At 44.4% G+C, this 60,760-nt stretch overlaps 4 protein-coding genes across 26 annotated transcripts; 1 reads left to right on the top strand and 3 right to left on the bottom strand.

Moving 5' to 3' along the window:
- Positions 1-10,697: 10,697 nt before the first annotated feature.
- Positions 10,698-18,112, top strand: LOC125740459 (nucleolar protein 9). 6 transcript variants are annotated; one of them, XM_049011638.1, is made up of 12 exons: positions 10,698-10,843; positions 11,364-11,699; positions 12,011-12,247; positions 12,569-12,787; positions 12,967-13,074; positions 13,586-13,727; positions 14,448-14,640; positions 14,801-14,941; positions 16,057-16,176; positions 16,767-16,979; positions 17,519-17,624; positions 17,868-18,112. In XM_049011638.1, the coding sequence occupies exons 2-12, from the start codon at positions 11,492-11,494 to the stop codon at positions 18,020-18,022; spliced, it is 1,842 nt and encodes a 613-aa protein (XP_048867595.1). In that variant the 5' UTR covers positions 10,698-10,843; positions 11,364-11,491; the 3' UTR covers positions 18,023-18,112. The 6 variants fall into 6 exon arrangements, with proteins under 6 accessions (XP_048867595.1, XP_048867600.1, XP_048867597.1 ...); XM_049011640.1 differs by having other exon boundaries at positions 10,709-10,843; positions 11,386-11,699; XM_049011641.1 differs by having other exon boundaries at positions 10,843-10,970; positions 11,386-11,699.
- LOC125740519 (apoptosis-associated speck-like protein containing a CARD) lies at positions 17,285-24,105 on the bottom strand. Of its 2 annotated transcripts, none has more exons than XM_049011773.1 (5): positions 23,264-24,105; positions 21,774-21,852; positions 20,313-20,586; positions 20,127-20,168; positions 17,285-18,534 (listed from the first exon to the last, which is right to left on the bottom strand). In XM_049011773.1, exons 2-5 carry the CDS (start codon positions 21,795-21,797, stop codon positions 18,257-18,259), a joined length of 618 nt encoding a protein of 205 aa, XP_048867730.1. In that variant the 5' UTR covers positions 21,798-21,852; positions 23,264-24,105; the 3' UTR covers positions 17,285-18,256. The 2 variants fall into 2 exon arrangements, with proteins under 2 accessions (XP_048867730.1, XP_048867731.1); XM_049011774.1 differs by lacking the exon at positions 23,264-24,105 and adding an exon at positions 22,214-22,432.
- Positions 24,106-24,254: 149 nt separating this feature from the next.
- Positions 24,255-30,086, bottom strand: LOC125740517 (apoptosis-associated speck-like protein containing a CARD). Its single transcript, XM_049011772.1, has 5 exons — positions 29,456-30,086; positions 27,541-27,617; positions 26,790-27,063; positions 26,586-26,627; positions 24,255-24,721 (listed from the first exon to the last, which is right to left on the bottom strand). The coding sequence occupies exons 2-5, from the start codon at positions 27,562-27,564 to the stop codon at positions 24,444-24,446; spliced, it is 618 nt and encodes a 205-aa protein (XP_048867729.1). The 5' UTR covers positions 27,565-27,617; positions 29,456-30,086; the 3' UTR covers positions 24,255-24,443.
- Positions 30,087-33,369: 3,283 nt separating this feature from the next.
- Positions 33,370-60,516, bottom strand: LOC125740436 (NACHT, LRR and PYD domains-containing protein 1b allele 2-like). Of its 17 annotated transcripts, XR_007397628.1 has the most exons (21): positions 60,141-60,516; positions 57,800-58,039; positions 56,206-56,286; positions 55,734-55,802; positions 53,172-53,234; positions 52,657-52,830; positions 51,905-51,973; positions 47,386-47,658; positions 46,156-46,224; positions 41,464-41,709; positions 40,200-40,269; positions 39,966-40,093; positions 39,612-39,673; positions 39,180-39,397; positions 38,456-38,682; positions 38,034-38,159; positions 36,498-36,642; positions 36,111-36,158; positions 35,355-35,454; positions 34,379-34,462; positions 33,370-33,844 (listed from the first exon to the last, which is right to left on the bottom strand). XR_007397628.1 is itself a non-coding variant. In XM_049011545.1 (20 exons), exons 1-20 carry the CDS (start codon positions 60,297-60,299, stop codon positions 34,435-34,437), a joined length of 2,595 nt encoding a protein of 864 aa, XP_048867502.1. In that variant the 5' UTR covers positions 60,300-60,516; the 3' UTR covers positions 33,370-34,434. The 17 variants fall into 17 exon arrangements, 14 of the variants coding, with proteins under 14 accessions (XP_048867502.1, XP_048867500.1, XP_048867501.1 ...); XR_007397627.1 differs by having other exon boundaries at positions 34,379-35,454; positions 60,141-60,515; XM_049011545.1 differs by having other exon boundaries at positions 33,370-34,462.
- Between the last annotated feature and the right edge of the window lie 244 nt (positions 60,517-60,760).

Here is a 60,760-nt window from a genome sequence, read left to right as displayed (position 1 = left end):
TCAAACGTTAAATAGCTTGTTAGGGTTATCTTCTTCTAAAGATATGCTGGAAACAAACCAGTCTCTGAACACAGAACAATACGTACAGCTGTGATGATCTTTTACTGTCCGCAAGGGAAGACAGGTGTTATGCCGAAAAAGGCATCCCTGCCGTAGAATCCATGCCTGTCTCGGGGGCACGCACCACTGAAAACAGCGAAACGAAAGCTCTTTTTTGTAATGCGTAGAAATGATCGTTCCTATTTACTTAAACTCATAAAACGCGCGTAACACATCGCATGACGTTGTATTTTGTTAAAATACAGATATATAACACAAAACTAATAAAATAGCAACAACTAGCAACAAACAACTTACTGTATAAATGGGGAGGTGTGAAGACAATTTCCCCATGAGTATCAATGAATTATCCATTATTATTATGTACTTGATGATGGAAGCTGCAGAAATGCAAAATCCAAGGGGATGCCTTTTTTGGCAAGCACCTGCTGGAAAAGGCACCCCCTTGGATTTTGCATTTGTGCAGCTTCCATCATCAAGTACATAATAATAATAATAATAATAATAATAATAATAATAATAATAATAATAATAATAATTGTCATGCCCGGCTCGTCCGCTCCTTGTGTGTGCCACGCCCCCTGATTACCCACGTGTATTTCCCTGATCGTCTCCAGGTTTGTCTAGTTACTTTGATTAGTCCTGTGTATTTAAGTCCTGGTCTCCCCGGTTTCCCTTGTCCGTCATTGATGTTGTCGATGCCTATGTCCCGTCCTGCCTGTGCCTTTACTAAATCCCCGTATACCCCGTACTCTGTTTGCCTTGCCTGCTCCTTGCCCGCACGATCGCCCGTCTGCTGCACCCCGATCGTGACATTATGTTTCCCTTCCCTTCCGTCATTAAATCCCTGGTTTTGCCCCGACTTCACGCGTTTGCCTGCTACTTGCTCGCCGCACCCGCACGATCGCCGCTTTGTCAGCCTGCGATCGTGACAATAATAATAATAATAATGGATAATTCATTGATACTCATGGGGAAATTGTCTTCACACCTCCCAATTTATACAGCAAGTTGTTTGCAAAGAGCAGCCATCTGGTGGGACCCCCAGAAAGCTGAGGGTTAAGAGCCTTGCTCAAGAACCTGCAGACATGCTGAGGCTGTGTTTGAACTAGTGACCTTCTGATTACATGGACACAGGCTTAGCCAATCAAGCCACACGCTGCCCCCAACACAAAATAGTACATCCCCTCACCAACTTCATCATTATGTTTGCACTAATCCCAGCATCATGCACGTTTAACTAATACAATTTGGAGACAGGTCAGTGTCATCTGAGCTACATGGTGCAACACTAATTTAGCCATTAATTAAAACGAGACCCATACATTTTAAAAAGATTGAGTAACAAATTTTTTTCTTCTTGAAAAAACAGCCCCTCCTGGAGCCGACACCTTATCGTGGTGGAGGGGTTTGCGTGTTACAATGATCCCAGGAGCTATGTTGTCTCGGGCTTTATGCCCCTGGTAGGGTCACCCAAGGCAAACAGGTCCTGGGTGAGGAACCAGACTAAGTGCGGCTCAAAAACCCCTTATGATGGAAAAAATTTTGGAACCACGTTTTCCCTTGCCCGGACGCGGGTCACCGGGGCCCCCCCCTGGAGCCAGGCCTGGGGGTGGGGCTCGATGGCGAGCACCTGGTGGCCAGGCCTACACCCATGGGGCCTGGTCGGGCGCAGCCCGAACAAGGCACGTGGGTCCCCCCTCCAATGGGCTCACCACCCATGGGAGGGGCCATAGGGGTCGGGTGCGAGGTGATCTGGGCGGCGGCCAAAGGCGGGGACCTTGGCGGTCCGATCCTCGGCTGCAGAAGCTAGCTCTAGGGACATGAAATGTCACCTCTCTGATGGGGAAAGAGCCTGAGCTGGTGCGCGAGGTTGTGAAGTTCCGGCTAGATATAGTCGGACTGACCTCGACGCACCTTGAGGGGGGTTGGACCCTTTTCCACTCTGGAGTTGCCCGCGGGGAGAGGCGCCGAGCGGGCGTGGGCATACTTATTGCCCCCAGGCTGGGTGCCTGTACATTGGGGTTTACCGCAGTCTGTACCGCAGTCAGTACCGCAATCTGAACCTGAGCGGTGTTTTGTTATTGGACTTCTGTGCTCGTCACGGACTGTCCATAATGAATACCATGTTCAGGCATAAGGGTGTCCATATGTGCACTTGGCACCAGGACACCCTAGGCCGCAGTTCGATGATCGACTTTGTAGTCGTGTCGTCGGTCTTGCGGCCGCATGTTTTGGACACTCGGGTGAAGAGAGGGGCGGAGCTGTCAACCGATCACTACCTGGTGGTGGGTTGGCTCCGCTGGTGGGGGAGGAAGCCGGCCAGGCCTGGCAGGCCCAAGCGTATAGTGAGGGTCTGCTGGGAACGTCTGGCGGAATCCCCTGTCAGGGAGAGTTTCAACTCCTACCTCCAGCAGAACTTCTCCCATATCCCGGGGGAGGCGGGGGACATTGAGTCCGAATGGGCCATGTTCCGTGCCTCCATTGTGGAGGCGGCTGACCGGAGTTGCGGCCGTAAGGTGGTCGGTGCCTGTCGCGGCGGCAATCCCCGAACCCGCTGGTGGACACCGGTGGTAAGGGATGCCGTCAAGCTGAAGAAGGAGTCTTATCGGGCCTTTCTGGCCTGTGGGACTCCAGACGCAGCTGACGGCTACCGGCAGGCCAAGCGGAATGCGGCTTTGGCGGTCGCTGAGGCAAAAACTCGGGTGTGGGAGGAGTTTGGTGAGGCCATGGAGAACGACTCCCGGACGGCTTCGAGGAGATTCTGGTCCGCCATCCGGCGGCTCCGGGCGGGAAAGCGGTGCAGCATCAACACTATTTATGGTGGGGATGGTGCGCTGCTGACCTCAGCTCGGGACGTTTTGGGTCGGTGGAGGGAGTACTTCGAAAACCTCCTCAATCCCACCGACACGCCTTCCGAGATGGAAGCAGAGTGTGGGGACTTGGGGGTGGACTCGCCTATCTCGGGGGTGGAGGTCGCTGAGGTGGTCAAAAAGCTCCTCGGTGGTCGGGCCCCGGGGGTGGACGAGATTCGCCCAGAGTTCCTCAAGGCTCTGGATGCTGCGGGGCTGTCCTGGCTGACACGCATCTGCAGCATCGCGTGGACATCGGGGGCAGTGCCTCTGGATTGGCAGACCGGGGTGGTGGTCCCCCTCTTTAAGAAGGGGGACCGGAGGGTGTGCTCCAACTACAGGGGGATCACACTCCTCAGCCTCCCTAGCAAGGTCTATTCGGGGGTCCTGGAAAGGAGGGTCCGCCGGATTGTCGAACCTCGGATTCAGGAGGAGCAGTGTGGTTTTCGCCCTGGCCGTGGAACAGTGGACCAGCTCTATACTCTCAGCAGGGTTCTGGAGGGTTCATGGGAGTTTGCCCGACCAGTCTACATGTGTTTTGTGGACTTGGAGAAGGCATTCGACCGTGTCCCTCAGGGGGTCCTGTGGGGAGTGCTCCGGGAGTATGGGGTACCGGGCTCCCTTTTAAGGGCGGTTCGGTCCCTGTATGACCGGTGCCAGAGTTTGGTCCGCATGGGCGGCAATAAGTCGGACTCGTTTCCGGTGAGGGTTGGACTCCGTCAGGGCTGCCCTTTGTCACCGATTCTGTTCATAGTTTTTATGGACAGAATTTCTAGGCGCAGCCAGGGCGTTGAGGGCGTCCGGTTCGGTGACCTCAGGATTAGGTCTCTGCTTTTTGCGGATGATGTGGTTCTGTTGGCCTCATCGAGCCGTGACCTTCAGCTCTCACTGGAGCAGTTTGCAGCCGAGTGCGAAGCGGCTGGGATGAGAATCAGCACCTCCAAATCCGAGACCATGGGTCTCAGCCGGAAAAGGGTAGAATGCTCTCTCCGGGTTGGGGATGGGGTCCTCCCCCAAGTGGAGGAGTTTAAGTATCTCGGGATCTTGTTCACGAGTGGGGGAACGATGGAGCGGGAGATCGACAGGCGGATCGGTGCGGCGTCAGCAGTCATGCGGGCGCTGCATCGGTCTGTCATGGTGAAGAGAGAGCTGAGCCAAAAGGCAAAGCTCTCCATTTACCAGTCGATCTACGTTCCTACCCTCACCTATGGTCATGAGCTTTGGGTAGTGACCGAAAGAACGAGATCGCGGGTACAAGCGGCCGAAATGAGTTTCCTCCGCAGGGTGGCTGGGCTCTCCCTTAGAGATAGGGTGAGGAGCTCGGTCATTCGGGAGGGACTCAGAGTAGAGCCGCTGCTCCTCCGCATTGAGAGGAGCCAGATGAGGTGGCTCGGGCATCTGATCAGGATGCCTCCGGGACGCCTCCCTGGGGAGGTGTTCCGGGCATGTCCCACTGGGAGGAGGCCCCGGGGAAGACCCAGGACACGCTGGAGAGACTATGTCTCTCGGCTGGCCTGGGAACGCCTCGGGATCCCCCCAGAGGAGCTGGACGAAGTGGCCGGGGAGAGGGAAGTCTGGGCCTCCCTGCTGAGACTGCTGCCCCCGCGACCCAATTCCGGATTAAGCGGGAGATGATGGATGGATGGATGGATGGATGGATGGGTGAAAAAACAGTGTTACTGCACATCTGATACACACTTATAATGTAACAAGCTTTAAATTGCCACGTTCATGTCTGCTGTTTTGAACTTTTGAATCGATATTAACAGGCACGTGACAGCCCATTAAGTAACAAAGCGTTTTCAGATCAGCGACCTATTTTATTTGTTTTGTGTTATATATCTGTACATATATATATACAACGTCATGCGATGTGTTACGTGCGTTTTATGAGTTTAAGTAAACAGGAACGATCATTTCTACGCATTACAAAAAAGAGCTTTCGTTTCGCTGTTTTCAGTGGTGCGTGCTCCCGAGACAGGCATGCATTCTACGGCAGGGGTGACTTCGAGGTGTCAGCCTCTCAGTCGAACTCAGCCAACTTCGAAAGAGGAACCCCCCTCGCAATATCTTTTATTAAGGTACACAAACAGGATATGGAAATAACATTCAACATTGTTTATCACCATGTATGGGGTGGAAATATTCAAGCGACATTTCTTAAGACGTGTTATTACTAAATTAAGATCAAGATGGCATCTATCAAAATGACAATAAAAAAGTACATATTTCTCTAACATAGCTTTTTTGGGGAATTTTTATAGCGTGTCATAAAAAATTTTTTTTCACTTGGTGCTAGGGCCAGTGACATCAGAAGGGGTTTGACATTTGGGGGACCGACATCGGGGGGGTGCAGCATTACTATGGGCACACGTGTAATAGTCACATTGTGAAGAAGGGTTTTGAAATAATACATATTTTATCATTTGAAATAAGACTAACACTGTTACGGATGCTGCTTCACAAGTAAACATAACTGAATGACAATAAATGATTCCTATGATAAAATTATTTGTGGTGAGTTCTTAAGGATACGTGGTATGTTAAAAGATAGAACTCACGAATGACGTAGCGTTAAGGAGGCTCCTCTGAACACCACGTCATATCTTCACGCTAATTTGCCTCAGTAACGCATTCAATAGCAAAAGGCGCAGTTATGAATGTTCATCGCAAATCCCAAAATATCGTGCGAATGCGTGCAAAATGTGATGTTTTTCTAGCAGGCATGTATGTGAAGTGTAAGAGTGAAAAACGCTGGAAGGTGGGGCGTTAAATGAAAACACATAACCAGCGAGTGACCCTAAACTCGTGCTGGGTAATCCGGCTCTTAAGCGTTATTGTCCACATAAAGTGAGCAACATGATGACAACAGAATAAGACATGCAGTTCACTCTCCACACACCGTGTGTGTGTGTGTGTGTGTGTGAGTGTGACGGTGTTACACCTGAATTTCATTACACCCTGACCACTTGCTTACAATATTTATTTTTGGCCACGGTGAAGTATAGCATTGTAAGAAACATATACAAAACTTTGGGAACACATTAGGTTGCAGAACTTTCATCAAGTAGATCATCTGACAGAGAAAGTAAAGTCACAGTTGTGAAAATCAGAACAGGAGTCCTTCGGCCTGTCAGATTAATCTACAAGCCCCAGGAAAGTACAGTAATTTTACATTCCTTACAGGAGATTTTTAAAAACCAGCATGGACGGAAGGAAAAAATTAGCCTGTCTACATTATTTCAGTGACAAAAGTTGGGAATCTTAGGTAAATTCCAGTGCATGTCTGGATAATCGCAACTGGCAGTTTCAGCAAAAAATTATTACTGACTCAAGTCTATCTGTTGCCTGCACTTTTTGGTGAACGCATGAAATCATGTCTACAACGGCTAGTTTAAACATGTCAGAGAATCACTCCCGCATGGGAACGCAAACACAGCCAACAGTTTGTCACTCATTAGATTTTAGTCAATGATGTAATTCGTAATGTTTGAAAGGCGATAACACCCATCTTTTCTGACACCAAACTATCTGAATTCTTATGCCGTTCTTATTTACAGTAACAAATGTAATCATTCCTAAAGATCCCCGTAATTTTGAAAAGACACCATCTTAATTTACTAATTAGAAACTTACTAAATAACTGTGGGGCGGGACAGAGACCAGTACTGTATGGTCAACTTTCCGTTTTTGAAAGAGTGACTCCTTCGGAAACCTGGGCTTCCCACTGGGATTGTTACACATTTACATTTACAGCACTTAACAGACGTTCTTTTCCAGAGCGATTTACAACAGTGCTTTGTAGTCAATAACTGTTCTTCAGTCTATAAGCTAGACCTAAAATCAACAGCCGTCCCTTAAACCAAGTTAGCGCTAAGTACGTTGTATAAAAACCTTGTTAAGGAAAGAACATTGTTGGTGGGATTTTTATTATTTTATTAACCAAATACCCTTTGAATCATAGCTGGCTTCTCCCAAAGCCTGAAAATCTATTCGCAGAGCAGCCTGTAACAGATCTAAGAAACGGGAAATTCCTATTAGCTTGCATTCATAAACAAATTTAAAGGCTGCATTAACATAAGCAGGAATTATGCATGTGTGATTGGTTATGAATGATAACTCGGTATAAGGGATTTTTGAACCTTTGCAGCAGTGAGGATCTAACGACTGAGATGGGACATATTTCGTATTCTCTAGACGTCAGAACGGTATCATGACATTGAAAAGAATTCAGACTATAGCTTACTGGTAAATATTAACCTCAGATACCTTGAGTCTCATTCACTTAATTCAGATTTGCAATAAACCTGGGTTACAGTATAATGTGTCACGTCTAGGGAACAATAGAATTAATATGTGATTATAAAGACCCTTTTGTAGGAAGAGGTGTGTCTGTGCTACGCAATAGAGTGTAACATCGTCAGGGACACACCCTTGTTTAATGCTATCAAAAGAACTTGGCGTGAAGAAATGCCAAAAAATGCCAAAATATGAGCATGTTCCTGGGGAGTTATGTAGGGTGGGGGGCAAAGCTATAAACTGGGTTTGGCAGGAATAACAGAAGATGACGAAATAAGAAAGAAGAATGTTTGGATAATCGCGGCAGAATGAAGAAGGGAGGCGGCAGGCAAAGGAGAGGAAGGAACTGTAGAACACAATTGCTCAATAACTACATGAGTTAAGTCTGGGAGAACTAGCTGATATTGTAATGGAAAAAGGCAGAAGGGGGTGGAAGAGGGGGGAAAGGGAGGGGGTAATCTTATTGACATAGCAACAGTTACCAAGAAAACCAAGTAGCTCCACGTAAGACTGCACTCTCTGCGCTCCTCCAAGCGGACCTTCTGAAGAATGACGTCATGATTAATTACTTGTGAACCTGTAAGCTGAATCATCAGGTGGGATCCAGACCGACGGATGTCCTGCACCGCGGTGATGTCTCCAGTAAGAGCTCTGCCACCAGCACACAGACAGAGAGACGACCGGCTTCCATCAGCTTACTTCCCTACGCTGAAAAAAGTAACCTATAGAATTTACTCAAATAAAATGAGGTGACAATTTGCACCTTGCAACTTTTTTGAGGATGAGTTGAACTGATCTTTTTTGAGTAAAGCATAACCACTTTTAGGAAATAAAGTTGATAAATTTGAAATGAATTAAGCGAAAGTTTATCTAGTTTCACAGTACCACCCTGTAGGTTTTACTCAAATTGATTAAGGCAAGTTTTTTTAGGGTAAATTCATTCATTTTTTTTATGAGCAAAGTAAACTCAAGATTAGCAAATAATATAACCAATGCCAATTAAGAAAAAGTTCCCTATTTAACATCTGGTGGGTAGCAGTGTCAGGTTGGATGCGGGTGTCTTGCTAGCATGAGCCTAATGCAGTTGTCATTCTCCCACCCAGGTGGGGGTTAAGGTCTTTGCCCAGGGGCCTGCGGTCATGTGACTGTTCTACTGAGGCAGACACAGAGGTTTAGCCCACTGGACCACACACTGCCCCCGAAAAACCACCTTATCTAAAGTCAATGGAGCAGTATTTTAGGGGTGCACAGGAAAACAATGCTGTGTAGACTAAAAAACGTTTTTTATTAATTCATTGATTTGTAATTAATATTTATTTATTTATATTCATCCATCCACCTACCTACAATAAAAAAAGTATTTTGTTAGATTATTTTAATAATTAATTTTATTAAGACAAGTGGACCAGTGTGAGTTTCTTCCCTAGTGGCTGGAGATCCAATCTTACCACCAATCCCCAAATTTCCCTGTAATTCGGTGGACTGGATGTAGATTAACATCATACCAGGACAAAGAAATCGCAGGTTAAGAGCCTTGCTCAAGGGCCCAACGGGGGAGGATTATTGCTGGAATTCACAGGATTCAAACCAACAACCTTCCAATTGGTGGCACAGATACCCACCCTCAGAACCACCACTCCACCAAGGAAATTCATTTTCTTGAATTAATTCAACATCCTTGCAAGCCTGAATAGGATAAGCAGTTACAGAAAATAGAAAGCTGGTTTAATATTTAATTAAATTCAACTTGTAACATCGATTTTGTTGATGTATGGCCATTTTCGAGAAGTTTCTCAAGAAGAGCAGTTTCATTTTAAAGGCCTTCCACAAGGGTCCAAAAGTAGTAAGAATCCTCTACCCCCCACACCAGATCTGAACCCACAACCTTCTGGACATGGGCACAAACACAAAACCTACTGATGTACACACCAGGCAGGATAATGTGAGGGACATGCGGGGGTCTTATTAAAGTAACCAGACCACTGACCACAAATGGAAAAAATGACTACAAATGGAAAAAAATGACCACCAGCATGTCTCACGTTTGAAAAGCTCCTTACTTAGCATGTTGGTTGTGACAAAACTCGTTGCTCATATATTCCATATCAGCGACTCTTGCATAAGCCTATACCACAATCCTCTGAAGAAGACAAGGCCCTCGTACATGAGAAACCTTTTCTCTGGTTACTCAGAGTAATCGAGACAATGGCTTTCTGAGTCAGCTACTGACTAATGCCTGTAGCAGCAAGTGAGAATTTTGGTTTTGATAATTTTTCATTTATATTTTAACAACAAGAACAATAATAAAAGAATCATATATGATTATTATAATTGTGGTTAATATTTTTCCTAATTTGGTTGGAGCGTCAGCCTCTGCAGAACAGTCACATGTCCGTGTGTCCCTGAGCGAGGTCCTTATCTCCCAGCTCCAGGGGTGCCGCACGCCCCCCCCCCCCCCCCCCCCCAGGATGGGGTAAGCGAAGAGAAGGGTTCCAATGTGCCTGTACTTGTACTTGAGCAAATGGCAAATAAAAGCATTTTTAAACTTTATTTAATTATCCAGAGGTTAGATGGTGACAGAAAGGTTTCTTCCAAAGAAAGATTTTTTCCAAAGAAACGATTCTGAAGCTTCAGCTGACATCACGCCGGTGACCATTTTCTTTTGCGTAAGCTCATTCGTACCGCCTAGTGGACGGCATCATCATGCCTGTTGGGTGGAGTCCCCTACAGTTTCCTTCCTTTTCTCCCACCGCAGGCTGTGTCAATTACAGAACACAGGGTGAAGGTGAGGTCACCCCTCCTTTATAACTGTGTTCATCTGTAGTGCCCACCAACTTAATGTATGTACAATTTTGCTTAATGAGGGAATATATACAAAAATGTAAAATTATTCACATAAGTCAATTCACCCTTATAAGATTGTAACTGTAATCAATAGAGTATCGTATTATTCATATTTTCTCCATTTTTCATTTGGTTACAGTCGAAAAACCTCCAGAAGGAAACTACATGATGGATATGTATAAACAGAACTCTAAACATCTGCGGTAGAAAAGTACATCAGTAATAGCAAAAAAACAAACAATAGTAACAGGATAATGTTTTGCATACCAGTGGTTCTCCTACTACAGAAATGCTACTGTGTCAGCAGTAGCACTTACTTAGAATATGAAGATTACCCGTCGCTTTTTTGTTTTGCGTTTTCATTATAATCCATATGCTACAACATTTTTTTTCACACGTTTCATTGTAATTTTTCTAAGGAAAAAAACAGCTGTCAATACGGTGGTGCTATACTTTGATCCTTGTGACAAGAAAAAGGATGGTAAATTAGTGTAGTAAACTTTGACTAGACATCGGAGTTATTGCGTGTTCATGCAATGCATTATTTAAGAGTAAAATAATACTCATAATAATAATACTCTTAATACTATTTTGACATGGCAGTGTTCCCCAAATTAACTTGTTATTCCCAAATTGAGGAGATAATATTTTAATATTGTAAAGCGCAGAAGTGGAAAGTACTGACTTTCAATACCATCGACAACCCTTCGAAATCAGTGTGTGACGATTATGTTATGCGCCGGTCAGTCGTGGATTTCGTCATCGTCATGCGTCTGAAAAGAAGCAACGTGAGTGTGGAGTCAGTTTGCGCGTGTGTTTGATTAAACTGTATAATTAGTTCTGTTTGATGGTTGTTATGAGTTACTGCATTATATGATGTACACTGAATTTGGAGTGCATATAAAACATGTGATGGTAATCGAAACGTATAGTTATTCACATAATACTTCAATTTTTAAATAACAAGGTTGTCTTAATGTCATGTTTATAATAATACAACTAACGTGTGCTAAGCAACACAAAACACGATGCGTTGTATGTTCGACATAGACTTTTATCCTTCATACTTTATTCTGTATATCACAATCGTAAATTACTTGTAAGAACGCAGATCTACAAGTTGTCGGTTTATAGAGACCTACATATTTTTAAATATAAGGCCTCAATATAAGCGAGTTATAGACAAACAGATTATAAAAACAAAGAAGCTAGTTTTTGCTATAATGTATGACTGTGTTTCTTAAAATATTGGAATTGATGCTAATAAAATATCTTCATTATCTAAGAAACTACTTTTTTAATCCTCAGAACTAAATCCCTTTAAATACAGTGAAAAGGAGTTCAGAAGCAGGATGGACATCATGCCGAGGAGCTGACAGGAACGTAAGGCACGACAAAAGGGAGGAAGCCAAGAAGATAGCGACCGAACACAGCTGATGGAAAGCATGGAAGGGAAAGAGCAGCAGAGGCGACTGACGGAGGGCGAAAAGAAGAGGAAGCGTCCTAGAGATGGAGGGAAGGGGTGTAAGGGGCGAGAAGGTGGTCAAGGAGGTGTGAAGAAACATCTGGACGCCTTGAGTGTGGGCTACTTTCGCAGGGTGAGCGAGAGGCTGAGCGAAGGATTCGCCGAGGAAGAGGAGAAAGGTAAGGCTATGAAGCTCTGGGCAAGAAACAGCAAACAGTGACAATGCAGTTACTCAACCGCAATGGCATGAATTGAAGGAAAAATTGGTCTTTACAGTGAGAAAAGAAGCAGTGATAACAAGCATAAGGAACGAAAGGAAAACTGAAAACGAAAATGGAAGGGAAAATGCAGACTGTGCCCATTTCCATCTTTACATTTCTAAGAATGAGAAAAGACAAATTCAGGCTTATAGACAATTTAGTTGCTGCTGTTGGGTTTTCGGTCTTTCATGCACAGTGCTGTGACTCTCTTCCTGGATTTCTTTCTCCAGCTTTGTTTGTGGCGAATGTGCTGTCAGAGGTGAAGGGGCGAGCCGCCCTGGTGGCCCTCGACGTGACAGGAAGCGTGACCCTCCAGCGCCTGCTCCCATTGGCTACTTCCACTCAGGTCGGGGAGGTGTTGGCTGAGCTTGGAGGAGCGGCTGGGGCGGACTTCAGGGCCGTGTCATGTGACCGGTGCGGGGGTCATGTGATGGAGAGCGCCCTGCGCCAGGTGCCCAGGTGGACAGGTGAGAGACGCGTTTAGTAACAGAGGTGGGAACGAGGACGTAGACGCTCCTAAGATCCGGGTCAAAGGTCATAGGGGTGGCAGAGCAGAAAATTGTCCAAGAAACTCAAATTGAAAATCCTGTCATGATTCCTTATGTGCCATGGTTGTGGTGGCTTAATGGTTATGGAAGCGCACTTGTAATTGAAAGATTGTACGTTCGAATCCGCATCTGTATGGAAACAAATAATCATGCTGTCAGGAGGAGTGAACGAGTGAAAACGCTGAAACATCACTGCCTGCTGTGATATTCTCATTGTTTTCTGCTGTTTTCTCCTCCTAGAGCATTCAGGTACAGAGGGACAAGAGACATCTGATACTAAGGATGATGTTGAAGCAGGGTGTTCTGGGATACTGGAGGCCCAGGTCCTATCTTTGTGCCACTCGGTGACCGAAGAGGTGACGGCATTCATGAGGCACACGCACGGATCCCACGTGGCACGGACGCTCACGCACGTGCTGGGGGGCTGCCTCGGCCCCGCCCACTCGGACAAGCGCTCAGGTGCCCCAATACTCACTCCCACACACTCTCAGGCAGCCTCACACGTGTGCACGTGCACACAGACATGCATGTGCACACAGACATGCATGTGCATACGCACGCGCACCTCAACATGAGAAATGCCCCCCCAGGTGGAGGTGAGCTCCTGCCATTCTTCTAACCCAGTTTTTTTGTTCTAGGGGGTAAAGGTCAAAATGTCAACCCCCCTCTGACAGATTTCGAGGTCCCGCCATCCTTTGCAGGTGCCCTGAAACGCCTGTCACTCGCTCTCATGGAGAATGTCCAGGGTCAGTGTTCCTGTTTCTCTCATATACCCCCTCCCCGATGCACGTTCGCCATTTTCAGAGATGTCGTCCTTGTTCCTCAGTAGTTTGCACTGCCTCTGGCAGAATGGCCTACAGCATGATACACCATTATAAATCTGTGTTGTCCACCATCTTTTGCGGTTTGCGGTCCGTGATCTTGCGCAGTTTGTGGTCTTTGAGTTTGTGGTCCAGAATCTTCAGTAATGTGTGGTCCAGGACATCTAGCACTGTGATATCTTACTCCACGTTCTCTAAGTGCATTGCGGTTTGTTGTTACTGGTAATTGAAGTAGACCACAGCTCCCTCTACTGGATTGTATTACCAATCATACGAATTGTACACCTTCAGCCTGAATGGCATTGGTTGTTTGAGTGATGTGGTTATCTTCCTCTCCTTCCCAACCTGTTCTTTTTTCCTCCCTGGGTGGTCCCCCTCCCCCCCCCCCCCACCCCACCACACACTTTTCCCTCCTCCCCTTCCGCTCCCTGTATAGTTTGTGTATCGGACGCTGGGGCCAGCGCGATGCTCCAGACGATGCTCACAGTGTGTCACAGGAAAAGGCCCAAGCTGTGTAAGAGCCTCCTGAAAGGCATTGTGGGATACTTGGCATCCCTCAACTCAGCTCCTGGAGTCAGGTAATGTCAGCTAAGTTTGTGCTGTGATGTTGACGATTATTCAAAACGTGGTATGATGATGATGATGATGATGCCGCTAAACGTGTGTCCAGCTAAACGGTCTGTTTCTGGAGGCTGGTCTCTCGTTTAAAATGATTAAGTTGGTCATTTTCTGAACTTGAGTTTCTGAAGTTGGGTGATGTACAACAGTGGTTTTCAACTGATGGATCATGAGATGGTTTTTATTGGGTCACAGATGTTGTGATTGCAAAAAAAAAAAAAAATCTAATTTTTTTTTCAATCTCAGACTTTTGTGGTCACAAATTATGGGCAATGTTCACCTATTCATCCATGTTCTGTAGCCGCTTGTCTTATTCAGGGAGGTGGGCTGGTCTGGAGTGTCTCACATCATTCACTCACACACCACTGGGCAATTTGGTGACTCCAGTGAACCTCAGTAACCCCACACACAGAGCCTCGAACCCGGGTCCCCGAGGTGTGAGGCCACAGTATCACTGTGCCGTCCAGGAAAAGGTTTCTTTGTCCTGCTGTCAGCACAGCCCCTGCATTTTTGGTGAAACAAATAAAAAACAAACAAACAAAAGTAAATAAAAACTTAAGGTTCTGACTTAATGATTGCAGAATAAAGTGGGTCCTCAGGCTAAACCAGTTGAGAACCACTGATTTACAAAACTAGACCGTGATCTAATGGTGACTGATTCACGCTGCTCTCCATCCCAGTCCGCTCCTGGTGTTCCTGAAAGACCAGGCCTCCAGCCGGCTCCTCGAGACGGTGCTCCTGCTGTCGCACAAGGCCGTGCTCCGCAGCCTGTATGAAGATCACCTCCAGGGCCAGCTGGTCGACTTGGCACTGCACCCGATTGCCAACTTTCCAGTGCAGAGACTGATAGCCACTGCTGCCAGTTACAAACTGGTATGTTGTCGTATCTTTCCTCAGGAGAGCGGTGACAGTGTGATGGCTGTGTGGTTATTCACTCCCTTTTAAAGCCTGAATTTCCTTAAATTTTTGCCATTTGAGAGCAAAAAAATCTAAAATTCAGGCCTGCTCACTTGCAAATCTTGCTTCTTTGCAGTTCCTGAAGGTGTTCGATGAACTCAAAGAGGGCCTGGAGGCCATCTTGGCTGTTGGTCACATGGGTGTGATTGTCCAGCTGGCAGAGAGCTGTGCACAAAGGGAGGAGAGACAAGGGGAGATGATGCGCTGCCTCCTACTGGTGAGGCTGACTCGGTGCGCTTTGCGATCCTACTGACCCCGGTCATCACATTATAGCTTAGTCTCAAGATGAGGAGTACATATGGATTTTGGACTGGTCTGCCGTTGCAATCGCAGACACCTTTGCATTGATGTACTACCTCAAACAGTATCTTTCTCAAACTTTCCGGACAGATTCTCTTCGTAACAAACTGGAACTTATCAAAATTTGAGACTGATAACACCAAAACTGAAGTAGCGCTGTGTAGTGATAGCAAAGGGATGGGTGACCGGGGCAACAGTGAATGTGAAGTCAAAAAGCGTTTGATGGATCTTATTATTGCGTCACAAAAGCACATGGATGAAGGTCTATACCTGATTTCATTTTGAGAGAAATCACACCAGAATATAAGCAGAGCTCTGTAGTTATAGCTAAGAATAGGGCAGCTTCAGACACTTGATGTCGTTAGCATGGTCACTCAAAACATGGGTCAGATCTTTTCCAAACTTTGCTGATACTATGGGTGAAGCGTTAGGTGGCAGCCGAGTGCAGAAAGGGAGGCTGCAGCAATCATCCTGTCAACACGGTATTCTGTGAAACTTTTTGCTAATTTTCCACGATCGCTGTACAAATCAGTGGTTTTTGAATTGTGGCCCACGATTTAATGTTCTGAATATTCAAAAGTAAAGTTTTTATATATATATATATATATATATATATATATATATATATATATATTTTTTTTTTTTTTTTTAAATCACAAATTCCCCCCTCTCAACAGATTTTATCGGTAGCAGTCCAGTACCTCGTGAACGAAATTTATTGTGGGCAAAATTATTCTGAGTGAATTTAATTAAAGTTGGGCTTTTAATAAGGATGTTTTTGGATAGGCGAGGGAGTGTGTAGTATAGGCTTGGGCAGAATTACAGTAATATTTGTGGTATTCTGCAGTATTTTTGTTCAGAAAAATTTATCATGGGTGAACCCCACACACACCTGGGGTGGAATTTCAAATGTAGTCGTGTCACTTAAATTTAGTGGAGTTTGCTTCACATGAGAACATCAAACAGGACAGCAGAAACTCCCAGAAGGCACGCTAACTTTTGCTGCAATTTTTTGCTGCTGTGTTTTACCAGGGTTTCCACTGTGCCGAACCCCCATCTCGACAGCTGACCTGCCTCCCGCTCCTCCTGTCCCTGCTGACACATGACGTGTACTACACTGGGCAGACAGCAGAGGGAGCCACAGAGACACAGGTCAGCACTGTACAGAGTAACAGCTTCTGCCTATCTTAAACTTAGTGTAGCAGATGTACAGCATTTTTCATTTCTGTTTAATTTACTTTGCATTTGTTGGCCGTTTATGTAGGAAACCTGCGCCTCTGTGAAAATGTAAAAAGCTGCATTTGCTTGGATTTATTTGAAATGCTGCTTGAAAACTTCTTGGATTTTTCTACTCGGAGAATCTCAAGTATGCATTTTGGGACATATGAAAAAAAAATGTGTTTCCTGATTCAGTGTTATTTGGAAGCTCTGTTAGTCTAATTTGAATCAATTCCCTCGTCCTACATTTGATGTTTTGCTGTGTTGACATTTCTGTGAGAGTTTGGAGTTTGTGGAGGAGAATCAGAGCCAAACATCAGGGCTGAAACTGGCTTCAGGGCAAAGAAGACAACAGTGTTAAGAGATCTGCTGGAGTAACAGAAAATCCTTAGTCTGCAGTGTGATATTGACTATTTTTTACTCTTTCATTATTGTGTAGAGATGCACAATGATGTTTGGTTACGTAAAGCTGTTGTACTGAATGTCTTTAAGGAAAATGACCACCCCCCTTTTATTCTCACCAGCGCCCCCTGTCTGGAATCTGCTATCATGGCTCCCGCCTTGTCCAGGCACTATTAAAGTTCAAGGATCACAGCCTCCTCCTAAACAGCCTGCGCGCTCTTACACCCTCCGACCTTGTGACCTTGGGAACTGACCAATCCGGTAGCCACGTGCTACAGGCCATTATGACATCAGCGAGCGACAAGGGGAGGGGCAAAATACTGAGGAGGCTGGAGGTGAGAGATCAAGGGGCAGGGCAGGTGTGGGGGGAGGTATTAAGAGTCGTGTGGAAGCAACTGATCACGGAGAAACGACGTCAGAGAAAGGGGCCGAGGAGAAGGAGCATTGTAGCATTTTTCCAGCACCTGTGAACCTCATTATACAAAAAGTATGCAAAAGAAACACAGGACAGTAAGACAGATTCACCCTCTCAGCGTATAACACTCACATACCACAGGTACGGACCTTCGGGACAGACGGCCTTTCTGTGACAGGCTGATTGGTGCCGGTTTTGTCTTAAAAATGGTTCATCTGCAGATCATGAATTGTAATGCTTTCATTTTTATTGCATAAAAATTCCAATAAAATTGATGCCTCATATATTTAATCAAGACAGACATATACAAGTAAAATTGTATATGACATAAATGAGATATGCCTAATTAAAATTAAACGACATTTCAGCTAGTAAACACCATCTGAAATCCAGTCACACGGAAGGGGGGGGCTATATCTAGTGAATGTTTAATCTCTAATTTCCTAGCTTTGGCTTCAGGGTGAATTTGTCAAGCTGTCCTGCTCCCGGTATGGAAGTCGTGTCCTGGAGGCTGTCTGGAACAGCGCCACCGTGAGTCAGAGGCAGGACATTGCAAAGGAGCTGGGTAAGACAGTATATCCCGTCACGGGACATTAGGGGAGTCGTCCAGGCACTGTTTATCGTAAGCAGTAGTTAGCCTGATTTGGTATGGAGATTAAAACTTCTTAATTATCTGTTCTTCGAAAGCAAGGATTTATCATAGACATCTGAGGGTGGCAACAGTCTTGTTCGATGTTTTGATGGAACTCCAAAAAAGCAGTTAAAACCGCTTCCCACTGCAACAAACGTCTCCTTGTCTCCCTTTCAGGGTCCAGTGAGTCTGTGCTGAGATCAGATCAGTTTGCCCGTCATGTCTGGGCAAAATTTGCCCTGACTCACTTTGTGAAGAGAAGAGCTCAATGGCAGGAGATACAGACCGATCAAAGGAAGAAGAGAAAAATGTTCAGTGACATCCTGCAGTGACAGTTTGGAAGACATTTGTGACTGACCAGTGTTAAAATACTCAAGTCAGTTCCTGTGTTTTTTATTTTTTATTAAACCAATGGAAATGTATTTGCTGTGTTATTTGTGTACAACCAAGGGCCAATAAGAGTTTAGAGCAGAGCGAATGAGCCAGTTTCACAGGGCACTGCCTGAGGAACACCCTGTAAGCTGGGAGAATTGGAATGGGGAATGGAGTTTTGCATACTGGTCCAATTAAGATCTTTTCAATTCTGAGACAAGGTGTGGTTCCTTCTTATTCAGGGAGGCAAAAAAAAGCTCTTTCAGACTATCAGTGTTTAACGCCTCATACAGCCTCCTCATCCTGTCCTGGCTGGTACTGCCAGCACGTATGTTATTGTACTTTTCCCCGCCGATGTTCCCATGGAGGTCGTCCAGTATGGGGTCAATCAGTGACACTCTCTGGATGAGGGCTGTCCTGTGTCGGTCTACAAACAGCACATCTATCTGATTAGGGACCACTGGACGAGGAGCTGGAAAAAAAAATCATTGATAAAACAGTTAATAGGCCAATGATGGACTGAGACTATTTGCAATTGGCACTGCCACTGTGAATATGAAAACCAGAACAAATTACTGGTAAATATGGTGTGATTGTCTTGTAATTGGCATTGAAAGTATGCAACTTGAGGGATAAACCCACTGTTTCTAAAGTCAAGTGAATCATTTGCTCAAAATTAGTGATCAGTGATTAGTAATGATTATAATTTATTAGGAAAAGGCCTGTGAAGGCCTACCATTGAGGAGCTGTTAAGTGAAATTCAATATTTTCTGTATATTATACGAGTTTTGTGACAGCAAAATCCTTTCTCGACCACATTAAAATGTATTGGGACATCGTGGGAATGTTGTTACAGCAACAGAAAAGGTAAATTAATGTAATGTAATGCAAAGTAATGCAAATTTTCACAGACATCCCACCTCAGGGATATTGATTTCAGGAAGGCAGATGAGGGGCATCCAGGAGGGTGGGGGTGCTGACCAGTGCTTGGCTGGTATTACGGTAACACTGTATGTATATTGCTGACCGGTGCTTGGCTGGTATTACGGTAATACCGTATGTATATTGCTGACCAGTGCTTGGCTGGTATTACGGTAATATCGTATGTATATTGCTGACCAGTGCTTGGCTGGTATTACGGTAATACCGTATGTATATTGCTGACCGGCGTTTGGCTGGTATTACGGTAATACCGTATGTATATTGCTGACCGGCGCTTGGCTGGTATTACGGTAATACCGTATGTATATTGCTGACCGGCGCTTGGCTGGTATTACGGTAATATCGTATGTATATTGCTGATCGGTGCTTGGCTGGTATTACGGTAATACCGTATGTATATTGCTGACAGGCGCTTGGCTGGTATTACGGTAATACCGTATGTATATTGCTGACCGGCGCTTGGCTGGTATTACGGTAATATCGTATGTATATTGCTGATCGGTGCTTGGCTGGTATTACGGTAATATTGTATGTATATTGCTGACCAGGGCTCCAGAATGGAGGTAAATTTTGAGGTGAGGTTGCGGCAGTAAATCTTCTTGCCGGCTGATTGTAAATTGCTGATCTAACTACAGAACAGCAGGACGTCTGATTTCCCAGACATTACCCATGATTTTATTTGTCGGTGTCAGAGGACTTTTGTCAATTTGCCAGGTTCAGCTATCGCACCCTCGCTATATCATGGATTTCCCCCCAAAGCATCACAGTTCTCTGCAATGTGTGTTTTTATTCACTAACATTACATATTATTATTATCAATATTGTGTTACTCATATCCTTAGCCCAACATCCACATATCCTATGTGCTTACAAAGTGTGTTTTAATAAGTTTACATGTGTTTAAAGCATGTGGGAGGGGAATTTTAGGGCTTAAACTATAAAAAATATTTATTTATATGGTCTTTCTATATCGTGGATTTTCACCTATCTCTGATGGGTCTGGAATGTAACTTCCGCGATAGGCGGGGGATCCCTGTATTTCAGTGTGAATTGAAACTGTAAATTTCACATCATACATATTTTACCGAAACACCACATGCATGTACAGCATAAAGCTCTTACCCTCCGCTGGTATGGCACTCTGCTGACTTTCTGCTTGGGTACCTGTAATAAAAAAGAATTTTAAAATCAGTGTCTAACAAACTGTTCGTTATTTCCCATATAATGCTATACAATATGTTAAAATTTCAAGAGCTTAAAAAGCTTACAATTTACATAAAAAACAAGAAAGGCTAAAACTATGCTTACCCTTCTGTAGGTCTTCATCCAGTCTCTGAGCAAGATCATTCAGGTTCATCTTCTTCAGGATTTCAAGCATGACATTGAGAGCATCAACTTTACTGTAGCAACTTATCATCTTGTCGGCGAGGTCTGTTCTATCCAAGCCCATCACCTGACCCCTGGGAAGGGGCTTTAACTCTTTATATTTTGTGTTACTCAGTTTCCATTTAAACCTCTTCAGCTCTTCATCACTGATCTCCTCCAGATAATCCAACAAGAGGTCGGCGAGCGAGGTCTGGGTCTGCAGAATGTCGGAGATGAGACTCACAAACCCATACATGTCACTCCCACACATGCACTGACCTTTCCGTTAACAGAAGGCAGGTTTCCTGCTCACAGTCCTATATGTCTGCAGGAGACACCTGCTGTGATTCTTTCATTACTATAGGAAGTACATGTGTGTGTTTATTTTCTATTGATGTTTAAGTCCCTTTAAAAACAGAGACCCATCCAATATAAATATAATATAAATAAATGAAAATAGTTCAAGACTCAATAGAGCACATTAAGACAATAGGGTCAAACACAAAATAGACTAAAAACATCATGTTAAGATACCATCCAGTATAATTATACATATTTTAGATTAAGTTATTCTGTTACAGTACGTCTAACATTAGGTGCAGTGCAGTATGGTAAGGAAGTAGCCTGAAAAGAGGATGGCAGAGTGAGCTTTTGCTCTGCTAAGTTATTCTGCTCTGTTACAGTACATCTGTAACATTAGGTGCAGTGCGGTATGATAAGGAAGTATCCTGAGGAAGAGCACTGCAGAGAGTGAGCTTTATGTCTGCTAAGTTACTCTGTTTTGTTACAGTATGTCTAACATTTGGTGCAGTGCAGTATGGTAAGGAAATAGTCTGAGGAAGACCACTGTGAAGAGTCAGCTTTTTGTCTGCTAAGTTATTCTGTTCTGTTACAGTATGTTTGTAACATTTGGTGCAGTGAGGTATGGTAAGGAAGTAGCCTGAGGAAGAACACTGCGGAGAGTGAGCTTTTTGTCTGCTAAGTTATTCTGTTCAGTTACAGTACGTCTGTAACATTTGGTGCAGTGCAGTATGGTAAGGAAGTAGCCTGAGGAAGAGCACTGCAGAGAGTGAGCTTTTTGTCTGCTAAGTTATTCTGTTCTGTTACAGTATGTCTAACATTTGGTGCAGTGCAGTATGGTACGGAAGTAGCCTGAGGTCTTATGAACACTGCAAAAATTGAGCTTTTTGTTTGCTAAGTTATTCTGTTTTGCTACAGTGAGTCTGTAACATTTGGTGCAGTGCGGTATGGTAAGGAAGTAGCCTGAGGAAGAGCACTGCGGAGACTGAGCTATTAAATCAACCTTCAGCTGAAAATACTCACTCATCTTAAGCTCTCCTGCCTTTCACTGTCAAGTTTTTACAGACAACATGCATATTACAAAAAAAAACATTATAGCCAAACCTCTCCACGGGAATGATAAGCCATCGCTCAGATGATTATGGCTGTAAAGAAACCCGTTCTTCTGTATCACAGTCTGACTCTGTATTAAAAAACAAGGATAATGTTAGCTTTTTATTCAAAAGTCAGTTAACCAGCTGTATTATCTTTCAACCAAAGCAAACAGGTCAGTTTATAATCACAGACAGAGATGTCCACTGATTTGGACTAATACCCATGGACCATATTGAACCTTGTGCTTAAATCCAGACTACATTACCCAGAATGCCTTCATCTGAGTTTGAAATTGCCTGGTTCTTTGAATTATTTGCACCTGATAGTTTCAGTATTCACCTTCTTTGTACTTACAGTACATGTTCCTTTAGTACTCAATGCGTACTTTGGAAATTAAGCTATAATTTTTCTATCAATGTATTCAGTGGTTGAAGTAGATCAGTACTCACAGGGTCACACGTGTGCGGAGTTTGCATGTTCTCCCCATATAGTTTCGCCCCACGGTCCAACGACATGCTGAGGCTAATTGGAGTTACTAAATAGGAGTGCATGTGTGAGTGAATGGTGTGTGAGTGTGCCCTGCGATGGGCTGGCCCCCCATCCTGCACTGTATAAAAAAAAAAAAAAAAATTGTAAAAAGAGAAATTCTGGCAGCAGGGGTGCAAGAAAAAAATGTAATAAAACATTGAATCGCTGTAAATTTATAACAGTAAAAAAATGTTAAGTAACATTAACAGTAACATTTTTTTCCAGTACTGTGAATACAAATAATTCCTGTAAAACAACATTAAAACTTTGTATTTTTTGAAAAAAAGTTCTTCTTTGTGCCACAAAACATTGTTAATATTCAGATTTAAGCTGGTAAAAAAACAGATCATCACTGGAAGAATACTAAAAAGTATTTGGGATTTAAGAAATTCCACGATAAAAATACCAGTTAAAGCTTGTAAATTAACAGAATGTAACTGCTGCATCCCAAAAAAATGCAGCAGTTTTAACAGAGATCACTGTAATATCATGATAATGAAACGCTTTTTAACATCAAATATACGGACAAAGGTGGTGCAGTGGTTAGCACTGTTGCCTCACACCTCTGGGACCCGGGTTCGAGTCTCCGCCTGGGTTACATGTGTGAGGAGTTTGCATGTTCTCCCCATGTCATCGTGGGGTTTCCTCCGGGTACTCTGGTTTCCCCCCACAGTCCAAAAACATGCTGAGGCTAATTGGAGTTGCTAAATTGTCCATAGCATGTCACACTATGCAGACATACACCCAGTGCCCTGGTCTACAGGGCAGTGGGCAGTTCCTGGAGCTACACAGCAAAGGGCGTCCCGCAGATCTACTGGTCTCTTACAACCTTCCTCGCTTGCTTCAACCTCAAGGAGCAGGATATCTATTAGTACGTAGAGCAGAAAGAGCTACGGCAGGCTGCAGAGCTTTCTCTTATAGAGTTTGCAAACCCTACAGACCTTTTGCAAGATAATAAAACTATCACTTACTTGCAGGCTTGTCTTGATCTGACAATCTCACTCCCGCCAGCTGAACATGGAGGCAGCCCTGTAACGACTTCCTGTTATCCTTCGACAAACGAGAAAAACCTGCTTTGTCTTCAAATATCAAAACTTTTTCAATTGTCCCTGCTGCCTTTTAAGCTGGTTTCCAAGCTTATGGAAAATTCCTCTTCCTATGTACTCCAGCAAAAGGACTCAGTCGTCATACAAGAATTGTGCATCCAAGCACCCACAGGAACAGGAAAAGAAGTGGTGGTTATTGGGAGGGGGCAGCACGGCCGGATGGAGGCGGGTGCAGGGTTGGGCTACGCCCCCCAGTCCAGCACTCATGCTCAAATAAAACATAACATTTCATTTCATTTAAAATTCAGGGAACCAATCATTTAATTCCACTCTTTATTTTTCTAAGACAACACTCCTGGCCTGACTCTTATCCAGGAAAAGCAAAAAAAAGAAATAGTTGGACTGTTTAAATCATGCATATCTGCAAAGGAGAAGCTAGTTCATGTCCAGGGGCTGCTTGGAATGCTACAGAACAGGCAGCTGCAGGAGGTACCGACACACTGGAACAGGACTTTATGTGTTAGTGTCTCTGTGAGGAGAGAGAGCCAGTTGGAGCTTCTCTGATAAATCTGAGGACAGACATTGCTCCTCTGTCAAGTGACGGACTTCAGATGATCAGTCGGTCTCTCCACGTGCTGTCTGTTTTATCGAGGTCACACCTGAACTGTCAGCAGAGTTTACTGTAACCTACACTAAGGTGTGTTTGTACTGCAGCTTTTACTTTACTACATTTCTGAGCTAAATAACTTTTTACTACAATACATTCTGCACGACCGAAGTTACTCACCTAATTACCTAATTACTAAGTACTATCAAGCACTGCTGCATAGCGCTGTTGGATTCTGGGTAAAATATTGTGGCATTGTGGCTCCATCTGTAAGCCAGTTTCCAAAAAAGTTGGCGCACTGTGTAAAAATCATTTTAACCATTTATTTTAAATGAAAATAGTACAAAAACAGCATAGCAAACTGAGAAATTTTCTTCTTCTTTGAACAATAAAATCAGTAGGGGGCGCTGCCAAATTGCTTGCCTACATGCTGCATACATTCAAAGGCACCGAAACAACATTTTAGCTAATAAAGACCTTTTAATATCTGAAATCCAGTCAATTCATTTCCAAGTCTAAGACAAGGTGTGGTTCATTCTTCTTCAGGGAGTCAAAGAAAAGCTCTTTCAGCCTAACAGTGTTTAACGCCTCATACAGCCTCCTCATCCTGTCCTGGCTGGTACTGCCAGCACGTATGTTGTTGTACTTTTCCCCGCTGATCTGCCCATGGAGGTCGTCCAGTATGGGGTCAATCAGTGTCACTCTCTGGATGAGGGCTGTCCTGTGTTGGTCTACAAACAGCACATCTATCTGATTAGGGACCACTGGACGAGGAGCTGGAAAAAAAAATATCAATGATAAAACAGTTAATAGGCCAATGATGGACTGAGACTATTTGCAATTGGCACTGCCACTGTGAATATGAAAACCAGAACAAATTACTGGTAAATATGGTGTGATTGTCTTGTAATTGGCATTGAAAGTATGCAACTTGAGGGATAAACCCACTGTTACTAAAGTCAAGTGAATCATTTGCTCAAAATGTGATTAGTGATTGATTATATCAATTAGTGATTATTATAATTTGTTAGGAAAAGGTCTGTGAAGGCCTACCATTGAGGAGCTCTTAAGTGAGATCAAACATTTTCTGTATATTATACGAGTTTTGGGATAGCAAAATCCTTTCTCGACCACATTAAAATTGGGACATCGTGGGAATGTTGTTACAGCAACAGTAAAGGTAAATTATTGTAATGTAACGTAATGCAATGTAATGTAACGTAATGCAATGTAATGTAACGTAATGTAACGTAATGTAATGTAATGTAATGTAACATAATGCAATGTATTGTAATGTAATGTAATGTAATGCAATGTAACGTAATATAATGTAATGTAATGTAATGGAAGTAAAATTTGAGGTGAAGTTGCGGCAGTAAATCTTCTTGCCGGCTGATTGTAAATTTCTGATCCAACTACAGAACAGCAGAACGTCTGATTTCCCAGACATTACCCATGATTTTATTTGTAGGTGTCAGGGAGCTGCTGTCAATTTGCCGGAGGCTCCCGGAACGTCTGAGAGAGGTGGGATGCCTGTTTTATTTCTAAAGCACATTGTAACAACTTTCCCAAAGTGCTACGCAAAATTATCCCTAATGAAACAAAAATAAGACGACCCCATAAATTATATAGTACAACCAAAAATATAGTACAACCAATGAGTGCTAAAATGATAAAATAGCTGTCAACAGTCAGAACTAAAATCCCGTCTATAAAGATAATCATTTGATTTCAATCGTGGTTTATAAAGAGGGACTGACAGGGAGGACCTAATGCCCAGTGGAAGCGTGTTTCAGAGATTAGGTTCACACACCAGAAAAGCACATTTTCACTATCGCCGGGCTCATGGCACAGTAAGTAAAAGTGTGTCTGATGACCTTAGCTGTTTAGGCCCACAATGGTGGGCAAGTACATCAGTAACATAGGAGGGACATAGACTGTTCAAAGCCTTAAAGACAATCAGCAAAACTTTGAACTGGATCCTATACTGGACTGGGAGCCAGTGCAGTGAGCCCAGTGTAGGTATTATGTGATCCCGTTTTCTGTCTTAGTCAGTCGTTTAGCTGCAGCCTTCTGAATTAGTTGTAGCTGAGACAGTGATGACTTACTAATTCCCGAATACAGAGAGTTATAATACTATAAGTGGGTCGAAATCAGGGAATTAATTATTTTCTCGAGAGTTGGAGGTGATAAAAATTTTACTTCTGAAATATCTCTAAGATGATAAAAAGCCAAAATAACTACTCTGTGATATATATATATATATATATATATATATACACATATATATACACACACACACACATTACATATTATTTATTATTATTATTATTATCATTATTATGTTACTCATATCCTTAGCCCGGCGTCCACATGTCATATGTGTTTACAAAGTCTGTTTTGATAAATTTACACGTGTTTAAAGCATGTGGGAGGGGTATTTTAGGTCTTAAACTATAAAAAATATTTATTTATATGGTCTTTCTATATCGTGGAAATATGTTTTTCACCTATCGCTGATGGGTCTGGAACGTAACTTCCGCGATAGGCGGGGGATCCCTGTATTTCTGTATTGAAACTTTAATTTTCACATCATACATATTTTTTACATTCATGTACAGAACAGCATAAAGCTCTTACCCTCCTCTGGTATGTCTGCCCGCTCACTTCCTGCTTGGGGACCTGAAGTAAGAAAAAACTTCAAATTCATTTCTATCTTCAGCATCAGTGTCTAACAAACTGTTCATCATTTCCTATATATTACAGTACATGGTGTTAACTTTTCAAGAGCTTAAAAAGGTTACAATTTATATGAAAAACAAGAAAGGCTAAAAATGTGCTTACGCTTATTCAGGTCTTCATTGACTCTCTGAGCAAGATTATTCAGGTTCATCTTCTTCAGGATTTGAAACATGACATTGAGAGCATCAGCTTCACCGTAGTGATCTCTCATCTTGTCGGCTAGGTCTGTTCTGTCCAAATTCTCCAGCTGACCCTTGGGAATACGCTGATACTTTTTATACACCAGGTTAATCAAGTTATATTTTAACTTCTTCAGGTCTTTTTCAGTGAGCTCCTCCAGATAACCCAGCAAGAGGTCGGCGAGTGAGGTCTGGGTCTGCAGAGTGTCGGAGATGAGTCCATGAGACTCACAAACCCGTACATGTCACTCCCACACATGCACTGACCTTTCCGTTAACAGAAGGCAGGTTTCCTGCTCACAGTCTTATATGTCTGCAGGAGACACCTGCTGTGATTCTTTCATTACTATAGGAAGCACATGTGTGTGTTTATTAATAATATAAATAAATAAAAATTGTTTAAGACCCAATAGAGCACATTAAGACAATAGGGTCAAACACAAAATAGACTAAAAACATCATGTTAAGACACCATCAAGTATAATTATACATATTTTAGACTAAGTTATTCTGTTACAGTACGTCTGTAACATTTGGTGCAGAGATTGAGCTTTTTGTCTGATATTCTCAGCAACCTTCAGCTGAAAATAGTTACTCATCTTAAGCTCTCCTGCCTTTCACTGTCAAGTTTTTACAGACAACATGCATATTACAAAAAAACGTTTTAGCCAAACCTCTCCATCGGAATAATAAGCCATTGCTCAGATGATTATGGCTGTAAAGAAACTCGTTCTTCTGTATCGCAGTCTGACTGTAATAAAAACCAAGGATAATGTTAGCTTTTTATTGAAAAGTCAGTTAACCAGCTGTAATATCTTTCAACCAAAGCAAACAGGTCAGTTTGTAATCACAGACAGAGATGTCCACTGATTTGGACTAATACCCATGGGCCATATTCAACCGTGTGCTTAAGTCCAGACTACATTACCCAGAATGCCTTGATCCTGCCTTTATCTGAGTTTGAAATTGCCTGGTTCTTTGAATTATTTGCACCTGATAGTTTCAGTATTCACATTCTTTGTACTTACAGTATATGTTCCTTTAGTACTCAAAGGCTACTTTGGAAATTAAGCTATAATTTTTCAATGTGTTCAGTGGCATGGTGGTGCAGTGGTTAGCACTGTTGCCTCACACACAAAAAAAGAAATAGTTGGACTGTTTAAATCATGCATATCTGCAAAGGAGAAGCTAGTTCATGTCCAGGGGCTGCTTGGAATGCTACAGAACAGGCAGCTGCAGGAGGTAGCGACACGCTGGAACAGGACTTAATGTGTTAGTGTCTCTGTCAGCAGAGAGAGCCAGTTGGAGCTGCTCATTGCTCTCATTAGCAATGTGTTCAGTGGCATGGTGGTGCAGTGGTTAGCACTGTTGCCTCACACCTATAGGACCTGGGTTCAAGTCTCCGCCTGGGTTACATCTGTGCAGAGTTAGCATGTTTTCCCCATGTCGTCGTGGTTTCCTTCAGGTACTCTGGTTTCCCCCCAAAGTCCAACAACATGTTGAGGCTAATTGGAGTTACTAAATAGGGGTGCATGTGTGAGTCATTCCATCTACAGCACCTCCACCCATTGAGCTCCGGGGGGTGGGTGGGGGGGCCACACAGGAGCCCACCTCGAAAGGCCAAAGCATCTGAATCAGCTACTGACCAAAACAAAAGAGCAGATCCCACCAAGATCCATTCCTGTGGCTCCAGCCAGCAGCCAGAGCAGTTTGTTATATATGGGCTTTTATACTAATACCCTATTCTACACCATTGTGTGGATTCTAAAAATGATGTTAAATCAAAGGCAGTAGCATGTCACACTATGCAGACATTCACCCAGCGCCCTGGTCTACAGGGCAGTGGGCAGTTCCTGGAGCTACACAGCAAAGGGCGTCACGCAGATCTACTGGCCTCTTACAACCCTCCTCGCTTGCTTCGACCTCAAGGAGCAGGATATCTATTAGTACGTAGAGCAGAAAGAGCTAAGGCAGGCTGCAGAGCTTTCTCTTATAGAGCTCTTCAACTGTGGAATATGGCAGATGTCCGAGATTCAGGCTCACTCTCAACATTGTAATCTAGACTAAAATCACCCTTGTTTAGTCTAGCCCATGGGAACTCTAGTTCTAGCTATAGCTAGATGCTCACTTCCAGTTAGACCTACAGTGTGAGGTGTAGAGCTGGGTGGGGATCGGTGCCACTGGCTTTGGATGAACTGAACTGTCAGTCTGTCACTCTAGCTTCACCCCCCCTTGTGGGATTGGAGTGCTGACATTTCAAGGACTCCCCATGCCTGCACTCTCCCTCCTACCTATACTGCCATAACTATATCTGCCGGAGCTTACATATTGCACTTACAAATTTTTCAAAAACATAAAAGATTCTACGTTTCAACATTTACTATGTTGTCTAAGACCAAAAACATCTGATCACCTCAGGGTTGCCAGCTCTCACACCCTTTCGCTTTCAGTCTCTCACGCTCACACAAGAAATCTTATATAACAAATCTATATTATTCCGTTGTAAGCTTAAAATTAGCTACATCAAAAACACTGGGGTAGTTTGCAAACCCTACAGACTTTTTGCAAGATAATAAAACTATTACTTACATGTAAATGAGTGTGCAGGCTGGTCTCGATCTGACAATCTCACTGCAGCCAGCTGAACATGGAGGCAGCCCTGTAACGACTTCCTGTTATCCTTCGACAAATGAGAAAAACCTGCTTTGTCTTTAAACTTTTTCAATTGTCCCTGCTGCCTTTTAAGCTGGTTTCCAAGCTTATGGAAAGTACTTCTTCCTATGTACTCCAGCAAAAGGACTCAGTCGTCATGCAAGAATTGTATGGCCAAGTGCCCACAGGAACAGGAATAGCCGTGGCGGTTATTGGATGGGGGCAGCACAGCTGGATAGAGGCGGGTGCAGGGTTGGGCTACGCCCCCCAGTCCAGCGCACATGCACAAATAAAACATAACATTTCATTTCATTTAAAATTCAGGCAACCAATCATTTAATTCCACTCTTTATTTTTCTAAGACAACACTCCTGGCCTGACTCTTATCCAGGAAAAGCAAAAAAAGAAATAGTTGGACTGTTTAAATCATGCATATCTGCAAAGGAGAAGCTAGTTCATGTTCAGGGGCTGCTTGGAATGCTACAGAACAGGCAGCTGCAGGAGGTAGCGACACGCTGGAACAGGACTTAATGTGTTAGTGTCTCTGTGAGCAGAGAGAGCCAGTTGGAGCTGCTCTGATAAATCTGAGGACAGACATTGCTCCTCTGTCAAGTGACGGACTTCAGCTGATCAGTCGGTCTCTCCAAGTGCTGTCTGTTTTAGCGAGGTCACACCTGAACTGTCAGCAGAGTTTACTGTAACCTACACTAAGGTGTGTTTGTACTGCAGCCTTTACTTTGCTACATTTCTGAGCTAAACAACTTTTTACTACAATACATTCTGCACGACCGAAGTTACTCACCTAATTACCTAATTACTAAGTACTATCAAGCACTGCTGCATAGCGCTGTTGGATTCTGGGTAAAATATTGGTGCATTCTGTAACCTAGTTTCCAAAAAAGTTGGTGCACTGTATAAAAATCTAAAACAGAATGCAATGATTTGCGAATCATTTTAACCGTTTATTAGAAATTGAAATGGTACAAAGACAGCAAAGCAAACTGAGAAATTTTATTGTTCTCATTTTCACATCAAAGGCAAGGATGGAGGCAAAGGCAGGCGTGGGGAAAACCATAAGGGGCTTTATTAAAGGAAACTACAAGCATGGCAAAAGGAAATGGACCACGAGGGGTCAAATCAGGATGGAACCCAGGTTGTAGGGCAAACTGGGGAGCACATGTATGCAGCAACATTAATGACTGGACTGGGGAGCTCAGGACGAGGAGGCACTATATACACCACTAACGAGGGAGCAGACGAGAGGCACCTGGAGTGATCCACACGAGGGCGTCACTCAGAGAGAGAAGGAGGGGGAAGGATGCAGGGCGTGACACTCACTTTGAATTTAAGGCCAACAACATGTTTAAAAAAAATTGGGACGGGGTAAGAAACAGCTGGAAAAGTTGTGCGATGGTTAAAAAAAAAAAAAAACTTGGTAGAACATCTCACAAATAATTAGGTTAGTTAACAACAGGTCAGTAACATGATTGGGTATAAAAAGGGCATAGAGAGTTTGGGTCTTAAAGAAACAAAGACAAGGCGGTCTTCAGCACTTTGTGAAAGACTGTGCAGGCAAATAGTGCAACAATTTACTAACCAAAAATCCATCAAAGACATCCTTAACCAAGATGGTGCCTCTTTCTCCAGGTACTGTTCCTCCATTACTATCTAGGACCAAAATGGGTAGGTGGGATTTCTTGCCGCCTCCTTCATGAGCACTGGGACAAAGAACCCAAACTGGGTCATTGTTTGGACTCGCACAGATGATGCTGATTGGCAGCATCTCTAATACAGGCATTGGTGTCACTTCCTGCTTTGGTACCATTCCGAGGTTCTCCTGCTCAGCCCGTTATACCTTCTCTGGTGTCATAACGACGTTCACACTGCATCCAAATACATTTTCATGAGGTCAAAAGATAGATTTAACCATCCCAAAAGTCAGGGAGTACACAGAAAATATGACAGGTTATAATAAGGTCTGCTCAGAGGTGCCTGAGCGGCAGCATTCTGCCAAACCATTGGATCGTGAGGTCAGGCTGAGAGCGATATTGAGTTTACCACAGAAGGCACGGAAAACCTGGGATGCAAATTGAGGTCCTCAGTCAGACACGATATCCTCCGGAGGGCTGTAGTACCGAAACCTCCAGGTAAGGAGATGATCGGCCAGTTCCATTGCTGTCGGGAGCTTGAGGAGAGCCATTGACCCATTTTGGAAAAGTGGCCTACGCCGGTGAGGATGCCGGTGTTACCTTTGGAACACGGTAGATCTGTTATCAAATCCATGACTAGGTGGGGCCACGAACGAGTCGGGATCGGCTGTAAAAGACCCGCGGGAGCTTGATGGGAGGCCTTCAACTGGGCGAACTCTGGGCAGGAGGCAACGTACTCCTCCATATCCTGATATACGTAAGACATGGCGGAATAACAGGGAACAGCTGGGCACAATTGGGGAAGCACATGCAGACGATGAGGGGGCGTGGCACACACGAGGACTGGACGTGCAGGTGTGGTAGTAAAATTGGACATTGGTAGGCCCGGGAGGTTGGCATATTGGGTCTGTTCTGTCTTAGGCCTTAGGCAAGAAGCGATTGTTTTAAATACTGTGTGACCTCGCTTCGTGTTAGCTGCCTGCAGTAAGTTCCGCAGACCCTGAGGAAAGCTCGGACCTTGGAGAGGCAGACAGCGGAACTTAAGAGGGGGAGAAACTACCTGCAGGAGGAGATTCGAAGCTGCCCCAACTGGTGCACAGCCAGTTATAGCTTTATAAAATAGTTGTGGCAGACAATATATAGTATGTTGCGTGGGAGTGCAAAAGTATAAATAATCATGTTAATCATATTCATGTTAACCATGTATTTGCAGTGAATCAATGACAAGGACGTCAATGTGTTAATCATTAATCAATGGAACACCCAAACATTAATAGTGATTCAACGTCATATGATCAACATCTATATACATATGTTAAGTAGAGTCTAGAAGCCGAGACAGATTCCGGTAAATTGAGCAAGACGGGTGGATTTTACCTTGCTACCAAGGTGAACCAATAGAGCAGGAGAATGGTGTTTGTTATACGTTTGCTGCTTGGTTCATTGGTGTTTTGTGACCAATCAGGACTTAGAAGTCCTTATTGGGAATTAGGAGTTATGGTTTATCAACTGGTTGCTCTGTGAGCTCCGGGTGACTTGGTACCAAGTGCCAGAGTGTGATGAGAGCGCTTTGCTGGATTGCTGGAATAAGAGATTCCCTTTACCCACCAAACTGAGAGGTCCAGACTTTTATTCTAAGTGTTATATTGAAAATTTTTATACCACACAGGTCATGACAATTGCAGCACGAATGCAATGCAAATCTTAAGAAACACCTGCGGGTTTGGATCACTTTTAAACTTTTAAAAGAGGTATCCTTCAACATTTAACAACCTTTGCATTTTTATACCGAGTAGTGATTTATTTATAACAACACTGCAGGAAAAAAATTGCTCAAATAATTTGAGTCTCCATCAATATGTAGAGAAAATTATTATTAATTAATAATGTTCAGTAATTATTATGCTAGAATGGTTTGTTTCTCCAATAAACAATATTATGGAAATCCCAATTAGTTAGTTATTGGAAGATTTAGTTCCAGGAGATGAATGGAATTCATTAATTACATTATTACTACCTAACCTGGGTTATAACGTTCATCCCGAGAATGTAACTCGCCTGGTAGGTAGCAGCTCTATAGCAAAACTCAAGGCCGTGGAAAGAGTTTCGCGATACTTTAGGACAAGTTTGGACTTAAAATTTATGAAGGGTGGTTCGCGTCAGTGAAGTGACTTAATTATGAGACAATCACTCAGACGGAGATTTAAAATGTATAAAAGGCATTTATTTCTGACACTACAGCCAACACACGACAGACATTACACTTATCATAAAACAAAGCCAAAAATAACAGAACAAAACAATGAAATCGGTGAGCAGGATAGAATATGGGAAGGCAGTGACTTAATATTAATGGGTACCCTTAAACGGAAATACTGCTCTGTCCAGCAAGCGCGACCGAAAATTATAAAACAGGTGAACAGAACAGGTTTGAATAGCAAATGAATGAAAGGGAGTTTACGTGGTTGTGGACAGTGTCTTTGGAAGCGGTGATGAGATGATCGAGAAATGGAGTTCGGGGGGATGTGGGGGGTGGGCAGGTCTGGAGCGGTTTCCGGCGTCTTCTTTGTAGGTTTTGCTTTTCGTCTCCCTTTCTGTGCGGCTGGTGTACACGCAGGTATCTTCAGTGTTTCGGTTCTGCTCCACTCCGCAGGAATCCGAGGCGTGATTTGAAAGTCTAAAAGTCGATTATCGGGAATTCGGACAATCGGATCAATGATTGGGGACATCCGACCGGAGTGCTGGTCTAGGAAGTGTGCATAGTGGCCCGACGGATTTACGACCGTATACCGAAGCTAATTTCACTTAAAAGCATTTAACTTTGCAATTACGTAATGATCCATGATCAGATTCGGGTTTATGAGAATTTCTCCGTCTATTTGATACCAAGCATGAAGGGGGCCAAGCTTTGTGCTAAACTTTGTCACACTAAAAAATGGGAACCAACTTGCAGGCAGGCAGGGGAGGGGGGCTCACCCTAGACTGTGGTGTAGCAGAAAAAGCAGAAGGTGTGTTGCAGGGTTGTTGTGACATTATGCTTACTCTTGACCTACTGGGCCTAACAAGGGAAGGAGTTGCTGATGCCCCAGACAGGCTATATAAGCCAGACACAGACAGTAGAATTTGAGCTTCCTTGGGTATGTACTGTTTATGCATCTGAGCGTGGCTCCCGGATCGCGGTCTGTGCAAGGAATAAAGCGAGCTGACTTACAACCAGCTTTCGCCTCACGTGTGCATCTCTTTCCTCATCAACGGACTCGGTGGAGTCTAACTCCAACAAGCATCACATCGGAATCTGGAAGTGTACACATCATATGAGCTGCATTAATTCATAATTAAAATTACATCGTATACGCTGGTTATTCGCGTCCGTACATAGTACGGGTTATGTTACACATCACCAGATATTTACATTTTTGGATACGTTTTACAGAAGTGACCTTTCAAATTACAAATGACAAATCTTAATTCTAGGTTAGTCTAAGTAGTCATTAGATTCCTAGAGTAACAGTTTATATTAAGCATTTGTAAACTGCAATTTTGTGCTTAACGTGATTATTACATTAATTTGGTATCCGTGTTTAACAACACATATATTAACTCAAATAATTCACGAGTCCTCAGTCATGCAGGGAGAAGGGGCAGTCTCTGAATTAGTTTAAACAAAGAAAATGCTCTAGAAACAGTTCCTTGGCCATTATTTCTATAAAAAAATATATAGCTGGATGATCTTTTTTCCATTAAAAATATAGCTGTATGACAAATTTCTCATATTGAAATAAAGTCGAGAGTTTTGCTAAAGTTGTTAAATCTGTCCACACAACCAGGGTTGTGTCCACAATCTGCAGTATCTTTTTTTCACTGCGATTTCACAGCAAACCACTGCACACCAGCTGTGGCCAAAAGCTACTTCTCTTTCAACAGTTTCTCTCTTCCTGGAACTCTCCACCATGAACCAGCTTCACAGGGCTCTGCCTGAAGAACACCCTGTAAACTGGGAGATATGGAGCCGGAAACAGGATTTTGCATACTGGTCAAATTAAGATCTTTCCAGTTCTGAGACAAGGTGCGGTTCGTTCTTCTTCAGGGTTTCAAAAAAAAGCATTTTTAGCTTTTTGCAGTTCAAGACCTCATACAGCCTCCTAAACTTGTTCTGTCTTGTTTTGGCAGCGCATATGTAATCATACTTCTCTTCTGAGATGTGTTTGTGCAGTTCATCCAGTAAGGGTTCGATCAGTGACACTCTCTGGACGATGGCTTCCCTGTGTTGGTCTACAAACGCCACACCTGAATGACAAGAGGTCATTGGAGAATGAGCTGAAATAAACCGTTGCTACAATAAATCCATTATTCATTTAAAAGCAATCAGTTTGTTAATATGCCAAGATGGACTGGGGCGGGATGCAGTTTGGACTGTCACTGTGAATTTGAAAATGAGAACAAATTCCTGATACATGTGATGTAATTATCTTGTAATTAGCATTGACAGTATGCTATGTTGATAGATAAACTAAACATTGCTGAAGTGAATCATTTGCTCTGAATATATTTATAGGTGATGATTAATATTTATTATGGAAAGGCTTGTGCAGGCTGACCTTTGAGGAATATCCAGAGAAAGGAACCTTTCAGTGTTTCCCCTTATCTGTTTGGGCTCTCGTTAAAGGCATTTTCTGTACGTTCAGTGAGTTACGGGATGGTTAAATCCATCTTTTGACCTCATGAAAATGTATTTGGATGCAGTGTGAATGTCGTTATGACATCAGAAAAGGTATAACGGGCTGAGCAGGAGAACCTCGGAATGGTACCAAAGCAGGAAGTGACACCAATGCCTGTATCAGAGATGCTGCCAATCAGCATCATCTGTGCGAGTCCAAACAATGACCCAGTTTGGGTTCTTTGTCCCAGTGCTCATGAAGGAGGCGGCAAGAAATCCCAGCTACCTGTGGACTGATCTTCCTCTTCTGTAATAGATGATGGAAGAACAGCATCTAAGGGAAGAGACAGCAGCTTGGTTATGGATTTCTTTGAGGGCTTTTTGGTTAGTTAACCTGAATTGGTGTCAGGTATTTCTGTGAATTCCTGTTAAATGAGGCCTTTCCAGTTTCTAAATTACATTAAGCAAACAGCAGAACGCTGACTTTCACAGTGCAGTGAACAGTGAAGCATTTTCTCTAAGTTAGATCCACATGAAGTATTAAGCAGTTAGAATCAGGGGTGCACACTGCCCACACTGGAATCTCTGCCCAGTGGTTAATCATGTTTGCTTGTCCTGATGGTCTCCAGCTGCCCTTTCTGTTTATTTCCATATAGAAATTGCATGTTATCACCTGTGAGATCGATGAAGCGCCGCCACACAACTTTACCGCTCCTGTCTTGCAGGACACTCAGATCCACTTCCACCACGTCACGTTTCAGAAATACCTCAAAAGTTGGGTGGATTGTTTGGTCAAAACTGTATTCGAACTTTTCATTCTAGAGGTGAAGAGGGGAAATTGCTGGTGATGTTCTGAATCCCATTTAAAAGTGAGAACTTGGTGGTATTCAAACCCCCAAACAGTATGAGCCACCCTGGGTGCATTAATTGCTACATTTAATTCAGTGTATTTTGTACTTTTGTATGTGAAATAACTTCCACCACATGCAGGAAGAATCAATTAAAAGTTTGAGTACACTTGCTGGAAAATAGGTTTTTTCATGTTTTACACATGGAAAACACAAAACATGGGGCATCAAAGCAGGGTTTAAAAGACTTCCTGGATTCCCCAAAACAGCCACCATTTGTCCTGATAACAGCCCCAAAACCATGAGGCATTTGGTTCAGCAGGAGATCACCTGAGGTCTTCCTAGCCCTTCTGCAGCCGTTCCTAGAGACACAGGGCACTTGCTGGTTGCTTTGCTTTGACTCTTCTGTCTATTTCACCCCATTCAGGATTAATGGGATGGAGGCCTGCAGACTGGGAAGGCCCAGTCATCAGTGTAATAAGGTTCCCTTCACTTTCCTTGTTCCCCAGATAGTTCTTGGGCAATTCTGAGGTGTATTTTATGTTATTATCTTGCTTGAGAATGAAGGGCTGCCCACTCTACCGTAATCTTTATAGAATAGCGTTAATCAGAAGTTAATCTCGACTGATACATCAGCTGGCCAATAAAATCGTTTGATATTAAGATTCCGTAAATTCGTCAGTGTTGGTGGAAAAACTCATCAATAAAGAACCGATTATGTCCCTTTAAACACATTGAGAAAAGCAGCTCTCTCTAGGGAATAGGCAGAGAAGATGCATGTCCTATATTAAAACATGCCAGTCTTAGGCCGAGACAAGTGTTAAGTTTGAAAAAATAACTGAAAACAATCTTGTGTGTGTGTACAATTGATTTATAATTTATAATATAATTATCATTTAGTAAAAACAGATAGAAATGTGCTCCTTTGTTCAGCATTGTGAGGCTTTTTATAATGTATAATTTGTATAACTAATAGTTATTTGATTGACATTTAAACTATTTTAAGAATTTTCAGTTGTTTATTGAGTTTGAAAAATTGACAACCATACCAGTCAGCAAAACACCGTTTAACTAAAACCACTAGTGTCAAACTTTTCACCATGTAAAATCGACCATTATTCGTTACTGGGGTGTTTTGCTCCAACATGAATCAATATTGGAGACAAAATTTTCAAACTGCTTGGGTTGTACTTTGCTGTGATAGTCAAAGCCATGGATCTCCACTGCTGGTAACAGATAGGGGTATGCAGTTTAAAATACAGAATTATGGTTTCAAGCTGGTGTACTCAAACTTTTGATTGGTACTGTATGGCACTTGGATATATTAACATATGTTCTTCAATCGTTGTTTGGGTCGTCACCTTCAGCTGGATCCTCCTTATAGCCTTGGGGTTACAGGACATCCTGTATCGCCGTTTATGAATGAGCGTGCACATGGAGCTGGTAGGAATGAAGATGTTATGTCTGTGTTGCATCTGCTGGTGCACCTGCGTTGGGTAACATCGACGATGAGCATCATAACCTGTCAACTGCCTTATTCATCTTCCTCATCTCCCTAAACTGCCCCATGTGGATAAGGATAGAGCCCTAACCCTTATTTCTACAAAGAAATGTAATGTATTTTATAACCTTGGCCAGCTTTCACTCGGAAGACCAGCCATTAAGGTATATTTTGTGACTATGCGAATATTGGAGTGTCTGTGCTGGTCAGAGGGTGTGACTGGGTGGGAGATGATGTGTGTGGCTGAGCATTGGTGAAATAATCAGGCATGGAAATGCTCACCTGGTCAGGAGGCACATTCAGGGGCAGCAAGAACACATTCAAGATTTGTGGTTTGGGCCGGAGCAGCAGTAACACTTGCCCACGGACTTTGCTGGATTCTTTCCTCTTTATGACACCAAAACCAGAGAGGTGGGTGATGCTGATGACCACATGTGTGTCTGTCACCTCCAGTGGATGCAGAATCTCCATGTTGTCGTTGCTCACATGTGCTACAGCCAGGTTTTCATCTGGAAGGAAAATCGATTGATTCTTTATGGGCAGAAGTAAGAAGCCTTCAGTCTGATTCCCAAGTCTCCCCTCAGTACATTAAGCATATGTGATATCTGAGAAAGCTGGAAGATTCACTTTCAGTTTGCTTTTACATCTGTGTTATGTGTCCTGCTGGTGAGCACATGCCACACCCCAGGTATTGTTGTTTGTGTGACACTGTGCCCCCCCACAGGAAACATAAAGTGGCTGTATATAACACCTCCCCCTCCCCCCCTCCCCAGCAATGTCAAACCACCTCTCAGTCTCCTTACTGGTTTTAAGACTCCAGGGTGCATTGAATAATTGCCTATTTATATTTTTTTCACAGTTATGTTTCACCTTATACACATCCGTGTTAAACACAGTGGGTCAAACTCCTTCACACAACTTTTTAGCGTAACACAAACTGTCTAAACCATCCTGGGTAAGTATAATAGGAAGTATCTGAACTTTCACATTAACCTGTAAAATTTACCTGCAAACATCATCTCACAGTGAGGGAGGTGCAGCTCCTTCAGGGTCCCTTGGGGACACTCGATGTCAAAAATTGGCCCAGCTGGACTCCAGCTACTGGAGGTCTGGGGGGCTTTTTCCCAGGAGCAGAAGCTGTAGGTCACCTCCCCGCCTGATTCCACCTCAAACCCCAAGCCTGTGACGCAGCAGAAGAACCTTCCAGCATGGCTCGCCAAGAACCTGTATCACAGGACCAAGGTTGGAGGAGAGACTCTGGCAGTGAACCCAAGATGGTATCATACTGATTGTGTCCTCTACACTGGACAGTGTGATTCGTATTTGAAGTGGTTAAAAGTCACTGGGTGAGACAGTTGACTGATGGATGTCCATTATTCAGTTGTTGACGACAAACAGTAATGCAGAAGTTCAGTTACATAAGACACAGCAGAATTACCTGTATACTTTCACGTTACATGTTTCCTCCACATCTGGTGTAAATAATCGCTCATTTAACACCTGAGGAAAAAAATTGTAATCATGAATCAACACTTTGGACTAATCATTAAAAATGATGGTGCTGTCATCTTCATGATTGGTTGGCTTATTTTATTAATCTTAACATATAAACTGGTGTAACCTTGATTTATTCTTGTTTGCGCAGTGATTCTGAAATTATATCCAGTATCCAGTTTCAGTACAATAGCCCTAAATGTTACATTTAAATAATTCAGTTCACTTTAAAAGCAAGATCTTTATGGTGATTGGATTGATATATTTTTCACTACTTTGAAGAAAGTAAACGACTCACCAGCTCCAGAATCCAATCCATGTCAATCGTTGCAGATGTAGAGGCTCTGTGATGTTGAGGAGATGAGGGCTCCTGAAGGCTGTTTCCAAGCTTATCTTCCCTTTCCATGAATTCTGTTGGGTCCTTCACTGCATATTACAAATGATCATTAAAAGAAAAAAAAAAAAACGCTTAATCACATGTTACACATTGCACTAGAACTCAGTAGCAGATTATATTTTGTTGCAATCTTACCGCAGGAGAACTCACGAAGAGGTAAGGATCCAAACAGTGTCTTTTCATCGGACAACTCATGGAAGGAAATCTGTAAAAAAAATTTGAATGAAAAAACAATCTAAATGAGCTGTAATACCTGCCAGAACAAAAGAATTTCATCTAAAACTCCATTTATAGCTGAATTAATGAGCAAAAAAACTTTAATGAAATATGTGTTGGAAAAATTTTTTACAACATATCTCCTAGCTGGCAGAAGCTTCCATGCAAGGCGCCAACCTGCTCACCGGGAGCAATTTGGGGTTCAGTGTTTTGCTCAAGGACATTTTGATGGGGCCAGGAGAAACTAGGGCTCGAACCTGCAACCCTTCAGTTGCCAAACGATAGCACTACTTCCTGCGCCACCATCAATGATGCTGCATTGTTATCGGTATAGGACAATAAATCTTGAAAGTTGAACAGCAACGTGTCGGGATCCATAGAGAAACACAATATTAAAAGCTTCTCGACACTGTATGCTGTCAGAGCGGCACCAACAGTTGTACAAGTAATCAATTTGTAATATTGATAAATTCTATTTGAGCTTCCACTTCAAAGTTCTGTAATATGGATAATGCAGATGTTTCTTTCTGTGTGTGTCGGTGTGTGTGTGTGTGTGTGTGTGTTTCACAAATAACTTTGACTATTTTTTTGTAATACTCTATGGCAAAGCATGAAATGTCTACAGAGCCTGAAGCTGTTATTCACACAACAATGTGCAATACAGACACTCAGTACAGCTGTAATATTTGTAATTAATTGCATTTTATTTAGATAATATATCAAGAAGCAAGACATGGACAGGGTTGTGTATGATGATTTGGGCTAAGAACCCTTAAAAACCAATTAAAAGGAGCAAAATCTGCCCTGCAGGAGGTCTTTCTGCCCTCTGCTCTGTGATTGGCTGCTCCCCCTTTCATGACGTCCATAAACTTGAAGTTATAGTGTTTATGCACAATTTAGAAATAATGGTTTCATGCAGGCATGATTCAGATCAGGAAGTACAGACAGTGTCCTTAAACTGAAACATATTACCTGATTTCCAGTAATTCAATGTTAGCTTTTCTAAATTTAGTGACATCTGCACCAGTAAAACTAATGAAAGCTTTCTGTCCTCAGCTCCCATAGTCTTCTTCATCTCATAAACTATCCAAATACTCAGCTGTTACCTCACCTTCATGCAGTTCCTAAACATCACCTCCACTGATGTACAATGCCTCAGTGCCTTGCTGGCCAACAGCCTTACCATGCAGTTCTGATGTGTCACCACACGCAGGCCCAACTCCTCACCGCCACGCAGGTCCGACACCTCATCGCCACGCAGGCCCAACTCCTCACCGCCATGCAGGTCCGACGCCTCACCGCCATGCAGGTCCGACGCCTCACCGCCATGCAGGTCCGACGCCTCACCACTCAGGTGCGATGCCCTACGTCCATGCTGGTGTACGCCCTGACCTCGATTCAGGTCCCACGCCTCACCACCCAAGTACAACTGTCATATAACAGTCACCAAAGAATTTAATTTCAGTTTTATCAAGTTCAGGTTGAAGACTGCACTGTCAAATGCACACAGAGAAACAAGCAGTCGCACTGTACAATGGAATTCTTACTTTGCACTCCTGCTATGTTTTATACAGTACATATGAAATACGTACAGCATGTGGGCATTCGACATGCTGCAAGGTGGCACCAACCAACTATAGGGGGATCACACTCCTCCCTGGTAAGGTCTATTCGGGGGTTATGGAGAGGAGGGGCCGCCGGATTGTCGAATCTCAGATTCAGGGGGAGCAGTGTGGTTTTCGCCCTGGCCGTGGAACAGTGGACCAGCTCCATACTCTCCGCAGGGTTTTAATAATTAAATAATAAAAATTGACACTTTTTATTGATCCCCATAGGGAAATTGTCTTTACGCCTCCCACAACTTGCTCTTTTTTTTTTCTTTTCATTGAGGAAGTTGTCTGCGAAGGGCTGCCACCTATAGCAGCGCACAGGGAGCTGGGGGTTAAGGGCCTTGCTCAAGGACCCACAGGCTGAGGCTGGGTTTGGACCTGCGACCTTCTGATTACAGGCACACAGGCTTAGCCCACTGAGCCACACGCTGCCCCCTAAGGAAGGTTCATGGGAGTTTGCCCAACCAGTCTAAATGTGTTTTGTGGACTTGGAGAAGGCATTACACCATGTCCCTCGGGGAGTCCTGTGGGGAGGGCTCCGGGAGTATGGGGTACCGGGCTTCCTTTTAAGGGCGGTTCGGTCCCTGTATGACCGGTGCCAGAGCCTGATCCACATGGGCGGCAATAAGTCGGACTCGTTTCCGGTGAGGGTTGGACTCCGTCAGGGCTGCCCTTTGTCACCGATTCTGTTTATAGTTTTTATGGACAGAATTTCTAGGCACAGCCAGGTCATTGAGGGTGTCCGGTTTGGTGACCTCAGGATTAGGTCTTTTTGATGATGTAGTTCTGTTGGCCTTCGGCTCTCACTGGGACAGTTCGCAGCCGAGTGTGAAGCGGCTGGGATGAGAATCAGCACCTCCAAATCCGAGACCATGGTCCTCAGCCGGAAAAGGGTAGATTGCTCTCTCCGGGTTGGGGATGGGGTCCTCTCCCAAGTGGAGGAGTTTAAGTATCTCGGGGTCTTGTTCACGAGTTCACTACTCAACGGAGTTCTCAGAGAGATAGTATTCATAGCTTGGGTCCTTATTGAGCTAGCATCGGAAATTCATTGCAGAGTCTCAAAGCACTTATGTAAGTCGCTCTGGCTAAGGGCGTCTGCCAAATCCTGTAAATGTAAATGTAAATGAGTGAGGGAACGATAGAACAGGAGATCGACAGGCGGATAGGTGCGGCGTCAGCAGTGATGCGGGCGCTGCATCGATCTGTCATGGTGAAGAAAGAGCTGAGCCAAAAGGCAAAGCTCTCGATTTACCAGTCGATCTACGTTCCTACCCTCACCTATGGTCACGAGCAATGGGTAGTGACCGAAAGAACAAGATCGCGAGTACAAGCGGCCGAAATGGGTTTCCTCTGCAGGGTGGCTGGGCTCTGCCTTAGAGATAGGGTGAGGAGCTCAGTCATTCGGGAGGGACTCAGAATAGAGCCGCTGCTCCTCCGCATTGAGAGGAGCCAGATGAGGTGGCTCGGGCATCTAATTAGGATGCCCCCTGGACGCCTCCCTGGTGAGGTGTTCCGGGCATGTCCAACTGGGGGGAGGCCCCGAGGAAGACCCAGGACACGCTGGAGGGACTATGTCTCTCGGCTGGCCTGGGAACGCCTCGGGATCCCCCCAGAGGAGCTAAATGAAGTGGCCGGGGAGAGGGAAGTCTGGGCCTCCCTGCTGAGGCTGCTGCCCCGCGACCCGACCTCGGATTAAGCGGGAGATGATGGATGGATGGATGGGTTAATATTATTATTTTTCATTTAGATATATCCTTAGCGGGAGCGGCATGGTGGTGCAGTGGTTAGCAGTGTTGCCTCCCACCTCTGGGACCCAGGTTCAAGTGTCCACCCAGGTCACATGTGTGAGGAGTTTGCATGTTCTCCCCATGTCGTTGTGGGGTTTCCTCCGGGTACTCCAGTTTCCCCCCACAGTCCAAAAACATGCTGAGGCTAATTGGACTTCCTAAATTGCCTATAGGAGTGCATGTGTGAGTGAATGGTGTGTGAGTGTGAAGACATGGCACAGAACTGAACAATATTGTGATATGTCACCTTTGCAATGTTACGCGCCCGATTGATTTACAACTGAGAACCCCCACCACAAAATGGTTTTTCTTTATTTTTGCAATTACTTGAAGTTTTCTTTCTGCAGGGTCTACAGAAGTGCCCAGTTTGTGAACTCTGACCACAGATTTGTTGTTGCTATTCTGAAGATTCATCTTAGATCCAGTAGGCTACCATCTACTAGGAGAATTAGGCTGGACTTAGCCAGACTCCAAGATCAGGCTGTTTCTAATGAGTTTGCATGCAGTTTGTATGAGGAACTTGCAGACTTGGTCATAACTGCTGACTCTAATGTGATGTGGGAGACCTTCTGTGATAAGACCCGGAAGGTTGCCGATGGCTGTGCATGATTTGGTAGCAACTTCAGTCTGTACCGTGAACTGAGAAGAATGACTGTGAGGGCTCTAAGGGCAGATATGGAGGTGTTTGTTAGACAAATCTGTGAGCAGGTGACACACCATCTGTGGTCTAGTGACCCACGTCTTACTTACAGAGGAATCGAAGCATTATGCACATCTGAATCTGTTCCTCGGAGATTTGCAGTCAGGGCGGGTGGTCCTTATGGATGACACTGCAGTTGTGACCCGCTGGGCCAACTACTCTGAGCAGTTGTTTAAAGCTGACCCATCTCTGCGTCCACGGTTCTCGACGCTGATCCTCCAGTCAGCTGTGAACCACCCAGTCTCACTGAGATTGCACGGGTGGTGAATCAGCTGGGGGTAGGGAAGGCTGCAGAGATCTGTGGTATCCGGGCTGAACCTCTCCAGGCCGGTGGTAAGGCTGTCCTCCTGGCATTGCAGGCAATCTTTGCTTCCATTTAGGAGACAGGCATCATCCCAACTGACTGGAAAACGGGACTTGCAGTCCCTATCTGGAAAGGGAAGGGTGATCGCCTGGATTGCGGTAGCTACAGGGGGATAACACTGCTCTCAGAGCCAGGTAAGGTCGAGCGCAAGCGTGAATATTGGCACAGGTTCTTTGCAGCATTTATAGATTTTCGTAAAGCGTTCCACTTCGTTGATCAAGTTGCCCTGTGGGACATCCTGAGAGTTCACCGGATACCCCTGAAGTTGCTGGACGTCATGGCCAGCCTATACACTGGTACGGTGAGTGCTGTGCAGAGTGGAGGGAGAACATCTGCGTTCTTCCCAGTTTATTCTGGGGTTCGACAAGGGTGTGCACTTACTCCTACTCTGTTCAATGCTTGTATGGACTGGGTGTTGGGCAGGGTCGTGGGGTCTAACAGCTGTGGGACGTCCGTTGGTGAAGAAAGATTTACTGATCTTAACTTTGCTGATGAATCAGTGATCTTAGCGGAGTCAATGGAAGCTCCGATTGGGGCTCTCGGGAAACTGAGTGTCTGGGATTGCGGAAATCCTGGACAAAAACCAAGATCCAGGCCTTTAATGACTTCTAAGGCTCAGCCATCAGTGGTGTCTGTCTGCGGGGAGAATGTTGACCTTGTCGAGAGATTTACCTACCTCAACAGCGACATTCATGTCTCTGGTGACTCTGCCTATGAAGTCAGCAGACAGATTGAAAGAGCATGAGGGGTCATGAGGTCGCTAGAAAGGGGCTGTGAGACTCCTGATATCTTTGCAAGAGGACGAAGGTCCAAGTATTTATAGTCCTGGTGCTCCCTGTCTTGCTGTATGGCTGTGAGACATGGATGCTATCCGGTGACTTGAGACGAGGACTGGACTCCTTTGGCACTGTGTCTCTTCGGAGAATCCTTGGGTACCACCAGTTTGACTTTCAGTTGAATGAGCTGTTGCTAGAGGAGTCCTGAATGAGGCACATTACCTACATTGTGAGGGAACATCAGTTACGGCACTACGGCCATGTGGCGCGTTTCCCTGAGGGTGATCCGGCTCGCAGGATCCTCATTGCTGAGGACCCAAGGGGACACCCATGTAACACCTGGCTGAGGCAGATGGATGGCCATTTCCGGAGGGTGGGACTGGACTGTGTGTCTGCCTGGGCGATCGCTGGCTGGGATCCCGAGAAGCTTCGCCGTGTGGTGGGCGCGGCAACCACTGACCTGACATCAGTCACTGAGATCTCAAACAGCAATGTATGTGTCTATCATGCATAAAATGCCAATTTGTCAAATATTTGTTTTTAACAGGAAATGGGGCATTCTCAGGAAGAGAGGTGGTTACAGGTAAATGAGTAAACAGATGTTAATATTAAGCTTTTAAATATGTAATAATAGATACCTGCTCTGGGAGGAGATGGAATGTCATTGTGTCTTGTCCCCATAAGCTCCAGGGTTTGCCCAAGTGTCCCTGCAATACTCAATAGGATAAGCAGTTTCAGAAAATGGATGGATATTTGCATAGTAGTATATTATGCATTTTCACACATTACTTTGTATGCTTTAGATTTTGTTTGGTTTTGTGGGCCAAGAGGAGTCATTAACTGAAATCTTCATAACAAAAGAAGCCACATCAGTTACTAAGATTTCATACGAGTCTAAGAATTTCATTACGGGTAATGAGGGTAAATGGACTGCATTTATATAGCACTTCTCCACTCCTCTGTTCCTCAAAGCGCTTTACATTTCATGCTTCATATTTACCCATCCACACACCGCTGGCAGAAGCTGCCATGCAAGGCGCCAACCTGCTCACCGGGAGCAATTTGTGGTTCAGTTGATAAATTCTATTTGAGCTTCCACTTCAAAGTTCTGTAATATGGACAATGCAGATGTTTCTTTCTGTGTGTGTCGGGGTGTGTGTGTGTGTGTGTGTGTGTGTGTGTGTGTGTGTGTGTGTGTGTGTGTGTGTGTTTCACAAATAACTTTGACTATCCCATCAAACAATTTTTTTTGTAATACTCTATGGCAAAGCATGAAATGTCTACAGAGCCTGAAGCTGTTATTCACACAACAATGTGCAATATGGACACTCAGTATAGCTCTAATAAATGCAATTAATTGCATTATATTTACATAATATATCAAGAAGCAAGACATGGACAGCGTTGTGTATGATGATTTGGGCTAAGAACCCTTAAAAACCAATTAAAAGGAGCAAAATCTGCCCTGCAGGAGGTCTTTCTGCCCTCTGCTCTGTGATTGGCTGCTCCCCCTTTCATGACGTCCATAAACTTGAAGTTATAGTGTTTATGCACAATTTAGAAATAATGGTTTCGTGCAGGCATGATTCAGATCAGGAAGTACAGACAGTGTCCTTAAACTGAAACATATTACCTGATTTCCAGTAATTCAATGTTAGCTTTTCTAAATTTAGTGACATCTGCACCAGTAAAACTAATGAAAGCTTTCTGTCCTCACCTCCCATAGTCTTCTTCATCTCATAAACTATCCAATTACTCAGCTGTTACCTCACCTTCATGCAGTTCCTAAACATCACCTCCACTGATGTATAATGCCTCAGTGCCTTGTTGGCCAACAGCCTCACTTCCATGCAGTTCTGATGTCTCACCACACTCAGGTCCGACGCCTCACTGCTACGCAGGTCCGACACCTCATCGCCACGCAGGCCCAACTCCTCACCGCCATGCAGGTCCGACGCCTCACCGCCATGCAGGTCCGACGCTTCACCGCCATGCAGGTCCGACGCCTCACCGCCATGCAGGTCCGACGCCTCACCGCCTTGCAGGTCCGACGCCTCACCACTCAGGTGCGATGCCCTACGTCCATGCTGGTGTACGCCCTGACCTCGACTCAGGTCCCACGCTTCACCATCCAAGTCCGACTGTCATATAACAATCACCAAAGAATTTAATTTCAGTTTTATCAAATTCAGGTTGAAGACTGCACTGTCAAATGCACACAGAGAAACAAGCAGTCGCACTGTACAATGGAATTCTTACTTTGCACTCCTGCTATGTTTTATACAGTACATATGAAATATTTACAGCATGTGGGCATTCTACATGCTGCAAGGTGGCACCAACCAACTACAGGGGGATCACACTCCTCCCTGGTAAGGTCTATTCGGGGGTTATGGAGAGGAGGGTCCGCCAGATTGTCGAACCTCGGATTCAGGAGGAGCAGTGTGGTTTTCGCCCTGGCCGTGGAACAGTGGACCAGCTCCATACTCTCCGCAGGGTCTAAATGTGTTTTGTGGACTTGGAGAAGGCATTCGACCGTGTCCCTCGGGGAGACCTGTGGGGAGGGCTCCGGGAGTATGGCGTACCGGGCTTCCTTTTAAGGGTGGTTCGGTCCCTGTATGACCGGTGCCAGAGCCTGGTCCGCATGGGCGGCAATAAGTCGGACTCATTTCCGGTAAGGGTTGGACTTCGTCAGGGCTGCCCTTTGTCACCGATTCTGTTCATAGTTTTTATGGACAGAATTTCTAGGCGCAGCCAGGTCGCTGAGGGTGTCCGGTTTGGTGACCTCAGGATTAGGTCTTTTTGCAGATGATGTGGTTCTGTTGGCCTTTTAAGTATCTCGGGGTCTTGTTCACGAGTGAGGGAACGATAGAACAGGAGATCGACAGGCGGATCGGTGCGGCGTCAGCAGTGATGCGGGCGCTGCATCGATCTGTCATTGTGAAGAAAGAGCTGAGCCAAAAGGCAAAGCTCTCCATTTACCAGTCGATCTACATTCCTACCCTCACCTATCGTCATGAGCAATGGGTAGTGACCGAAAGAACAAGATCGCGATTACAAGCGGCCGAAATGGGTTTCCTCCGCAGGGATGCTGGGCTCTCCCTTAGAGATAGGGTGAGGAGCTCAGTCATTCGGGAGGGACTCAGAGTAGAGCCGCTGCTCCTCCGCATTGAGCGGAGCCAGATGAGGTGGCTCGGGCATCTAATTAGGATGCCCCCTGGACGCCTCCCTGCTGAGGTGTTCCGGGCATGTCCCACTGGGAGGAGGCCCCGGGGAAGACCCAGGACACGCTGGAGAGACTATGTCTCTCAGCTGGCCTGGGAACACCTCGGGATCCCCCCAGAGGTGCTGGATGAAGTGGCCAGGGAGAGGGAAGTCTGGGCCTCCCTGCTGAGACTGCTGCCCCCGCGACCCGACCCCGGATAAGCGGGAGATGATGGATGGATGGATGGATGGGTTAATATTATTATTTTTCATTTAGATATATCCTTAGGGGGTGGCATGGTGGTGCAGTGGTTAGCACTGTTGCCTCACACCTCTGGGACCCGGGTTTGAGTCTCTGACTGGGTCACATGTGTGTGGAGTTTGCATGTTCTCCCCATGTCGTCGTGGGGTTTCCTCCGGGTACTCCGGTTTCCCCCCACAGTCCAAAGACATGCTGAGGCTAATTGGAGTTACTAAATTGCCCGTAGGTGTGCATGTGAGAGTGAATGGTGTGTGAGTGTGCCCTGCGATGGGCTGGCCCCCCATCCTGGGCTGTTCTCTGCCTCGTGCCCATTGCTTCCGGGATAGGCTCCGGACCCCCCGCGACCCAATAGGATAAGCGGTTTGGAAAATGGATGGATAGATATATCCTTAGCGGGAGCAGCATGGTGGTGCAGTGGTTAGCAGTGTTGCCTCCCACCTCTGGGACCCAGGTTCAAGTGTCCACCCAGGTCACATGTGTGAGGAGTTTGCATGTTCTCCCCATGTCGTTGTGGGGTTCCCTCCGGGTACTCCAGTTTCCCCCCACAGTCCAAAAACATGCCGAGGCTAATTGGACTTGCTAAATTGCCTGTAGGAGTGCATGTGTGAGTGAATGGTGTGTGTGAGTGAAGACATGGCACAGAACTGAACAATATTGTGATATGTCACCTTTGCAATGTTGCGCGTCCAATTGATTTACAACTGAGACCCCCCACCATAAAATGGTTTTCCTTTATTTTTCGCAATTACTTAAAGTTTTCTTTCTGCAGGGTCTACAGAAGTGCCCAGTTTGTGAACTCTGACCACAGATCTGTTGTTGCTATTCTGAAGATTCATCTTAGATCCAGTAGGCTACCACCTACTAGGAGAATGAGGCTGGAATTAGCCAGACTCCAAGATCAGGCTGTTTCTAATGAGTTTGCATGCAGTTTGTATGAGGAACTTGCAGACTTGGTCGTAACTGCTGACTCTAATGTGATGTGGGAGACCTTCTGTGATAAGACCCGGAAGGTTGCCGATGGCTGTGCATAATTTGGTAGCAACTTCAGTCTGTACCGTGAACTGAGAAGAATGACTGTGAGGGCTCTAAGGGCAGATATGGAGGTGTTTGCTAGACAAATCTGTGAGCAGGTGACACACCATCTGTGGTCTAGTGACCCACGTCTTACTTACAGAGGAATCGAAGCATTACGCACATCTGAATCTGTTCCTTAGAGATTTGCAGTCAGGGCGGGTGATGGGATGACCCTTACGGACGACACTGCAGTTGTGACCCGCTGGGCCAACTACTCTGAGCAGTTGTTTAAAGCTGACCCATCTCTGTGTCCACGGTTCTCGACGCTGATCCTCCAGTCAGCTGTGAACCACCCAGTCTCACTGAGATTGCACGGGTGGTGAATCAGCTGGGGGTAGGGAAGGCTGCAGAGATCTGTGGTATCCGGGCTGAACCTCTCCAGGCTGGTGGTAAGGCTGTCCTCCTGGCATTGCAGGCAATCTTTGCTTCCATTTAGGAGACAGGCATCATCCCAACTGACTGGAAAACGGGACTTGCAGTCCCTATCTGGAAAGGGAAGGGTGATCGCCTGGATTGCGGTAGCTACAGGGGGATAACACTGCTCTCAGTGCCAGGTAAGATCGAGCGCAAGCGTGAATATCGGCACAGGTTCTTTGCAGCATTTATAGATTTTCGTAAAGCGTTCCACTTCGCTGATTAAGTTGCCTTGTGGGACATCCTGAGAATTCACCGGATACCCCTGAAGTTGCTGGATGTCATGGCCGGCCTATACACTGGTACGGTGAGTGCTGTGCAGAGTGGAAGGAGAACATCTGCGTTCTTCCCAGTTTATTCTGGGGTTCGACAAGGGTGTGCACTTACTCCTACTCTGTTCAATGCTTGTATGGACTGGGTGTTGGGCAGGGTCATGGGGTCTAACAGCTGTGGGACGTCCGTTGGTGAAGAAAGATTTACTGATCTTTGCTGATGATGCGGTGATCTTAGCGGAGTCAATGGAAGCTCCGATTGGGGCTCTCGGGAAACTGAGCAAGGTGTCTGAGTGTCTGGGATTGTGGAAATCCTGGATAAAAACCAAGATCCAGGCCTTTAATGACTTCTTAGGCACAGCCATCAGTGGTGTGTCTGTCTGCGGGGAGAATGTTGACCTTGTCGAGAGATTTACCTACCTCAACAGCGACATTCATGTCTCTGGTGACTATGCCTATGAAGTCAGCAGACAGATTGAAAGAGCATGAGGGGTCATGAGGTCGCTGGAAAGGGGCTGTGGGACTCCTGATATCTTTGCAAGAGGACGAAGGTCCAAGTATTTATAGTCCTGGTGTTCCCCGTCTTGTTGTATGGCTGTGAGACATGGATGCTATCCAGTGACTTCAGACGAGGACTGGACTCCTTCTGTACCATGTCTCTTCGGAGAATCCTTGGGTACCACCGGTTTGACTTTCTGTTGAATGAGCGGTTGCTAGAGGAGTCCTGAATGAGGCACATTACCTACATTGTGAGGGAACGTCAGTTACGGCACTACGGCCATGTAGCGCGTTTCCCTGAGGGTGATCCGGCTCGCAGGATCCTCATTGCTGAGGACCCAAGGGGACACCCATGTAACACCTGGCTGAGGCAGATGGATGGCCATTTCCGGAGGGTGGGACTGGACTGTGTGTCTGCCTGGGCGATCGCTGGCTGGGATCCCGAGAAGCTTCGCCGTGTGGTGGGCGCGGCAACCACTGACCTGACATCAGTGACTGAGATCTCAAACAGCAATGTATGTGTCTATCATGCATAAAATGCCAATTTGTCAAATATTTCTTTTTAACAGGAAATGGGGCATTCTCAGGAAGAGAGGTGGTTACAGGTAAATGAGCAAACAGATGTTAATATTAAGCTTTTAAATATGAAATAATAATAGATACCTGCTCTGGGAGGAGATGGAATGTCATTGTGTCTTGTCCCCATAAGCTCCAGGGTTTGCTCACGTGCCCCTGCAATAAAATAGGATACGCAGTTTCAGAAAATGGATGGATATTTGCATAGTAGTATATTATGCATTTTCACACATTACTTTGTATGCTTTAGATTTAGGTTTTGTGGGCCTAGAGGAGTCATTAACAGAAATCTTCATAATAAAAGAAGCCACATCAGTTACTAAGATTTCATACGAGTCTAAGAATTTCATTACGGGTAATGAGGACTGCATTTATATAGCGCTTCTCCACTCCTCTGTTCCTCAAAGTGCTTTACATTTCATGCCTCATATTTACCCATCCACACACCGCTGGCAGAAGCTGCCATGCAAGGCGCCAACCTGCTCACCGGGAGCAATTTGGGGTTCAGTGTTTTGCTCAAGGACACTTTGATGGGGCCAGGAGAAACTAGGGCTCGAAATAAAGGTTTCATGCAGGCATGATTCAGATCAGGAAGTACAGACAGTGTCCTTAAACTAATACATATTACCTGATTTCCAGTAATTCAATGTTAGCTTTTCTAAATTTAGTGACATCTGCACCAGTAAAACTAATGAAAGCTTTCTGTCCTCAGCTCCCATAGTCTTCTTCATCTCATAAACTATCCAAATACTCAGCTGTTACCTCACCTTCATGCAGTTCCTGAACATCACCTCCACTGATGTACAATGCCTCAGTGCCTTGCTGGCCAACAGCCTTACCATGCAGTTCTGATGTGTCACCACACGCAGGTCCGACACCTCATCGCCACGCAGGCCCAACTCCTCATCGCCACACAGGTCCGGCGCCTCACCACTCGGGCGCGATGCCCTACGTCTATGCTGGTCTACGCCCTGACCTCGATTCAGGACCCGCGTCTCACCGCCGAAGTCCAACTGTCATATAACAAACACCAAAGAATTTAATTTCAGTTTTATCAAGTTCAGGTTGAAGACTGCACTGTCAAATGCACACAGAGAAACAAGCAGACGCACTGTACAATGGAATTCTTACTTTGCACTCCTGCTGTTTTATACAGTACATATGAAATACGTACAGCATGTGGGCATTCGACATGCTGCAAGAGTAATAAATAATTACACCTAAGTAATAAGTGTGTCTATCATGCATACAATACCAATTTGTTAAATATCAGGAAGAGAGGCGATTACAGGTAAATGAGTAAACAGGCGTTAATATTAAGCTTTGAAATATGTAATAATAATAGATACTGTACCTGCCCTCTATTGGATAGGTGTGCCTTCATGGGTTTGTATGACCTCCAAGGTTGGTTCCAGACCTGCAATCCTCAATAGAATAAGCAGTTTCAGAAAATGGATGGATATTTGCATAGTAGTATATTATGCATTTTTATACAGTACATTACTTTGTATGCTTTAGATTTTGTTTGGCTTTGTGGGTCAAGAGGAGTCATCAACTGTCAGGGTCAGCACCTGTTTGTCTGTCTTTCCAGTCTTCCCCCGTTGTCCAAGTCTTCAGTGTTTCCTCTGTTCCCTGAATGGCCGCATAGTTCAGTGAGCTGAGCGTGTGCTTTCCTTTGTATCAGTTTTCTAGTTCCTTTGTTTTGATTTGTATTCGGTTTTGGTTTTTGCTTTTGTGCCCGTGATTGTGTTTCCTTGTTTGTGTTAGTTTCTTAGGTTCCCTGTTTAATTCCCTAGTTCCCTGAGTTAATTATTAGTTTCACCTGATGTCAAACCTTGTTTGTGTCTACCCTGATTGCTCGTTGCCCTATACCCTCCCAGATTGGTTAATTGTTTTCATCTGTCCTGTATTATCCTTGTTAACCTTTTGTATTTAAGTTCCTATTCTGTTCCTTCTGTAGTCATTGATGTTACTGATGTTTGTATGTTGTGTTAGCCGTTGCCTACCTGCCCTTACCCAATTGTAATGGTAAGTTTCCTGTGTTTTGTGTTCTCTTAATAAACCACTGTTTCCCTGCGAGCCGCAAGTGAGTTGTCCACCTTCCTTCCTGCCTGAACCATGCCATGCCCTCGTGTCAAACCCGCCTGGATTCATGATATCAAAGTGAAATCTTCACAGTAAAAGAAGCCACATCATTTAGATCAGAGGTTGGCAAACTGTGACTGTTCTCATAACGACAGACGCATTCACATTTTCAAGTCTCAACATATTATGATAATATTATTGTAAATGTAATTTATTTATGGGTTAATATTATTATTTTTCATTTAGATATATCCTTAGCGGGGGTGGGTCTAGTGATCCACGTCTTGCTTACAAAGGAATCGAAGCATTACGCACATCTGAATCTGTTCCTTAGAGATTTGCAGTCAGGGCGGGTGATGGGATGGTCCTTATGGATGACACTGCAGTTGTGACCCGCTGGGCCAACTACTCTGAGCAGTTGTTTAAAGCTGACCCATCTCTGCGCCCACGGTTCTCGACGCTGATCCTCCAGTCAGCTGTGAACCACCCAGTCTCACTGAGATTGCACGGGTGGTGAATCAGCTGGGGGTAGGGAAGGCTGCAGAGATCTGTGGTATCCGGGCTGAACCTCTCCAGGCTGGTGGTAAGGCTGTCCTCCTGGCATTGCAGGCAATCTTTGCTTCCATTTAGGAGACAGGCATCATCCCAACTGACTGGAAAACGGGACTTGCAGTCCCTATCTGGAAAGGGAAGGGTGATCGCCTGGATTGCGGTAGCTACAGGGGGATAACACTGCTCTCAGTGCCAGGTAAGGTCGAGCGCAAGCGTGAATATCGGCACAGGTTCTTTGCAGCATTTATAGATTTTCGTAAAGCGTTCCACTTCGTTGATCAAGTTGCCCTGTGGGACATCCTGAGAGTTCACCGGATACCCCTGAAGTTGCTGGACGTCATGGCCAGCCTATACACTGGTACGGTGAGTGCTGTGCAGAGTGGAGGGAGAACATCTGCGTTCTTCCCAGTTTATTCTGGGGTTCGACAAGGGTGTGCACTTACTCCTACTCTGTTCACTGCTTGTATGGACTGGGTGTTGGGCAGGGTCGTGGGGTCTAACAGCTGTGGGACGTCCGTTGGTGAAGAAAGATTTACTGATCTTAACTTTGCTGATGATGCGGTGATCTTAGCGGAGTCAATGGAAGCTCCGATTGGGGCTCTCGGGAAACTGAGTGTATGGGATTGCGGAAATCCTGGATAAAAACCAAGATCCAGGCCTTTAAGGACTTCTTAGGCACAGCCATCAGTGGTGTGTCTGTCTGCGGGGAGAATGTTCACCTTGTCGAGAGAGTTACCTACCTCAAAAGCGACATTCATGTCTCTGGTGACTCTTCCTATGAAGTCAGCAGACAGATTGAAAGAGCATGAGGGGTCATGAGGTTACTGGAAAGGGGCTGTGGGACTCCTGATATCTTTGCAAGAGGACGAAGGTCCAAGTATTTATAGTCCTGGTGCTCCCTGTCTTGCTGTATGGCTGTGAGACATGGACGCTATTCTCTGAGCTGAGACGAAGACTGGGCTCCTTCAGTACTGTGTCTGTAACAACTGGCTGAGGCAGATGAATGGCCATTTCCGGAGGGTGGGACTGGACTGTGTGTCTGCCTGGGCGATCGCTGGCTGGGATCCCGAGAAGCTTCACCGTGTGGTGGGCGCGGCAACCACTGACCTGACATCAGTCACGGAGATCTCAAACAGCAATATATGTGTCTATCATGCATAAAATGCCAATTTGTCAAATATTTGTTTTTAACAGGAAATGGGGCATTCTCAGGAAGAGAGGTGGTTACAGGTAAATGAGTAAACAGATATTAAACTTTTAAATATGTAATAATAGATACCTGCTCTGAGAGGGGTTGGAGTTGCACTGTGTCTTGTCCCCATAAGCTCCATGGTTCGCTCAAGTGCCCCTGCAATACTCAATAGAATAAGCAGTTTCAGAAAATGGATGGATATTTGCATAGTAGTATATTATGCATTTTTACACATTACTTTGTATGCTTTAGATTTTGTTTGGCTTTGTGGGTCAAGAGGAGTCATCAACTGAAATCTTCATAATAAAAGAAGCCACATCAGTTAGATGCTGGGGGCTCCTACAGAAGTGCCCACTTGGTGAATTCTGACCACAGACTTGTTGTTGCTACTCTGAAGATTCAGCTTAGATCCAGGAGGCTACCACCTACTAGGAGAACGAGGCTGGACTTAGCCAGACTCCAAGATCAGGCTGTTTCTGATGAGTTTGCATACAGTTTGTATGAGGAACTTGCAGACTTAAATGCAACTGCTGACTCTAATGTGATATGGGAGACCTACCGTGATACTCCAAAGGTTGTTGATGGGTGTGTTGGCATTGCCAGTGTTCCCAGGAAGACGTGTTTCATCTCGCAGGTCACCCTGGATATTATTGACAGGAGCTCTACAATTACATTTTTACTAGTAGAAATTTAATTATAATGAATAATAAATTGAATTAAGAGATCTAAAATAGCAATTCTTACTAATCATAATATTATCACCTTTACTAGGTTTCTGGGAGTCAGAATGTAATGAAGAGCTCTACAACTGTAGTTTGTACTAGTAAGAACTGAATTGCAGACCTCTCGGTTTCGTATGTAAATTGCAGTTCATACATATGCATGTTCTTCATTAGCAAACCGGCAGGAGGCGGGAAAAGTTCATTCAAAAGAAGAAAACCCAGTATTGGCCTTTGAATGGGTTCTTGAAGTCACCAGTATACGGCACCAACCAAAGCAAAGGGGCAATGACAACATCATGTTAACAACGCGGCTATAATTTCAAAGAAGAAATATTCAAGGTGAAGTGCAGGGGAAGTGCTTATCTAGCTAGATAACCGAGGGAAGAGGGGAGAGGTGAACACTGCAGTGGTAGTAGATATGCTGCCTCACTCAGGTTACTTTAATTTGAAAATAATTTTCCTGCCATGAAAATAACATTATTTTCAAGTAAGCGGGTGAAAACGCTCACTTAAGCTGTGTGTGCACCGTCCTACATTGTCTTTGCATTGGGGGTGTGGCTCATTATATATATATATATATATATATATATTACACACACACACACAGTACTGTGCAAGTCTTAGGCAGTCCAAAGAAATGTTTAAAGCTGTTTATCTGGGTAGTGTACTGTAGGTAAGTGTACTTTGGCTTAGAACAAAAAACACAATTTAATATTAGAACGTGCAAATTAAGAGTAACACAATAAAAACTAGTAATAATTTCCTCTGTTTTCTAAGAAGTTACTGATATCTAGTTGGATGGCTAGATGAACACCGCTTCAGTTCCCAAACTTCTCCTCAGGGGCACCTCAGCCGTTCCATGATTCTGTTAAATTTCACCAACAATTCAATTAAATAATAAAATTTATAGGTTTAAAAAGTCAGTGAGAGATTGACTAGCTGTATGAGATGTGCTAGTGGCCAAGTCAAAAAATACATGGCTGCACTGGACGGTCACTGCAAATACTAGGATGATTTTAGCAGAGGTTCTGAAATGGCGAAGCTGACACACTTTGACAGGCATAATATCATAGTTTTACACCAACATGAGGATAATCTAAACATCAGCATCTTTGCCTGCCTAAGACGTTTGCACAGTACTGTATGTATGTATGTATGTATGTGTGTGTGTGTGTGTGTGTGTGTGTGTGTGTGTATGTGTATATATGTGTGTATATATATATATATATATATATATATATATATATATCCATCCATCCATCCATCCATTTACCAAACCGCTTATCCTACTGGGTCGCGGGGGGTCCGGAGCCTATCCCGGAGGCAATGGGCACGAGACAGGGAACAACCCAGGATGGGGGGCCAGCCCATCGCAGATATATATATATATATATATATTGCTTCCACTTCAACATAGTTCTAATGTCTCACCACACAGAACCAGGAATCCTCAACGCCATACAGGTGCGACGCCTCACCGCCACGTTGGTCCACTCCCTCACCGCCACGTTGGTCCACTCCCTCACCGCCATGTTGGTCCACTCCCTCACCGCCACACAGGTGCGACGCCTCACCGCCATGTTGTTCCACTCCCTCACCACACTGGTCCATTTCTTCATTGCTCCAGAGGTCTGACGCCTTTCTTCTTTCAGAAGTCATCTGAAAATCGTTCTGATTGTAGGGCAGTGTGTAAAACCAACATTGCTGATCAGCTTCATCAAATTAATGTCTGCAGGGACAAGGGTCTTCAGGAGAAGGTCTTCAGGCCTTAATGCGACTCTTCAGCAACATTAGATATTATCTTTATGGACAGTGAAGGTGAGGCAGAGGGGGCTGTAGATGAAGGAGAGCCAACCAGAGAATATCTCGGGTTGCTCATGAAGACCATAAAACAATGTAACATCTTCGAAGGTCCTGAGAATGCATGAGTTTTAACCCTTGATACCCATGGCAATTGGCAAAGCTTATAACAAGTTCAAATTATGAGGTCTAACTATTTACTAAATAATTATACAATAGATAGTTCTGGCCTTCTGTCATGATTGCCGGAGAGATATCCTAAGATTGCTGATGTCCCATAGCAGCACATTTATTTAAATATCTTTCTGCAGTATTTACCTGGTTTTACTGGTCACACTGGTGAAATGTTGAAAGTGTAACAGCCTCAGGTTTATTGTTACAGAATTAAGTACTACTAACACTGCAATTCGATATATTTTTCAGCTCCTCAGACCAGACGATACACAATTATCGGACAAATAATACCCGTTTGGATCATTCATGGTGGTGTTGGGCCACGGTTCTTTTCTAGCTGTCTGCTGCCTTGGATGAGGTTAGTGACTAGTTATCTAAAGTGAGTATAATCATGTATTACAGGATAGCTCTGGCCATTTCCAACCTATACCCTTCTTGCTTTGTCAATATATGCAGTGTAGAGAAGGTTAGTGTCTCTCTGCAGCTCTTCACTTGATTGAAATACTGCACACCAATAAAATAGCTTTAATGTCCTTTGTACAGCTCTCCTCTATTTTTGTTTTAGATAAAAGACGCTGAGTCAGTTGAAGAGGCCAATACTGAGGGCAGCCTCAGCATCATGGGAGCCCTTTGTTACGTTTCTTCGCTGGAGGGGAGGAATGCTATGGTCCAGTCAGCAGCAGAATATTATGTCAATGGATGGACCCATGTGCCACTGATACAGTGAGTGGCTTAACTGGACTTAAACAGTGATTCAGAATCTCACAAAAAACTGAACTAGTTCAAGTTCGTTAATTTTACATGTATTATATAGGTTTTTCTAATCCATCCATCCATTTTCCAAACCGCTTATCCTATTGGGTTGCGGGGGGTCCGGAGCCTATCCCGGAATCAATGGGCACGAGGCTGGGAACAACCCAGGATGGGGGGCCAGCCCATCGCAGGGCACACTCGCACACCATTCACTCACACATGCACACCTATGGGCAATTCAGCAACTCCAATTAGCTTCAGCATGTTTTTGGACTGTGGAGGGAAACCGGAGTACCCGGAGGAAACCCCACGAGGACACGGGGAGAACATGCAAACTCCACACACATGTGACCTAGGCGGAGACTCGAACCCGGGTCCCAGAGGTGTGAGGCGACAGTGCTAACCACTGCACCACCATGCCGCCCCCGGTTTTTCTAATATTATTCTAATTTTTTTTCTTTTTTCATTCGGGCTGGTTAAAATATTTTCGGGCTACCACTATCTGATGGGCGCCTGCACCAAGGGCTACCAGGGATTTTAAAAATTCAGCAAGCCCTTAAATACGTAACTCAGCCTGTCTTATGGAAGCCCATTTCCGCCACAAAAAGAAAAAAAAAAAGTCAAAATAACGAGAAACTCTCATTATTACGACTTAGTTTTTCGTTATTATGAGATACTAAGTCTTAATAATGAGAAAGTTTCTCGTTATTATGAGATACTAAGTCGTAATAATGAGAAAGTTTTTCGTTATTTTGACTTATTTTATTTCTTTTTGTGGCGGAAATGGGCTTCCATACTGTCTAGCTTGCGCAAGCTTGTATGTTTTTTTTTCTGTCGTTCACTTCGCTTTTCACCAACTGAGGCATCTTCCTTTATCAATTAAAGTTATATATAATTTCTGCTTTCTGCCCCATAAGCTTACATCTTTTCCATCATCATTTCTGTAGTAATATGTTATAGAAACATAAGGAGAGGGATGCTGGCATGGAGCAAATAATATGCGAAAGTAAAGAAGTGAATAAAGGAAAGACATAATTATACATACGTCAGCACTCGATAAAAATTGCAGCATGGTCTCGGGATTTTCTTGTGTTCCTTGCGTCTTGCCCTCCATCGTCTCCGTGGTCTCAGGACTTTCTTGTGTTCCTTGCGTCTTGCCCTCCATCGTCTCCGTGGTCTCAGGACTTTCTTGTACACCTTCCATCTTCCCCTTAACTGTCAACGCGTCACGAATATCGAAACGAAGGACTCCAGCACAAGCTTTTTGACAAAACAAAAGGGGTTTTGTTGAATTAAAAGTAACAGAGACTGGAAATAAACTGGATCGCGAGAGATCAAAATCAGAGGATTATAACGAGGACGGACGCGACAGGAAGAGTGAGGCGTAGGGAGGAGACAGGAGGCTCCGGCGGGCAGAACGTAACACAGTGGACGCACCTCTATTGTGCTCACAGACTAAACACATATAGACACAAACTCTTCTAAATAAAATTGCACTGTGTTTTTGTTTAATGACAGACTCCAAAGACTTTTGGAGTTTTCCAGCCTTAGTTTTCTTTTCTTTTTTTTATCCCTCATGCCTTTCGACACAGTTATGCATAAAAATAAAAGCTGTGTATGTAAGTTACCTACAACATACAAGGAAAAATAACGATTCTTATAAAA

Source organism: Brienomyrus brachyistius, chromosome 4 (genome assembly GCF_023856365.1).
Source record: "Brienomyrus brachyistius isolate T26 chromosome 4, BBRACH_0.4, whole genome shotgun sequence".
NCBI classification, from domain to species: domain Eukaryota; kingdom Metazoa; phylum Chordata; class Actinopteri; order Osteoglossiformes; family Mormyridae; genus Brienomyrus; species Brienomyrus brachyistius.
This window is presented reverse-complemented; position numbering and strand designations above follow the sequence as displayed.

What these genes read in the sequence shown, in the direction of transcription:
- LOC125740459 (XM_049011638.1), top strand. Translation starts at nt 11,492, where the DNA reads ATGGAAAGCATGGAAGGGAAAGAGCAGCAGAGGCGACTGACGGAGGGC. An exon ending in CTGCTGCCAGTTACAAACTG is followed by an intron (nt 14,641 to 14,800) that starts GTATGTTGTCGT and finishes GCTTCTTTGCAG; the next exon opens with TTCCTGAAGGTGTTCGATGA. An exon ending in AAATACTGAGGAGGCTGGAG is followed by an intron (nt 16,980 to 17,518) that starts GTGAGAGATCAA and finishes CTTTGGCTTCAG; the next exon opens with GGTGAATTTGTCAAGCTGTC.
- LOC125740519 (XM_049011773.1), bottom strand. Translation starts at nt 21,797, where the DNA reads ATGGCTTATCATTCCCGTGGAGAG. An exon ending in CTTATCATTCCCGTGGAGAG is followed by an intron (nt 20,587 to 21,773) that starts GTTTGGCTATAA and finishes GACATTCTGCAG; the next exon opens with ACCCAGACCTCGCTCGCCGA. An exon ending in GAGTGCCATACCAGCGGAGG is followed by an intron (nt 18,535 to 20,126) that starts GTAAGAGCTTTA and finishes TTTTTTTTCCAG; the next exon opens with CTCCTCGTCCAGTGGTCCCT.
- LOC125740517 (XM_049011772.1), bottom strand. Translation starts at nt 27,564, where the DNA reads ATGGCTTATTATTCCGATGGAGAG. An exon ending in CAATGAAGACCTGAATAAGC is followed by an intron (nt 26,628 to 26,789) that starts GTAAGCACATTT and finishes TTCTTACTTCAG; the next exon opens with GTCCCCAAGCAGGAAGTGAG. An exon ending in GGCAGACATACCAGAGGAGG is followed by an intron (nt 24,722 to 26,585) that starts GTAAGAGCTTTA and finishes TTTTTTTTCCAG; the next exon opens with CTCCTCGTCCAGTGGTCCCT.
- LOC125740436 (XM_049011543.1), bottom strand. Translation starts at nt 60,299, where the DNA reads ATGGAAGGTGTACAAGAAAGTCCTGAGACCACGGAGACGATGGAGGGC. An exon ending in TGACACATCAGAACTGCATG is followed by an intron (nt 51,974 to 52,656) that starts GTAAGGCTGTTG and finishes ATTTTATTGCAG; the next exon opens with GGGCACGTGAGCAAACCCTG. An exon ending in TGGATTGGATTCTGGAGCTG is followed by an intron (nt 39,674 to 39,965) that starts GTGAGTCGTTTA and finishes TTTTTTCCTCAG; the next exon opens with GTGTTAAATGAGCGATTATT.